Source organism: Barbatula barbatula (genome assembly GCF_947034865.1).
Source record: "Barbatula barbatula genome assembly, chromosome: 8".
Lineage (NCBI taxonomy): Eukaryota > Metazoa > Chordata > Actinopteri > Cypriniformes > Nemacheilidae > Barbatula > Barbatula barbatula.
This window is the reverse complement of record NC_136771.1, coordinates 2596929-2669017: the sequence shown is the minus strand read 5'-3', so window position 1 is coordinate 2669017 and position 72089 is coordinate 2596929. Positions and strand designations below refer to the sequence as shown.

General features: G+C 39.3%; 1 protein-coding gene across 1 annotated transcript; it reads left to right on the top strand.

The window, feature by feature from the left end:
• Positions 1-57661: 57661 nt before the first annotated feature.
• Positions 57662-70127, top strand: adamts5 (ADAM metallopeptidase with thrombospondin type 1 motif, 5 (aggrecanase-2)). Its single transcript, XM_079462585.1, has 8 exons — positions 57662-58432; positions 63494-63626; positions 63709-63876; positions 63977-64260; positions 66676-66859; positions 68367-68542; positions 68637-68812; positions 68971-70127. Exons 1-8 carry the CDS (start codon positions 57668-57670, stop codon positions 69602-69604), a joined length of 2520 nt encoding a protein of 839 aa, XP_079318711.1. The 5' UTR covers positions 57662-57667; the 3' UTR covers positions 69605-70127.
• The last annotated feature ends 1962 nt before the right edge of the window (positions 70128-72089 follow it).

The window sequence follows — 72089 nt, the reverse complement described above, 5'->3', positions numbered from 1 at the left end:
AATGATGACAGACATTTTTATTTTAAACGGAACCTTTAAGTAACTTTTAGTCATTAAGAACTTACATTTTTGTCATAATTCACTCATACTTGTTTGACTATTTCAAAAGATCTTCATTCGAATTGCAATACTGTTGTTGTTCATACTGTGTAAGCAACAATAACCAGAAACACTGTGAACTTCATGTCGGTATTTATCTACTCATACGTTCCATAGTCATGCGGTTTTAGACCAATGTGTGGGAGAAAATGATGACAGAATTTAAATTTTTTTGTCAACTTTTCCATTTAGAACCACAAAATCCATTCTTTTGCTGGGCCTGATCTCCCCCAGAAACCCCCGACCGGACCGGCTGAACTATTCTGATGGCTTTGGGTGATTGTTAGGTCCTACAGTGAAATCAAGGAAGTCCAGAAAACACTTTAGACTGGTTTTAGTTTTTTAACCTGCCTCCCCTAAACCTGCAAATGATAAGAAGGTCTGGAAGGTGAATGGATGTTTATGGCTAAAATTTGATTCTAAATGTTACCAGTTTATTTTACTCAACTCCCAAACACAAACTAACTGTATTTATACTGAGGACGGCGACAGGAGGCCAGACAGATCTGAATGCTCAGATCTAAAAAGCCAAAAGTTTACAAGCATCTGACAGGATGATTTATTCCTGACGACAGACTCCATCTCCACATCATTCACAGACTGTTAACGACAAGACAAAAGCAAAAGATTTAAGAAGAATTTTAACAGTCACCGGCCCTGTTTACAAGCGCACATTGAAACGCTGCGATTACACCCCCATCTGAAACCTTGAGTCAACAAAGTTACTTTAGAGAAGCAAATAATCCATGAATCGTGAAGACGCCCACGCCCGTGTGTCAGCGGTTCAGACGGGACCAACGACAGCTCACGGGTCACAGTCCGGCCACAAGCGTCTTTCTTGGAAATGATTATTCATTCGCTGCCGGCGATTTGTTTGTCCTCCTCTCAGGAATTAGCGTAGCTTCAGAGGTTTGGATGTGATTCGTCTTGTAATGGACTTAGGAGGTCTCTGTCATGGTTGGTAAACTGGGAAATAGTTCTGGATGTTCTCAGACCTCAAAGTTTTGGGCGGACCGGCAACATTGCGTGTCTGGCATGCCAATGCAAATGCAGTTTTGGCTCATTATCGTGTTCGAACACACGTTCGTGTGCCGCCCGACGAGTGACATCGAGCTTTAGTGAGCCAAAGACAAGTCACCACTGAGACGTGTTCTTTCAGAACAGCAATAGGGGACGTCTGTCACCAGACGTTCAGGATTAGTAAACATCACGGTTTACTCTCAAGTCCCCCACTCATGTCTCACTGGAAACATTGACCTGTTGTTTTTTTAAACACAAATTATAAGCAGTATTTTTCTTGGACGCATTAAGGAGTTTAGCTATTTGTAAAAACGACCCCTTCAGCTTCCAATCATCTTATTTTGCCTCTTTTTTACATTGATAAAACAAGCTGACAGGGCAATCGTTGGCATTTCATAAAAACATCTAAAGAGGCGTTGCGATCACTATCTAATGCGCGACGGCACCAGAGCGTGTGTTTTATAATGCGGACTCGTGCTGTAGGATCTAATCTCGGTCACATTGAAACTTGTGAGGCAAAGTCATTAATTCAACTACAGTTGACACTATTTCACATGTGTTTTATCATGAAAATAATTGTTATTGCAACTATAATATGTGCAGTTATTGTGACTATTTGCCAGCATGACAGCTTTAGGGCCCTAGTTTAACGATCTAAGCGCATGGTCTAAAGCGCAAGTGCACTAAGGGCGTGTCCAAATCCACTTTAGCTCATTTAAGAACGGAAAAATGGTCGGCGCCAAGCGCATGGTCTAAAAGGATTGTCCCCACTCCCCCTAATGAGTCATGGGTGTGTTTTGGGCAAAACATGCAGTAAACCAATCAGAGTCTCATCACTCAATCCCTTTTAGAGACAGTTGTGCTCGCATCATGGCGGACTCGCTGTTTACATGGTGGAATTTGCAAGAGCAAAGACTGGACGCTTCTCCAGAGATGAAACGCATCTGATCGTGCGCGAGCAGACCATCTACATGAAAAGCCGGATTTTTATCTTTATGTACACAATAATAGTCTTCTACATTGTAATCGATTTATTTTTTATATTTAGCTTGTTGCTGCGCGTTTCTCTGTGTGTAATAAGCCGAATGTACGAGTGCTGTGTACCCGCCTATAGACGCATATTACTAACACGCTCTATAAATAACACAAAATATATTTGTGTTTAGACCAGGTTTCAGTCGGTCAATGGCGCAGTTTGAGGCTATTTCAGTTGCCTCAAAATAGCAACGCGTCAACAATGCGCCTTAACACACCTCATTTTCAGACCAGCAAGGCCGTGGGTTGGCAAATGGGCGCGAATGCATTTGCTATTTAAACAACATGGCGTTGGACGTGAAAATGAAAACTGCGTCGAGCTGAAACTTGCAAAAAACACTTGCGTCGCCAGGTGTATGATATGCTTCTAATAACTTATGTTAGTCTGCCCTGTTTGACTGATGCTTTGAAAGCGTGAATCAGACATCACTCGTCCATGCAGGATATGATACATTTTGGGAAACATGGTGATGTGCGTCATTTTAGTGTGTAATCATTTATAGTTGGCAATTCATAGGGTAATTTCCATGGCCTCTACCAGTGTAAACACTGTAATTGTGCAATGTTTAATTTAAATTTAGTAAAAAGCATAGCATCCTGTACAGACAGACAAGTGTTGTAGTAATCGAGAGCGGTCTTGGTCTCAAGACCATATTCTCGACTGTCTTTGGTCTCTGCCAGGTTTTGAATGACGTGAGGGTGAATAAATGATGACCGATTTGTTTTGTTTTTTGGGGGTGAACTGTCCCTTTAAGTGTTCTCCATTTGTTGTGCTGAAATCTAAAATCTTTTCATCCCGCTTTACCTTTGAACTCAGTTTATGTTGGGCACGACTGACTAGAATATAAACTACGCATTAGTCTATTAATGTTGTTTATGCTTCAACGGAAATTTGAAGATACTTCCACACCAATGCGTTATGGTTGGTTCTCTGGTTTTCCCAGCTTTCCAAGTTTTCCAGCTGGCTTATATTATTGCCGAAATTCTTAAGAACGTTCCCTGCATATGGTCAATTGACTTAATCACGTGCGGCGGGATGTATTGAAATTATAAAATATTTCACATTGTTTTGCAATGATTCATTTTTTCAATGCTTCAATTCTTCCAACACATGAAGGGAGTTTTAAACTGTCCTTTCCAAAGCACAAAAGACAAAAACAGACACTTGAAGGTTTTTATTGAAGCTTTAATAGCGGCCGTCTGCATGTAGGGTTCGTCCAGGGGTTCAGATGGGGAAGAAGCAGCGAAGCACATTTCTCTGAGGTTCAGTCACATTCTCTCTTCAGATGGGGTCAGTGGGCCAAACAAACTCCTCCACATCATCATTCTCTCTTCTCTTTTGTTTATTCTGTCTATACGCCATCTGAACCCCACAGCAGCACGTTTAACCCCTGATGTTTATCTCTCCAAGCCACAACACAACAAAAAGACACAAGTTTTATTTATTTAACCCTTATATGAAGTACAATGATTTTACATTGTTTTTATAGGGTGTACCTTTGGACAATATTTGGACGATAAGACCATGGGATTTTGTGAAGGTACCTAACACTAGTTTTCACAGTATATCCATCTGAAAAAGAGGATGAATATTGCTCAGAGGAAATCATTTTTTACAGTATAATGAGTATACAGTAGTTACAGAAGTAAAGTAGGCTACTTGTAAGATTTTTTACCTTCTGGTTGTCCATGTGGAGATATTGGAGTCGCTCTGTGATTGTGTCAAGGTCAGGTTAAGGGTGCGACACCAGAGCGGCCGGTCTGTGGTTTTTGCAGCACTCACTGAGAATGCTAAGAATAATGTATGGTAGAAAATAGACATTAAAGAGAAATGCCCAAGAGAAACATCTTCTGTCTGAAGCTGCAGTCACACCACACTTTTAACATGCAAAATTTACAGTAGGAACCAACTGGATATGATATCACGTGTCAAGGTTTTGTTTTATAAAAAATCTGTTCAATATTTACGTTTTATTTTTTCTTATTTCATTTTTCTGGATTCTGTTAACTTAGATACTATAGTGTTTTTGATTCCTACGGAAACATTTATGAAAAACATGCCGTAATGCACAGCTATGTTAATATAAACAAGCATCTTCCCAATGCATTTTCTGTTTTTGTTTATTTAGTTTTTTACACCAACTTAAATGTAAGATTTGTTTATTTACTTTAATAAAACATACTAGTTTACTTATGTGGATGTGTCATAGTTAAATTAAGTTAACCTGACTTTTATTTTGACGGGTTGTAGCAAAGACCTTTTTGGTAAAATACGTATTTAAGTAATGATTAAATTTACTAAATATTTCTGTCATCATTTACTAAACCTGAAGTTGTTCCGAATCTGACCAATCTCTGTACTATTGAACACAAAAGAAGTTATTTTGAAGAACAGTTCTGGGGCAGTTCTGACTGCCATTGTCAGTTTTCCTAATGGTGGCTAAGAACCAGTTTGGTAAGAAGCATTCTTCCAAATATCTTTCTCTATGTTGATCAGCACAAAGAAATGCATACAGATTTGGGACAACCTGAGTAAATGATGACGGAATTGTTACTGTTGTGTATTGTCTATGAACTATTCCTTTAGCAGGACACAAAGTTTAGTGTGACCACCCCATGAGACTCCTGTCAGAGTGAGCGAATGTTAAGCATCTCTTTCAATGGGTCATATAGGTTGAGAATGACATGAGTGTGCAGAAATGGATTTTTATACTGGGGTGAACTGGCGAAAGCATTGCATTCACACGCTCATGAAGAAGAGACTGGCCTCCTTGTCAGACGTAAGAGATACCCATCAGGACGATTAGCAGTGGATTGTGACACAGAACCATTGCGGTCAACATTCCTGTTCTCTGCTTACTGAAAACAGAACCGACAAATATTGTGCTGCGGGGCGAGCTGTGTTCGTGTAGACGGACTGTCTGCTGCTCTGAACACCAGAGAGGAATGTTGGCTGAACTTTCCCTTCATGGCGGAATAAGCAACAGTGTTGAGTTTTGGTTGTATAGAGGGCTAAAGTTGACTTCTAGGCAAAGGCAAGTGTGTTTTTCTTGTACCTTTTGAGATCTTAACCATGACCATTTTCTCCGAAGATTAACCTAAAGGGGATGTGCAACTGTGTTTCGTGCATTCTTACTTGTTTACAATGCTTGACATGGTCAACTTGTCAAATAACGAGTTGGACGTATTACATGGTATTTCTGTGCTCGATACACAGGTTCGTATAGGGTTCGAACATGAAAATACTTTACGTAACAACTTGTCCTACATTTACATTTACATTTATTCTTTTGACAGACGCTTTTATCCAAAGTGACTTACAAGTAGTTCTAGTCGGTAGTCCTAGTCGGTTACTGGGCAACTCTCCCGGAAAACCACGGCCACGACAAGGGGAAAGGAAATAACTCGCCCATGCGTCAACTGACGAGTGATAGGAAGACCCGCTTACCATCAAGATTGGCTGCACTGCGTCAAGATTGGCTGCGTTGTGGGCCTGCAGCTGCAGCTTGTTACTCTTGCGATAGTGAGAGAAATTGAGGGGTGTTTGGTTGTTCATGTCCATGCTAGGGTGTTTCTAGCATAAGGATGTATACCACTTTGCACGATGTAAGCACTTCCGGTTTCAATCTTGCTTTTGGTGGTTTCAATGGTGTTTATAAATGGTTGCTGTGGCCCTAGACTAGGCACATGAATTATTGATACTTAAGCAATAGTAATGATGATAAATGATTGATTTGTAAACTTCACTAATGATCAGAAGACTTCATTTGTCTTAGGATGCAACTCATACGGAAAAGTGACTGAGGGCATGCTCGTGTGACATTTGAACACAAGTGCACTTGAAGGCGAGTCTAATGCACAAAAATGGACGTCTGTGCGGTTTGTGCGTCTGCTGTTTCAATTATACGTCTGAAACATGAAACGCCAACATTTTCCCAAACAGATGGTTGAAACAATATACATGAACAAGTGAATGTCTAAGTGCACAGCCGTCCCGACCCGAGAGTCCTGCAGCTGGCCTCAGAGAGATCCGCTCATTTTTGACCCTCGTTCATTGACTCCTTCAATAATCACACTTCGGAGTCATTTAAGTGAGATGACCTGCAAACCTTTGAGAGCACTAGAATTCTTTTTATCCTTTTTATAAAATCTTATCAATTAACAAATTAGCTTTTTCTCAGAAAAAGAGCCAGAAATGTCGTAAATGTCTTCATTAGAGGTTCACAATAGATGTCAGCAATGTCTCAAACTGAGCTCAGATTTGTCAAGTCTGCAATCAAAAGTTTATATTATTGAAGATCTCAATATGAACTCAAACATTTCTCATTAAATTGACCCAAATCCAGATTATTATTAATATATAACATCTAAGACTAACCCTTGAAACGGTTCTATTGTGCAATAAGTGTATCAAGTATTCAAAACAAAAAACATTAAATTGAAAGTAAACAAGATTATTATTTGTTGCTTAAAGCCAAAATACAGGCTCACATTATACTTGCATGAGCAGCCATGTTGGTAAATGTCATACCCATTAGTTTGAAGTGAGGTCCCTAAAAATCTTTGTTTGAAGGGCTATATGACCCTTACCCTTACCCCTCCAAGCAAAAGAGAATCGAGAATGCGTAGGGGTAGAAATGGGATATTTAAATGAAACCCAACCGAGTGAAAAAAGATCATCTCATAGCTAAAATATATAAAGTGAGACCTTTAAATGTCATTCGCTTTTTTCAAAGAAACAATCAAATTCTTTCAAAACTATTCCATTACTTTACATTGATAAATATGTGATTTTCTCAACATATAAGTTTCATTAAAAAAAGTATTAGCATCCTATGAACTTTTTTGTGGATATTATGAGGTTTGGATTTTTTGTTAGTAATTTTGAGGAAAAAAGGACATAATAACCCATGATTTCCTAGATACAGTCAAATGGTGCAATGAAATATTTCAAATTTTCTCATACCCAACTCCACCAAAACATGACAAAGTTTATTTCTTCCAGAGGCTCTTCCCTTTTCTCCGATCGCATCCTCTCATAAACCACAGCCAAGAGCTTAACATATATTGCAAAATTCTTCCTTTGGATGATTGAATAATCGATTAGTTGTGCTACAATTCATCTGCTGTATCTCCAGCCAAACCAAAGTCTCAGTGCGTGTAATCAGAAGGTTGTGCGCTTGCATAACACGCCATGACAAAACATGATGTCATGAGTGTGGAATATTCCCAGAGATTTCTCAGATTCTGACAAACTCGAAATCTTTAAATGTCATTTGCTTCTTTTAAAGAAACAGTCAAATAAATTTTTTTTAATTAATATTAATAAAATTGTATTACTTATCTTTTTATGGTTTGAAAAAACACTTGCTATTATATAATGATAATAAATTATTATTATAAGTGTACCGTTATGAATCGTGGTAAAGACTTTTCGATTGTTTTTGTATTTGCTCAATAACTGATTTTTGTTTGTTTTTAAGATAAAAAGTCACAGATTACAGCTTTAAATGGAAAAACAGTTGTTTAAAGATCTAAAACCGAATAAACCACAAGAAATCTCTCATAGTGATGTATAACACTTGCCTCTTTCACTTCTCCTGTAGATGCCAAGCGTTTTTCCGAGGATTGGTCCGCTCAGGCCGGCCTGAAGAAACACAAGCCTGGCCCTGGAGAAGTCCTGGTGGTCTGCCGGGGGTGGGCTTTCTGCCACTGAACCCGGTCAAGGGCTTCATCCAAACCGCACCAAACATCCCATCCGCAGGCCAAGAGCTTGAAAAGAGGAAATAAAAGCACGTCGCTCACTCTCCACCCAGAAACTATGAACCACTTCATCCACTTCATCCAAACCCGTGACCTACGCTGGAATGCGGCTCTTGGCTCTGACGGCAGGAGATCTTTGTCCTTCATACCTTCATCCCTCAGGTTTGAGAATCGGGTTTCACTCTCTTTGTGTTATCATGCGTGAATGTGCCACACCACAACTGAAGCCCTCAGAATTTTCCTGGCAGAGAATGAGAAATTTTATATGGGTGTGTTACAGAATGAGGAAGACAAAAACTGAGATAAGCACAGAATAAAATTTATGAAGTTCACAAAAGTGTGTTTGATCTAAACCTTAAAAAACTTTCTTCCACAGAAGAATTATTAAAGCTTAGCACTTATATAGAACAGACATGTTCACCAAAATGCAGTACAGACATAATAAAAGAATTACCAAGGGTAGAATAAAAAATACAAAATTACATTTGCAGCAAATACACATGCAATAAAAAGCCCCTTTCATACAGTTTTAAATGCAAGACAATAAAACAATTTTAAGATGGGTTTAAAAACTGAAAGAGTTTGAGCTTGCCTGACATGCAAAGGCCAATTTTCCAGAATTTTGGGGCCTCCACCAGAAAGAGTGCCTTGAAAATGAAAACTTAAATCTTAAAATCAATTCTAAAGTGAACACGTAGCCAGTGGAGGGAGGCCAATATCAGTGTAATGTGTCCTTGCTTACGTGTTCCTGTTAATAGTTGGGCTGCAGCATTTTCTACCCTCTGCAGACGTGTGAGGAAAGCCTCACCAATACCCACATAAAGGCTATTGCCATAGTCAAGTCGGTTCGATATGAAAGCATGAATAACTCTCTCAAAAAAATGTTTGACTAGAAATTTGAAAACAATTCGATTTAATTACTAAATTGATATGCTTGTCTAGTGTAAAGTCACTGTCCAATAGTTCTCCCAGATTGTTTACAGTAGGCTTCACATACGGTTGTAAAACACCAAGATCAGAAAAATGCGCCCCTGCGTCTTTTCATCATTGAGCTTTAAAAATTTGAGGCCATCCAGGTTTTATTTCCTCCAGACATCTCAACAACGGTGTTATGGAATTTACATCATTTCATTTCAACGGCAGATACAGTTGTGAATCATCTGCATAGCAATGAAATGAGATGCCGTATTTCCTAAAAACAGACCCCAAAGGGAGCAAGTACAGAGATGGGCCCAAGAATAAGATGGGCCCAAGAATGGAGCCCTGAGGGACTCCACACAAAAGAGATGCAGAGGAGGAGATAAACTCACCAAGGCGAACTGAGAAAGTTCTTTCAGTGAGATAAGATCTGAAACTTTTTTCAACAATACCCTTAATTGCAACACAATGCTTTAACGAGAAACAAGGATGTTGTGATTTATGGTATCAAAAGCAGCTGTTAGATCTAACATCATAATGGCAGCATACTCATCTGAGTCAGTGGCCAGTAACAAATGATTAAAAACCTTCACCAGGGCTGTTTCCGTGCTGTGCAGAGATTTAAAACCAGATTAAAACACTTCATGTAGCCCATGTAGATCTAAAAAGAATTGCAATAGCTAACAAACAACTTTCTCTAATACGTTTAAAAGAAACTGTAGTTTTGAGATAGGCCTAAAATTGGCAAGAACTGAGGTATCCAAATTAGATTTTTTAATTGACGTTTCCACAATTGCATGTTTGAAACGTAAGGGTACAACTCCTGAAGCAAGACTGCTGTTTATGATCCCTAATATTTTGGGGCCAATGGTGCCAAAAATCTTCTTTAAAAAAGGAGACAGACAAAAGTCTGTGCAACAACAGATGGGTTCATTTAGGCTATAATGTCTTATGAATGATGAAGTGTCATTAGAAAGATGAGAAATGTTTGCTTTAAAAGTCTCAATCTTATTAATGAAAATAAAAAAAAAAGGTTCACACAACCCTGGAGAAGACTCAACAACAGCGTTTATAGTATTGAACGATGTTTGAGGATTTATGAGAATTAGCAGAGATAATATTTGAAAATACTTTGATACTTTTGACTTAAATTTAAGCAGGCTTCCTTTTAAAATGTCAGATGATATCTGTAACCTGTCCTTTTTGCACTGGCTCTCCTGCTCTCATGTCTCGCAGGACGAGTAATAGCATTTAGCCATGGTTCGGTCTTTGGTTAAGCACGTACAGTTCTAAATGGAGCAACAATGTCCAAAATATTTACAGGTAGATACGAACAAAGAGGTTAACTCCTCAGTATCGTGCAGACGACGGACAGAGAAAAATCCTCATCTATACTTTTAAAAACATCAGAAAACAAAGCGGATGTACAGGGCCTAAATGTACGACAATTGGCCGAGACACTTTCAACGGTCTTCAAAGTCTTTTCTTTTGTGTTCTGCAGAATAAACAGGTTTGGAAGAGTAAATAATGAAGTGTGTCACTTTAATACATAGATTTAGAGACTGTAATGCCATTTAAATTCAGAGCATACAGGTTTTTTTACATGCTATACACAAGCAAACAATTGTATGTGTTTGCCATATTTGTGTATATTTAACGTTGCGACCATGGAGACCGAATCTCTCCGGTTAAGTTAAACCCACGGAGTGTGACCCGTGTGCATTGAGGCTGTAAGCTTAAGGGACATGCTGGGAAAGCAGTGCTTTAATTAAAAAAGCTCATGGGGTAGATGGACGATTCTCAGGAAATGCGTTCCGATCCCCGCGGGAACTGATTGTCTGTCGCTTTAAAATGCCTTGAGAAATGAACATGTCCTGATGTGCTCCGCTTTGTCCTCGGAGGAGCCAGACCTACACTTCTCTTCCAAACAAACCTTGTCATGCAAACAATCATGGGTCGCACAGACTTGGGTTTACTATACTGTATGATTCTAGAAAAAAACACAGAATTCCCCAGAGTCGTGACTGTACACGTACCTCTGCTTTAAAACTTAATGCGTGTCACTCTGTCGAAATTACTTTATGCATTGAGACACATCCTCTTTATCATAATAGTCTTCCTGATGTCATATAAAGGGAAATTACATCGTCTTTTTTTAAACCAGTTAACCCAAAAAGTGATTAAAAGAAATTCCCCCATGCCATCCCAGATGACTACCTTATATGTCCCTTAATGTCTGTATATAGGTCTTAACTTGTTTAAGCTTGGATTTTAACATCTCGTGTGGCTGAATATTTGTCTAATAGATCCTCTGGCACTGACCTTTAACCCATGACATTTAACCCAAAGGCACTTTTTGATATACATAACTGTTTTTTTATTTTTCCTTGCATGCACACGCTAACGGCCTCCACCTGTCCTGTCAATCATCCCAGCCGTTGCCATGGGGACCTGTACACGGTACAGAGCGTCCGGTGAAACAGGTGAGGGAACGCCACATGCACAAATACACATTTCCTAAAAAAAAGAGCTTTGAGGGAGAGGGGAATTTTGTCTGGAAGCGAGTGAGTCAGTGAACACACAGCTGAAACAACACGGACGATTGCGTGTAATGTACAGTTTCACACGCCTGTCAGCTATATACACCTTCCAGTATACAGTACAGTGTATTTAAAACACATGCTGTTTCTGGACACTCTGTACTTTTGCAAATATTAGTCGTAGTCTGATTGTACATTTCTGTGGAGGAATACGAATCAATGCCTTTATGACAAAAATGAGACATAAAGGCAGATTTCACAAACACGGGTGCGCCCGTGATGCCAAAAGCGTGTGAACCAAAGAGCAGAACGATTCTGAAAGGTTTCAGAATTTGTTGAGAAATTTGCTGAGATTGTCTGGAGTGAAATCGTGTCTGGAGGAGCTCATAATGTCTGAATGGAACCCAATGGTCTTGTTTTACCTCTCGTTTACCTCCATCTGACTTCACACATGTGCCACCCAGAAGAGGAAGACCTCTGCCAAACCAGCATACTCAATCCTCTACTGAGCAGGGGATAGCGTTCACCTCACCTCACAAAAAATCACTCTGAAACATACAGACGACACACACAGTTGAGTATATTTTGGGAATTGGTTCATTTGTGTTATTTTTGGTGTTGGAACGTTGTGGCACATATCCGGTGAGGTTTGTGAATCCCTTCTGAAAGCCAAATGAACATTCAGGAGAGAGTCGATTGAGTTATTTGAAGTATTTGTGACAATCATTCTTAAGATTGTAAAAAACCTGTTTGTCTGCAAATGTTGTAAGATCCCTTCAGTGTAACATGTCAAATATTTGCAGATAAATATTGTGACTTTGTAAGAATACTTTTTAGTATTTAAGCGTAATTTCGCATTTCTTCCCATCTATTAAGTTTTGTTTCAGCTTTTTATTAAAATCTTTGGCATACATTTATTTTACCCAGAATTGATCTGTTGGCGACATGCTTTATTGGAAGGTGAATGGCCTTTACTGAACTGAATACAGTCGTTTGGCCGAACGAGGTGAAGGATTTGAAACATCATACAAAAAGTTTTTGGTTTGTTTTTTATTTGAATTTAGACAGTTTAAATTAAAAAACTTACAGGTGGGTAGAATTCATTCATCTGCTTCATTCTTACTGTGAATTCACACTGCCAGTGACCCCGAGCGGCCAAACTGGGCGATGTCATTCATTTCAATGGAGTGCCGGCGACAGGAAGTGGGCGTCTAGCGGTTTCCCATCATAATAAGTAATAATATTTTATTTAAAAAAAGATTATGTGACTATCAAAAACAGAAAGTTTCATCTGTACATTTAGCATTGACATGCTTCCAGTGCTTTAGTCCTTAAGAGCCTCCTTAACAGAAAAATACATGTTTCCATTCGAGTGTCTGTGTTTGTTTTGTATGCACTTCAGAGGATGTGTTTTTTCATCATTAATAGGCAACTATTTCAACTCACTTTTGATCTATATAAAAGCCGAGCGCGCTACAGATCTATGAAATACGCTCATAACACACATAGTGTGTGTGTTTATGAGTCGAGTGTCTCTCATCCGATGGAAAGGTTCGGTTCGCTCGCAGTGCCAAGTGTAATCATGTAGCTCATAAACAACCGTGTTAGCCTAATTATTTACAGGGTCCATTAAAGAATAAGAGTGGCTTTCCTGTGCCCGCACAAAATACACCCCAAACCAATCCACCACTGCCAGTATTTTAACTGTAATGTGGAAAGGGCCCGCAGAGGTTCACGTCTCAATAAAGACATGAATGTTGGGGACATAAACACCGTTTGTGTATGAAAACACTAATTACTCTTTCTGATGCCTCAACAAAACACTTTTACGATTCTAAAACGAACGTCTATGTTTTGTAATGTTCCACTTTCTTGTTCGTGGAATGTTAGGATTATATTTAGAATATTTTTATCAAAAGTGACATACAGCTGGAAAATTTGCTAAAAGCTGATTAGGGTGGCAGCTGTAACAACGCTACACTATTACGCTTTTTTCACTATTCACGTGTTAGGAATTGATACGAATTAGAATCATAAAGTTAACACATATCTGTGAAATTAATATAAAGTATCCTGAACTGTGAAAACATAAGTCAACTTGTTTATAGTTCCTCTAACTGATGGAGGAATTGGGACAACTCTGGTGAAAAGTTCTTGTTAACATGTTTGCCAAACCTCTGAGCCGAAAACTCTTCCTGTTTCCCATCGGACGAATGTTCCATATGGATTCTTCCTGCCTCAAAACCCACAAGACCAACATGAAGAATCTTATGTAATTCGTTTCCAGCAAATTAACAAGCAAAGCTTAAAGAAGTTTGTGTCTGTCAGAAGGGACACACCTGGATCATCTCGGATGCTTTGAAACGAACATATATGAGTGACCTCACCGAGACCTGTTCTGTGTCCAAGCTAAACCAACATGACATCACAGGAGAATGTTTGTGGTGATCGAGCTTGACCTTCAGAGACTTGTGTGGTTCAGTTTAATATCAGTCAGAGATCTTATTTTCCACGATGTTACATATTAAAAGCGAGTTGGGAAGTCGAACATGTTTTTGCGATGTGGAAAGTCATGCATTGCTTTTTAAGTCAAGATGATTATATGTCTTCGATAAAAACTTGCAATCAAATTCGGCAGGGTAGCGTTTGAATAGTGTGTATGATGAGACATTGAATGTTGCTGTTAAAAAAGATATAAAGTCAAATAAACTGTAACTTTTGCTTCTTTATCTATATCTATAAACATTAAACTGCAGGTTATATTATGTACGTATCTTTGTTTGTGTTAAAAAAACAAACGACATTTTCTGCAACCCGACAGCTCGATTTATAAAGCTTTTTGAGGAAAAGGTGAATTGTTTGGGTACTTGACCATTATCGTGGTATTTTTAAGCAAAAAGGTTGTGGATTGCAGCTGTAATGTCAAAAAAGAAAAGGTGTAAATGAGTCTGGAGGGCATTTTGAACTCATATTAGCACAATGATGTAATTTCCCACGATAAATGCGTACAATTTTCAGATGTTCCTGTTTCAAAACATAGGAGTGTGCTGTGGAAAATCTGAAGCAGCTGAGTTTTGCTGTAAGTTTAGGAATGCGTGTGTGTGTATTTGTTGTAAAGTGTTTGTATTTTTTCTAAACCTCTAAGACATCGAGCATCGTTTCTGCTGTACATTAAACATAATGTCAATGACATTAGAGATGCAAGTGTGTACAGAAGTTTCACTTTCGTTTTTTTTTCCCGAGCCCCATTAGATGATTTTTCTAGAAAACAAAATGGTACAGACACGTCTCAAAAATATTTCATACTTTACCATTCTTTGAGAAAATCTTTTGTTTAGGTGAAGTCAAACTACACTTCGGACGTACAGAATAACATTAGCTAGCTTAAGGATGTGATGTCACACTCGTGATCGTGCGTTTTGAATATATTTCAATAAAAAAATGATAATCGCTAGCCAATAAAAGAGATCGCTTTTAGCATCTCAGATATGTCTCCTAGACATCAATGAGATGAAATGTAGAGGAAACTTTTGCTGAGGTCTCGACTGTGTCTCAGACGCAGAAATCCCACGAATCCCGCGAATCGAGATGTGTCAATCAAAAGGTCAATATTATTGAAGATCACAATATGAACTCAAATATTTCTCATCAAATTTACACAAATCCAACCACTACCCTCTTCATAATCTTATTTGTCGACGCAATTTTAGAAGAAACATCTAAGACTACGTCGATACTTAAATAAAATACCACTGAGAACGCCATCAAATTTCCTGCGCTGCGAAATTGCAACAATATTGTATTGTTAAAAGCACTTTCAGCATCATCTCTTTCCCGCGTCGCTGAAAAAAACGATGCATCTTTGAAGCTTGCTTTACTTTGTTTTGAGACAAGTGTTCCATCTCCGACAATCAGACCCGTACCGATCAGACCTTTTGACAGGTCCTGTGACACTCACACTAAAAGCCATTTTGCTTCAAACACATCGAAGTTATGCTTCTCTTAACATCTGTGTGTAATTGGAGTGAAAAACAGATTTCTCTAGCGTGACATCATGCGAACACCATTTCATTGTCCTCTGGTTACCACTGTGAACTATCCACCTGAACTTCAGTACTAAAGAAGATTTTAGCGTTGACGGCATTCCAAAGCTACTTTCTCACCTGCTTTACTGGTTGTTTCCATTTTAAAATCGAAACAATGAAGTCAGCGCAGCGCCTACAGTAACAAACATTACACAAATGAAGTTCACATGGGCCTATTATACGTGACCGTCGGGTGGAATTGTTTGTCCTTTATGGCACTCCTGCCTGAAACGACTAGATTTAATGGAGTTTCATTTAAGTACCAGTTTAGCCTTTCATGTTTCTCCCAAAATGCTTAGAAGATGTATATAGATTGTAGAGGATTTGATGAAATGTTTGCGTTCATATTGAGATCTTCAATTATATTAACTTTTGGTTGTAGACCTGACAAATCAGTTTGAGGCATTGTTGAGATCTCGTTTCAGTTTCACAGAAGCCAGGACCATACTTTAGTTGAATTGAGATATTTATGCCGCTTTAAAAAGCTGCCTTGGACGAATACATTACTGGTGTGCATCTTGATGCAAAACAATGGCAATGATATGTTTTAAGATATTTCTGGGCAAGTTTTATTCAGTTAAGACAGGTCACACGTTCAATTTAGCCTAAAAGAGACATTTGTGACTTTTTGACAGGAGAAATATATGTGTCACAAATGAGACCTTTGCTCTCCTCCATTCAATCTCATTCATGTCAAGGGGAAAGTTTAGATAATAAATCTGTGATTTTTCTTTCTAATGGATTTAAAACATGACATTCATACAGTATTGCAAGAGCGATAGATTGAATGCTCTAGGAGGAGTTAGCGTTGGAGACGTTGGTCTCAGGTTAGACATTTTGGAAAAAGTTTGTACAATAACACGTTGTTAGGAACACTTTGTCAAGTCAATGTGACAATGAGCAGATGATAAATCTGTCAGCACAGAAACAAAGACAAAACACGTTTAATTCCCCACTCCCAGAGCCCTGTGGTCTGTTCCTATCGACAGTCATTATTCTGTTGTTCCCTTCAGAGAAGAATAATGACACAAACATTTTCTTCTCACAGTGTTTTTGTGATATTTGCACCTGCTGCTCTTGGCCGAGGTCCTCGGGAAAAACGCCCATTAGGGTTCGATTACATGCAATCGTGCCGGATATTTTCCAGCATCGGCAGCGAGGATCTGTTACCTCCTCAAGTCTGAACGGGCTTCATCTGAACAAAGTTTCTTCCAAAGCCGAGTGAGTTCGTTTAACATCTTCATAACTTTTAAAAATAACACAGCGATGCCCTACACAAAGGGTTCTTCACAGCGATGTCATAGAAAAAACATGCCACAATGAACAAACAATCTCTTTCTTCCCTTTTTAAAATCTGAAGAAGCTTTTTTCCCTACAACAGAAACAGAAAGGTTCTTTGTTGAACCATTTAGACAAAAAAGGTATCAATTGCATCATGAAGCACCTTTATTTTTTCAAGTGTACTATTCATATGATACATAAACATTTACAATGTACACAAGGTATTTGGTAAACCATATCTGAGTAATTGATTTATTTATAGCACTTTTCCAGAAAAACCTTCTTTGAAGAATTTTAATCACTGAACTAATGAAAAGATCATGATTTTGTCAAGACTCACATTAATTTTAGCCAATAGGAAGCGCATAATTATTAGCTTTTCGGCGAAATGCCCATGCATGTATGAACGTGAACGTCTCTAGGATGCATTATAATGCTGGCTGGGTACTCTGCGCATTTTGGTACAAAACAATGATGTGGGTTTTCAAGGCTCCTTCGCTTCAAGTATGCATCACTTCATAGACCTCAGTGTCAAGTGCAGCCCCCACATTCCTTTGCATGGGCTGAACGGACATGCGGCGGGCGGTCAGATCAAGTGTGTGTGAATTACCCCGTTTCACTCTTTGACTTTTCTCACAAGTCCATATGAACTCCCGACAGTCCGTCGACGGCACATCCTGTGTGGAGCTGTTTCCTGTACGACAGGGAGTGGATGAGGGGGTCAAAGGTCACGTAAGACTCTCCCCTCCTACAGGATAACACACACACACCGATTCAACGTCAAACGCACTATGTGGTAAAGTTTAGCCCGTTGTTTGAAATCGTTAACACTTGTAGTCTTATTGACATTTTGTTAAAGAGAAAAAATAATTGATTCATCCTCAGATGAAGAAGAACGGTTTTGTGTCCATACATTGAACTATAGATTGATTAAATGTGATTGTTCTGCACACATGCTAATGAAATCACCATCATTCCAACATCACTGGAATCAGAAAACGCCAGCGCACATGGACATCACAGGATCTACTAACTTGTTTGTACATGGGAAAGAAAAGCTATCTCTGCCAACTTTCTCCTCAGCAAAACCAGCGGTTTGAGCAATGGAAACAACACGATACTGTGCGTGTATATCCGTGCACATGTGTGCGTTTGTGTGTGTATTAAGTCAAACAGATCGTATCTCACATACTTTACATTCTCACACATGTCGTGCAGCTTCGCTTAACAAATAAAATTGTTAGCCGATGGTTAATCAAGAAAGCCATTCATGAACAGAGAACACTGCAGGACCACCCTCAACCATAACTGTCACAAATACAGATGGCCTAAACACTCCAAGACCTTTTAGAGTTCCCATATGTAAGAAAAATCACAAATGAAATCTATTTAACTCGAATGTTTCTTTTGCTTGGGTCTCTTGCTTCCCTGATGTTGCTCTTGAGTGAAAGACCTAATTTATCTAGTTGGGATAGGTCAGCCAAAAATGTAAATTGTAGAGGGAAAATAATCTGGATTTGGGGAAATGTTGGAATTCATATTGAGATCTTCAATAATGTTGACTTTCGATTGCAGACTTGACAAATCTGAGCTCAGTTTGAGACGTCTAATGGAGAAATTTAGCTAGCAGCTACCTAGACCTTTCTGACCAGTGGAAACCAGTTTGTGGACATCAAAGAGCAGAAACTGCCGAGGACAAGATTTATCAAACAAACCTAAATCCCACAGGTTTTAAATGTCACCCCACAATTTCTCAAAGTTAACAAATATCCCGATTAACAGTCAGAACGTGTTTCATGTCACATTTGGTATCTATTTTCCTGAAGACGAACTCAATGATGACTGCAGTAATGCAGCACAAACGCTGCGATGAAACAGGAGCCATTTGTTCTTTATTATTTTTTCATTTCTCTGTCAGTCCAGTGTTCGGAAAGTCCACGTTCTCTCATTTGGAAGTTTTAATACTGCTTGCCATCAGCGAACGGGGAACAAGCTGTGTTGTTCTTAAGGAAAATTCTTAACACAGAGAACCATTTAGGTGCGGCCAAGCTGGTGGCTTTACCCACAGTTCTTTGTGCCATGTAGGATGAAACTGGTTTAGGTTTATGGCATAGGTTTGTTTGTTAACACCATTATAAGTGAGACGCTGAGCCCAGGGCCCTTGAACCTGCGGCCAGGAGAATGCTGTCGCAAGCTTTAAATAACACAACCCCCCTCCTGCTTCTCTTATGCTTTGATCTATATGCGCTCGCTCGATCCTGACTGTACCGATGCCAGTTTCATAAGCGCGTGACAACCGGTATCCATGTGCATAAATAAAACGGACGGCTGCATGTGATTCTACATTCCATTATAATATGTACCATCAATACGTGTAACATGGAGTTGTAAATTTTGGTGATCTTTGGGATTGTAGTTAAATAATAATGAGATTTTCCACTCAATAACAGCACATGAACTTGCGCCCATGTCACGTACTCGGTTCGAGCAAATGTTGCCCAGATCTCGTCATTTTTGTGTGGAGGGAACGTTTGAGAAAAGGATCAATATGTGACCCTGGACAACAAAACCATAAGGGTATATTTAAGAGACTGAGATTTATATGCCATTTGAAAGCTTTATAAAAAAGCAATCCGTTGATGTAAGGTTTGTTAGGATAGGCCAAGATACAACTATATGAACATCTAATAAAGTTTTGATATATTTATGGTAGGAAACTTTCAAAATATAGTCGAGGAACATTCATTTCCTAATGATTTGAGGCATAAAAGAAAAATCTGTCATTTTGACCCATGCAGTGTATTTTTGGCTATTACTGCAAATATACCTTTGCTACTTATGACTGATTTTGTGGTCCAGGGTCACACATACCTACATGTATGTGGCGTTTAAAGTGTCATGCATTCTGACTTCTTTACAATATTAATCATGCTGTCTTTTCATGCTTGACAAGGTCAACTTGTCAAAAAACGAGTTGGACGTATGACGTAATATATCTGTGATGTTTACATAACAACTTTTCTTAGTCCTTTATCGGACAATCCCTCCCAGAAGCAACCAAGGAGAGCAGGAGAAGGAGCATGAGAGAGAGAGAGAGAGAGAGAGAGAGAGAGAGAGCAATACGTTTGTGAAGTTCAATACATGAGTGAAAAAGTTAAACTGTCTGTGTTTTGTTGGCAATGTTTTGTTCAGGAAATTGAAAAGCGCTGTAGCGTTTTAAATGATCTAATATGGCGTTGAAGGACAAGAACTTTTTATTACTTTTTATTGGTTAGATATTTGCAAAACCCAGTGACAAACTTAAAGGGTGATCAATAATAATGAATTTTGAATGAATGAATGTTATTAAAATCAATAAATAGGGAGATACAAGGTTTCGGAAGGACAGCAGCGATCATTCAATAGTCTGTTTTGCAGGTATGAACAGGTGAGAGTGTTGACATGTCCTCAATGAACCAGCGATCACCAAACCTGTAGAAGAAACCGAATCCGGACGTCACTTTCACCCGCACGGGCTGAAGGGTCAAAAACCTCCAACCGCTCACATATGGTTCAGCGGTTTGAGAAAGTACAAACTAACAGAGACGTGGCGAGAGAAACGAACGTAAAATAGGAAGGAATTCTGCAGGTGGAGGAGAGAGTTCCAACCCAATGTTTACGAGTGTGAAGAAAGAAGACCGTTAAAAAGTTATTGGATGTTAAATAACACGTCATGTGTCTTGCAATGTTATTGTTTAAAATGGTCATTTCGTGTGCATATCAGGGATGTTTAAATATATGGCAATGTACATCACGCGTAACCTTTCCAACGTGATTGCGTAATACGGACGTCGCAGTGCTGTGTATACATGTTTAAAAATGATATCATTTTTCAGTTTTCTTTAAAAATGACCACTCTTTTACTCATCATTCAGGCATTTATTTATATTTAATCCATTTCTAAACATTTTCATATTTCTGTGAACTATTCCTTAACATTTTTGTAGTCTTTTTAAATACAAAAATTCACCCTCAAGCCATTTCAGACCAGATACTCATATAACGCTTTAGATCTCTATGAAATATTATCAGGGTGAAAAATATAGCTGTGATTTATTTAGCTGTAATACCAAGTCCTAGCCCACACACAAACACGGAGCAGTCCAGCGTGGGCTGTAATGAGATAATGAGATGGTTTTCTGTAATGAGAATTCCCCCTTCGGCTTCTCTGTATAGTTTCTGTACACTCAGCAGTACATCACATCCTCCACACATGCATCATGCGGCATCTGCGTGTTCAGACCTCCCACCCTCGCAACACGAGATGATGTCACTTTATTTTCGTCGGGTACAGTATATTGAGGATCACAGCTACAGTTGTTTGGTGTCTGTGACATCATCCGAAACTGGTGGGCAACGCTGAGCACAGCAGCATTACGGTGCTAGGGTGAATGGAAAATGACTTGAGGGCTCATAAATGATCCAAATAAGCTAATAATTAATGTGCATTCAATGGTCAGGGAAAATGTTGAACTAGTAAAATATATATGATATATTGTATTTATGAGAAACAGCATACACTAGTGAAATTTCCAAATCTCATTAATATTGTATTTTACAGACACTTCTGACTTACGGTTTATTCAGATGTTCATTTTATTATTGTGTGTTTTTACTGAGATAAACTATTGCAGGCAGTGTCTCGGGTAAATCTCAGCTCAGAGTCTGCAATACAAAAACCTCTGTTTTCAATATGAATACATTTTTCATCAGTGTTTTCTTTGATTTCTTCTGTTTTTGTGATAAACAAGAAAGAAAGTCAAGCAGATCTGGATTCAGCAACACTGATTCTTTTTCGGCAGGATTTAAGCATGTTTGCTTTAACTGTCTTTATATTTTTAGGGATACTGTAAGGTTGTATGGACACCTGTTGTACATGAACGTTTCTTCCTTTGGGGACACCTGACAATTACATATTGTATATAAACGTGTTTAAATCACGATTTGGTTCGGTTGGCTAGTTTCCCAGGACCAGACTGTTTAGATCTCATAACTCAACCAAACAGGTTGAACCCGAGTCTCTCATAAAACACATCAAAGTTACAAATCACAGACTTCCTGGTGAAATTTATACAGCACATTAGAGGTCCTTTAATGGCCAATAGCTGTAATGTTCAACTTCCCTACGTTGAGTTTCTCACCGCAGACATAAATATTGAGTAAATATAACATATTATGTTGTATATAAATGTTATACCCTTTTTTGTGACTGTATCTCACACCATATGACACAACGATATATTTGTCAAGTACCCATGTGTATATAAAAGTGTGTGTTTTGTTTGTATATCCCGATGGGGACCTAAACCCTAAATAAACACCAACTCATGGGGATTAGCTTCACAGTCTGGACCAAAATTGAGGCCCTAATGGGCAAAAAAGCTTATAAAGTGTACAGAATTATATTTTTGGAAAATCTATGATGTTTAGGGTTAAGGGATAGAATATACAGTTTGTGCAGTATAAAAATCATTACCCTTGACTGTCCCCGCGAAGATAATAACCAGACGTGTGTGTGTTTAGCGCTTTTTACAATTTTGCTGTTGCAAATGCAGAAAATGCCTTTTAGCACATGAAAAAGCCTTTAGATGTACATTAACTTTACTAGTGATTAAGAATTACAGGATTATAATTTGTATCTGACAACACACGCACGCACGCACGCACGCACGCACACACACACACACACACACACACACACACATATATAGTATTAACATTATAACATTATATACATATTTCATTTAAAGCTAATTTTTCATTTGCCCTCACACACACAGATATCTAAATGTATTTATACAGTAGTCATATGGTGTAATGTCTGGTGGCATTTCTTTTGAAATGATTTATTGTAACTCAAAATATTTGTATGTTGAAATCAACATCACGCCACAAATGATAACTCTTGAAGCCAGAACATTTCTGTTACATGTCATCATACAAGCATGACCTTTCTCCTATTCAACGTGACCTGCAATGCGCACCCACACACACTATAGGACATGCACTATAGAGACCAGAAACGCACACACACAGTCGTCATTAAGAGAGATTGGGGTGCATGCGGGTGTGTTTGTGTGATAGAGGGTGTGTGAGGGGGTGTGAATGATGTTTGACCCATTTACGCTGGTTTAGCACCTCACCATCTTGTGTACTGTGATATGTGTTGGGTGCAGATCTATATCACACAATATACTCTTACGAGTTGTTTCGTCCTCTTATCAGACATTCGAGTTTCTAGCGCTTACGTGATTGAGATGACTTCATTTCTTTTGCCAGGACTCGCACAAAGCCTTTTCTTTCAGCACTGCCCGCTGGTGACCCTGACCTTTGACACGCGTGACCCAGACAGGAAATGCCGCATCAGATCTGGAGCTCAATCAAAGTGAGTCAAACACGTCTTCTCCTCGTATCTTACTGTCCATTCAGCGATGATCAGGAGTGATTTTCCCTCCATTTATTTACTTGCGTCGAGTGTCCTGTTTGGATTAATGTTGGATACAGATGTCATTTTGACTAAAGAGCATATTTACGTTGATGTCCGGCTGGCATGCGCATCATTATGTTTAGCTTTCGCAGCAGGTTGCCAGTGACTCAACTGTAGATTTAATCTAAATTCTCTTCTTGCTCATTCTGAAACTCCAAAGTCAAAGTGTTTTGATTAAAGTAGTACTACTAGGAAACTATATTAAGTAGTAATCAAATATACAGTACTGACAAACCTGCTACAAATCTACAGCAAAGTTTTACCGTGGTTCTAATGTTGGTTATTGAGATTGATGTTAGATATACAATGTGGGTTGACCATATACAGTGCAACGAAATAGGAAAATGTTTTATATGATTATAAATGTTGGAAAGTTGGAAAGCTTTTATATTTGATCTCTTGCAATGATGATTGTGACTGCTGTAGCATTTTCTGTTTAGCATTTTGTCACTGTATTGTGTATATATGGTGTGATGTGTTTGTTACGTTTGCTTGATTTGGCATGTCGTCGTCCTTAGAGTTCTGTAAGTGCATCTTACTTGACTGATAACCGTAAGATCTTATTCGGGTTGTGATTCATACAGTGAGTCATCCTGCAGTACTAAAACCTAACAGATCAGCGATTTATTTACTGAAGTGTTCTGCCCCCACACGCTCAATTTCATTGATGATCTCCCTTTTCATAAATTATAAGTCAGTCTACATGCAAAGCATCCATTAATCTGCAATGAACGAAATAACCAGTAACACAGTGGAAACAAACTCACCACGCAATTTCAATTATCTAAATACATAAATAGGTGAAGGTGTGGATGTAAATGTAGGTACATAATCCGAATTTGGGTCATTTGGTGAGAATTGTTGAGGTCATATTGAGATCTTCAATAATATTCACATTGGTTTTTAAACCTTAGCTCAGTTTGAGACATTGTTGAGATCTCTTCTAAAACTCTTGTATTTTTGAGACACAAAGTAGGCGGCTAGCTATCCAGATTCTTCACTAAAAAGAATCGTGAGATTGTCACCTGCTTTATCAGAGCAGGTACGCTCGGATGCTTCCAGATGTTTGCGTGTCAAACTCAAACAGGCGGTCACGGGCAGCACTCTGAAGGGTCTGTGATGTGATTCTCCCACAGGGCCAGTTAATGGAATTCCTCTGACCGTTTCAAATCCCCAGTAACTGCCCCTCGGTCCCCGTTTAATCCCTCTTGAACGGATCCGGTTGCCGGATGGGTGGAGAAATGACGGCCGCCGCCCTCTGTGGTTAAGCTGGTGCAAGGACGTGAAACCTCTTTCTCGAGAGATTACCGTGAGAATCAGGGCTTAGACTGTTAGACACCCGGTGCAGGTCACAGCAGTGGCGTATAAATGAGATTGTGAGAAATACACGATAGGGAGTCAAATGTAAGGAATCAAATGAAAATTCTGACTCGCCCTCATTTCAAACCCACGTCTTATAAAATCGTACAACAAAAACACTACGTTTATGTAAAATAATTGCATATTGCTTATAAAATCACAACTACAAATAATAGTTTCGGCAAAAGATGATGAGATGATAAGAGGATGAGTCCTAAGGAGTTCAGGTCTAAGGAGCTTGTAACGTTGACACAGCAGTTTTGCATTAGGGTGCAAACAAAGTCTACGGTTACAAGACGTTCCCACAAAATAAATGGTCGGTAAGACTTCCCCAGCTTCTGAAGATCAAACGCTGTGCCGAGTGTCGGCGTGTTAGTGTTGGCGTTGAGCCTCAAAGGGTGTGAAGTCTTGAATCATTACAGTGCTGGAGTCTTGGCAGAAGACAACAATCCCTTCCGGTGTAAAGGCCGCACGACCAGTCGCTTCCCATCGGAGGGTCCAGGGATGGGCCGATCTTCCTGGGCAGGGTCTGCCGATTGTTTTCCACTTCAGTCCACCCAGACGGCTTCCTTCAGCTCAGCCCTGATGGCAATCTCTCGCTTATGTTATAAAGTTTGGACTCGGTTAACCCTTTATAGCCCCTGAGACTGAATCTGCTAAAATTATTATTATAGCTTTTATTGTCATAACAGCTTTGTTTTATAGCTAGCTTGAGTTGTGAACTTGAATTGTGCAATATAAAGTATTTTGACCATTTCAGGGCAGTATATATATATATATATATATATATATATATAGCATAGGATTAGAAAAAAAGAATGAAACCCCAACATCACTACTACTAAAACGTACACATGAGATCGAACAAATCTATACCAATTAGCCATCTTGTATTAGTTAAACATTTTTTATTGTTTTTGTTATTTAAACGGGTTTTTGTTGGCTTAAGAATGCACAGTATAGACCTCTTCGCAAGATGTCAAAACTGGTTCAGAAGTACTACCGGTTTAATTTTTGTTTTAAAATCTTACATATATAATTCGATGTTAAAGATATTCGTTTAACATTTTCATATGGTCATATACTGTATGTTCTATTTGTTGTGTTTTGATCCAACGTTTCAACAGATGTACATGCCTCGCCCGAAGTTAACTGATAGTCTGTGTTTGGATATATGTCTGACTGGGGGCTATTCATATGTTGTTAGTTAATTTATATTATTTTATTATTGTATATATCATTTAACAACTTATACTTAAAATAATTATTAACTTATAATTTAATTCTAACTACTCAATAGTTATTGATTCTTTGCGGAGGTAAACCGGATGTTAAGTATGGGCCACATAGAGTTTGTTTTTATCGTTGAAACCATCTATTCTTTTAAAGGTGTTAGACAAAAGTAAACATAAATATGAAAGATAAGCCTTGTAGTCGGATTATAACATTTTTAATTGCATAAAATGAATGCATTTTCACATTTTACACATATGTTTTAGGTTTGCGAACTTCCTTGTCGTCAATGAAAAGACAATTGGCTTTAATGTATTATTGTATAAACATACACACGACCCTCTGCATTCTGTTTAAATTACTTTTCGTTCGAGACACTCCAAGAGGTCACAGTGAAATGTCTCTTCACTTACAAGTACACATCCGATGACAACACCTCCCGATCATTCCTTGCTGGCTCTTTATTAATGCTGCTTCAGTTCCTGACGATTAATGTCTCGAGGGAACACGTTGTTTTTAAGAGCGTGTGTAGATGGATGAAAACTCCCTGCATGACCTCTTGCAGAATGTTTACAAAGTTGTCAGTCACATGATGTATTAGCGGACACTCTAATTGGCTAGCCGCAGAGAACCAAACCACAGCGCCGACGGTAAAAGAATAAATGTGACTTTATTTTCGTTGTCTGCATTAAAGAAGGTGTAAGAAAGACTTAGATTTCATTTATTTAAAATAAATAAATGACCTTTATGTTGTTTAAGACTTGGAACATCTATCTACACAAAAGTTAATCTAATGTTGGACATATTGCTAATTTAAAGGGACAGTTCGTCCAAAATAACAATTCTGTCATCATTTAATTTATTTTCTGTGGAATTCAAAAGAAGATATTTTGAGAAATGTTCATCCAATGGAAGTTTGGGTTTCTAACATTCTTCAAAATATCTCTGTGTTCTGCAGCAGAAAGAAAGCCATACAGGTTTAAAATTACAACAAGGTGAGTTACTGATGACAGAATGTTTCCCTTTTAGGTGAACTGTCCCTTTAAGGGAGGGTGAATTGAAAACCATTAACTTGCTGTAAATATTCTTTGCCAGCCATGTAACCATACATAGATGATCTAATATCATATATCATCATTATATACATTTTAACATGCAATTCACTAAGGAAGAGCTACCCTACGGTTTCTCTTGAATCTGTTATTGTAGACATGACCCGGTGTGCATCCAGCAGAAGCGAGTTGTGTAAAAGAGGACAGGGCTCATACAGCATGTGTGCCTTAATGTTAAACAGCCAGAACAGTAGGTCATGAGCGTGTGTGTGGCCCGTCTCTCAGATCTTTGAGGTCGTAACGTGTGAGGCTTGTCATGGCTGAAATAGCTTCTCTTCAGCAGGAAAATCCCCTCTCTCGTTCCTCCGGTCCGTCCTCTCTGATGGTTGGAATATAAACATGTTTGATTTATTGTTAGGGACGCTCCACTGTTCAATGCATACAAAAAAGTATACTGCCTCTTTTCCAAAGTGACCACAATAGACGTTATGGAATTATTATTGTAGTCTTCGTCTCTTGCAGGGGTATGGAAAACGATGCATTAATAAGAAATTCTTCTTCTTGAAAAAAGCAGGTTTTAAATGACATGATGGCGAGTGGTTATGGCATGCATGCTGAAGTTATTGTTTTTTGGTATGTTATTTCTTTGTAATCGATTTAAAACATTTGGGTGCCTTTTACGTATTGTTACTAAGTGAAAAATATATTAAAAGAGAAAGAAAAGGGTGGGACTTTTATCGTGCACGGATTGATTGAATTATGAAAAGTGGGTGTTTTTGATAGAATGGAATGAAACTTGAATGTGGGCTTGTAATGGATTGAGTTTGTTATTCCATAGGTGGGGCTCGTTTCAAAAGGCAAACGTTTTTTTCTGTGCACTGATAAATCATTCACAGGACCAGAAACATGTATTTATACCGTAAACAGATTCAGTTTCGACTTCACGTTGGCCTTCCAAGGAAACGTATTGGATGTCATTTGTAATCTTTATTAGCAGGATGAAAGTCAAACCCTCAGACTTAAACGCAGGGTGGGCAGAGGGGCATTATTTTGAGTGTTTGGGAGAACAAAGAAGGGTTACAGGACAAAGAAAAAAAGGAGAAGAAGGTTGACCTTGCTTGTTAGCTGGTGAGGGAGAAAGGGCTTCTCACGGTGTAATGATGTTGGCTTTGCACAGGAAATTCCTGAGCTGGCTGTAAGACCACAGTGAATCCACTTCCTGCAGAGCTTCACTTCAGCAACTCCTTACTCGACAGAATCCTGCTTCAACAGGTTCAGCTCAGCGGCATCTCGCTGAGGAACTCTCTGACACAGCTAAAGCTCGTCTACAACACCTGCAGATTCTTTCAATTATATCATCATGTTAGATGTTAAATGCTAATAAGCAAACAAAACCCAGTGTTTTTAGATTTGATTTGTTTTAAGATTATTTCTACATCATGCTTTGCTAAATATAATGTTACTAATATGATTCCCTGTTAATCTGTATACAGTATGTTGACAAAGTATGTCACAGACATTTAAATCACTTACACTAAGTCTGAGGCTTTATTCAAACTCTGCCTTCTCACTCGGTTTTACAGATTTTGAAATGATCGTGGTCTGTTTTCAGACTCTTCTTTCAGATTAGGCTTTCAGACTCTTCTTTCAGATGACGTTTTCAGACTCTTCTTTCAGATGACGTTTTCAGACTCTTCTTTCAGATTTGTCTTTCAGACTCTTCTTTCAGATGACGTTTTCAGACTCTTCTTTCAGATGACGTTTTCAGACTTTGATTTATTCATGGTCTGCTTTCAGATTCTTCTTTCAGATTACGTTTTCAGATTTTGACTTAATCATGGTCTGCTTTCAGACTCTTCTTTCAGATTACGTTTTCAGACTCTTCTTTCAGATTACGTTTTCAGACTTCGACTAAATCATGGTCTGCTTTCAGACTCTTCTTTCAGATTAGGCTTTCAGACTCTTCTTTCAGATTACGTTTTCAGATTTTGATTTATTCATGGTCTGCTTTCAGACTCTTCTTTCAGATGACGTTTTCAGACTCTTCTTTCAGATGACGTTTTCAGACTCTTCTTTCAGATGACGTTTTCAGACTTTGATTTATTCATGGTCTGCTTTCAGACTCTTCTTTCAGATTACGTTTTCAGATTTTGACTTAATCATGGTCTGCTTTCAGACTCTTCTTTCAGATTACGTTTTCAGACTCTTCTTTCAGATTACGTTTTCAGACTTCGACTAAATCATGGTCTGCTTTCAGACTCTTCTTTCAGATTAGGCTTTCAGACTCTTCTTTCAGATTACGTTTTCAGATTTTGATTTATTCATGGTCTGCTTTCAGACTCTTCTTTCAGATTACGTTTTCAGACTCTTCTTTCAGATGACGTTTTCAGACTTTGATTTATTCATGGTCTACTTTCAGACTCTTCTTTCAGATTACGTTTTCAGATTTTGACTTAATCATGGTCTGCTTTCAGACTCTTCTTTCAGATTACGTTTTCAGACTCTTCTTTCAGATGACGTTTTCAGACTCTTCTTTCAGATGACGTTTTCAGACTTTGTTTTATTCATGGTCTGCTTTCAGACTCTTCTTTCAGATTACGTTTTCAGATTTTGATTTAATCATGGTCTGCTTTCAGACTCTTCTTTCAGATTACGTTTTCAGACTCTTCTTTCAGATTACGTTTTCAGACTTCGACTAAATCATGGTCTGCTTTCAGACTCTTCTTTCAGATTACGTTTTCAGACTCTTCTTTCAGATGACGTTTTCAGACTCTTCTTTCAGATGACGTTTTCAGACTTTGATTTATTCATGGTCTGCTTTCAGACTCTTCTTTCAGATTACGTTTTCAGATTTTGACTTAATCATGGTCTGCTTTCAGACTCTTCTTTCAGATTACGTTTTCAGACTCTTCTTTCAGATGACGTTTTCAGACTCTTCTTTCAGATGACGTTTTCAGACTTTGATTTATTCATGGTCTGCTTTCAGACTATTCTTTCAGATTACGTTTTCAGATTTTGACTTAATCATGGTCTGCTTTCAGACTCTTCTTTCAGATTACGTTTTCAGACTCTTCTTTCAGATTACGTTTTCAGACTTCGACTAAATCATGGTCTGCTTTCAGACTCTTCTTTCAGATTACGTTTTCAGACTCTTCTTTCAGATGACGTTTTCAGACTCTTCTTTCAGATGACGTTTTCAGACTTTGATTTATTCATGGTCTGCTTTCAGACTCTTCTTTCAGATTACGTTTTCAGATTTTGACTTAATCATGGTCTGCTTTCAGACTCTTCTTTCAGATTACGTTTTCAGACTCTTCTTTCAGATTACGTTTTCAGACTTCGACTAAATCATGGTCTGCTTTCAGACTCTTCTTTCAGATTAGGCTTTCAGACTCTTCTTTCAGATTACGTTTTCAGATTTTGATTTATTCATGGTCTGCTTTCAGACTCTTCTTTCAGATTACGTTTTCAGACTCTTCTTTCAGATGACGTTTTCAGACTCTTCTTTCAGATGACGTTTTCAGACTTTGATTTATTCATGGTCTACTTTCAGACTCTTCTTTCAGATTACGTTTTCAGATTTTGACTTAATCATGGTCTGCTTTCAGACTCTTCTTTCAGATTACGTTTTCAGACTCTTCTTTCAGATGACGTTTTCAGACTCTTCTTTCAGATGACGTTTTCAGACTTTGATTTATTCATGGTCTGCTTTCAGACTCTTCTTTCAGATTACGTTTTCAGATTTTGATTTAATCATGGTCTGCTTTCAGACTCTTCTTTCAGATTACGTTTTCAGACTCTTCTTTCAGATTACGTTTTCAGACTTCGACTAAATCATGGTCTGCTTTCAGACTCTTCTTTCAGATTACGTTTTCAGACTCTTCTTTCAGATGACGTTTTCAGACTCTTCTTTCAGATGACGTTTTCAGACTTTGATTTATTCATGGTCTGCTTTCAGACTCTTCTTTCAGATTACGTTTTCAGATTTTGACTTAATCATGGTCTGCTTTCAGACTCTTCTTTCAGATTACGTTTTCAGACTCTTCTTTCAGATGACGTTTTCAGACTTTGATTTATTCATGGTCTGCTTTCAGACTCTTCTTTCAGATTACGTTTTCAGACTCTTCTTTCAGATGACGTTTTCAGACTCTTCTTTCAGATGACGTTTTCAGACTTTGATTTATTCATGGTCTGCTTTCAGACTCTTCTTTCAGATTACGTTTTCAGATTTTGACTTAATCATGGTCTGCTTTCAGACTCTTCTTTCAGATTACGTTTTCAGACTCTTCTTTCAGATTACGTTTTCAGACTTCGACTAAATCATGGTCTGCTTTCAGACTCTTCTTTCAGATTAGGCTTTCAGACTCTTCTTTCAGATTACGTTTTCAGATTTTGATTTATTCATGGTCTGCTTTCAGACTCTTCTTTCAGATTACGTTTTCAGACTCTTCTTTCAGATGACGTTTTCAGACTCTTCTTTCAGATGACGTTTTCAGACTTTGATTTATTCATGGTCTGCTTTCAGACTCTTCTTTCAGATTACGTTTTCAAATTTTGACTTAATCATGGTCTGCTTTCAGACTCTTCTTTCAGATTACGTTTTCAGACTCTTCTTTCAGATGACGTTTTCAGACTTCGACTAAATCATGGTCTGCTTTCAGACTCTTCTTTCAGATTAGGCTTTCAGACTCTTCTTTCAGATTACGTTTTCAGATTTTGATTTATTCATGGTCTGCTTTCAGACTCTTCTTTCAGATTACGTTTTCAGACTCTTCTTTCAGATGACGTTTTCAGACTCTTCTTTCAGATGACGTTTTCAGACTTTGATTTATTCATGGTCTACTTTCAGACTCTTCTTTCAGATTACGTTTTCAGATTTTGACTTAATCATGGTCTGCTTTCAGACTCTTCTTTCAGATTACGTTTTCAGACTCTTCTTTCAGATGACGTTTTCAGACTCTTCTTTCAGATGACGTTTTCAGACTTTGATTTATTCATGGTCTGCTTTCAGACTCTTCTTTCAGATTACGTTTTCAGATTTTGATTTAATCATGGTCTGCTTTCAGACTCTTCTTTCAGATTACGTTTTCAGACTCTTCTTTCAGATGACGTTTTCAGACTCTTCTTTCAGATGACGTTTTCAGACTTTGATTTATTCATGGTCTGCTTTCAGACTCTTCTTTCAGATTACGTTTTCAGATTTTGACTTAATCATGGTCTGCTTTCAGACTCTTCTTTCAGATTACGTTTTCAGACTCTTCTTTCAGATGACGTTTTCAGACTCTTCTTTCAGATGACGTTTTCAGACTTTGATTTATTCATGGTCTGCTTTCAGACTCTTCTTTCAGATTACGTTTTCAGATTTTGACTTAATCATGGTCTGCTTTCAGACTCTTCTTTCAGATTACGTTTTCAGACTCTTCTTTCAGATGACGTTTTCAGACTCTTCTTTCAGATGACGTTTTCAGACTTTGATTTATTCATGGTCTGCTTTCAGACTCTTCTTTCAGATTACGTTTTCAGATTTTGACTTAATCATGGTCTGCTTTCAGACTCTTCTTTCAGATTACGTTTTCAGACTCTTCTTTCAGATTACGTTTTCAGACTTCGACTAAATCATGGTCTGCTTTCAGACTCTTCTTTCAGATTAGGCTTTCAGACTCTTCTTTCAGATTACGTTTTCAGATTTTGATTTATTCATGGTCTGCTTTCAGACTCTTCTTTCAGATTACGTTTTCAGACTCTTCTTTCAGATGACGTTTTCAGACTCTTCTTTCAGATGACGTTTTCAGACTTTGATTTATTCATGGTCTGCTTTCAGACTCTTCTTTCAGATTACGTTTTCAGATTTTGACTTAATCATGGTCTGCTTTCAGACTCTTCTTTCAGATTACGTTTTCAGACTCTTCTTTCAGATGACGTTTTCAGACTCTTCTTTCAGATGACGTTTTCAGACTTTGATTTATTCATGGTCTGCTTTCAGACTCTTCTTTCAGATTAGGCTTTCAGACTCTTCTTTCAGATTACGTTTTCAGACTCTTCTTTCAGATGACGTTTTCAGACTCTTCTTTCAGATGACGTTTTCAGACTTTGATTTATTCATGGTCTGCTTTCAGACTCTTCTTTCAGATTACGTTTTCAGATTTTGACTTAATCATGGTCTGCTTTCAGACTCTTCTTTCAGATTACGTTTTCAGACTCTTCTTTCAGATTACGTTTTCAGACTCTTCTTTCAGATGACGTTTTCAGACTTTGATTTATTCATGGTCTGCTTTCAGACTCTTCTTTCAGATTACGTTTTCAGATTTTGATTTAATCATGGTCTGCTTTCAGACTCTTCTTTCAGATTACGTTTTCAGACTCTTCTTTCAGATTACGTTTTCAGACTTCGACTAAATCATGGTCTGCTTTCAGACTCTTCTTTCAGATTACGTTTTCAGACTCTTCTTTCAGATGACGTTTTCAGACTCTTCTTTCAGATGACGTTTTCAGACTTTGATTTATTCATGGTCTGCTTTCAGACTCTTCTTTCAGATTAAGTTTTCAGACTTTGACTTAATCATGGTCTGCTTTCAGACTCTTCTTTCAGATTACGTTTTCAGACTTTGACTTAATCATGGTCTGCTTTCAGACTCTTCTTTCAGATTACGTTTTCAGACTCTTCTTTCAGATTTGTCTTTCAGACTCTTCTTTCAGATTACCTTTTCAGACTCTTCTTTCAGATTACGTTTTTAGACTTTGACTTAATCATGGTCTGCTTTCAGACTCTTCTTTCAGATTAGGTTTTCAGATTCTTCTTTCAGTCTCTGCCTACTCACTCTTTTCAGACTTTGACATGATCATGGTCTGCTTTCAGACTCTTCTTTCAGATTACGTTTTCAGACTCTGCTTTCTGACTCTGTTGTCAGACTTAGTTTTTACTTCTGACTTTGCTTTCAGAGTCTCTTCTCAGACTTTGCTTTCAGACTTTGCCTTCAGGTTTCTCATGCATGATCTCACACAGATCTTCTTACTGCCACTGGCATTAAAAGGTTTTTTTGCTCCTTGGGAAGCAGAATTGCAGTTCTAATAAAGGATGTGTATACAGGATCAGCTGAAAAGCCCTACATGACAAGGAGTTTACATTATTATGGAGGTTAAGTTACCACACAAAAACTTAAAATGAAACTTTGTTGTAAACACTGAAAACCAGTTTAACCCAGTGACTTGCAACTCATGAATATCCCACCCTATTGTAACTGCATTGGATTGGAATGCTTTACTGTATGCCTAGCTTTGAGTATACAACGAAAGACACTAGAAAAAAGATGATGTCGCACAAGTGACAGTTTCAGGCATGAAGGGGTTTTCATGGTGTATTAATTTACTCTGGCAATGCGTGCATACCATCAATGAATAGAAAGTCCCATTGTCCGTGTGGGAGAAGAATGTAGATTGTGCATTCTGGCCGAACGCTTGAGGAACGCCTTCCGTTATTCCAGAAAAAAAAACACCAATCAATTTTAGTTTCATTTTTAATTCAATTTAAAATATTAGAATGCCTTCGTATTATGAACCCGGCCTTCTAACGGATCGTGAGCCTGGGTGTATCTTTACACCCCAACCAACCATTTCAGTCAATCTGTAATGTTTGTAAAACGTTCTAATTTTCCAAGAACCCACATCCACCACAGACGCTTTTCATTCAGTGGGGCACTAAAGATCTCTGGTGATTCCAGACAATAGTTTGGATGGAATGGATGAGTTTGTGCACAGCTAAGTGAAATCATAAGTCAATCCCTGTAATTTGAACCTCACTTTGTTGACATTTTGAGAAGTCTTCCGGGCATGGATGGAAAATTCCTAGCTGTGGAAATCACATTCATCTAAATATTTGAGATAGTGACCTTGTTTTCTCAGTTAGGGCTCAAGTAATTTTAACACCCACACAGGTGAGCTCAGTTTCTGCAATCAACATATCTAGCAAAAGAAAAATAACTCACGTGTTCATTACTGAGCTGGAGGTGTTCAGTTCTTTAAAATGCTGACATTTGGTGTATCCTCTGTCTAGACGAACCGTTGCCCGTAAGATGTCACGGAAACTTAAACAAACGGCTTCTGGAGGCACTTGTGAAGTCAGCAGGACAGAGATTTACAGCGCCGGCCGGATCCCTCCATCGTCTCCAGCTGAATTCACAGTAATCTGCACTTTATCAGCCCAGACGTTCAGACGTTTTCCTGGAGCAGACGCTGTGTGCTGTGGTCAGCTTCGAGTTCACTACTAACACGAAAACATCTTTACCGTGTTTCTGAAATGCTATGCTTTGGGTCTTCGCAGTCTGAAGTCAAATATCGCTGCTTTATGTATAATAATTATGCTCGTGAGCGAAACCATTGCCGTGTAAAATGCAACTCTTGACATTTATATGGACGTGTTTTGTATACAAGCGTCTTTCAAGCATGAAAACGAATCGCTTCATGACAGTGTGTTCAAGTTTTTCCTGTGAGCCACTTACACACAGCAGCGTCGCTCCCAACATGAAGCCTTTTCTTAAAATAAAAATACTCTATTTTGGCCAAAATTGCCTAAATATTATTTGAAATGAGAATAAGAATAATATGTCAGAAATCGTAGTATGTTAAAAGGAGTATCCTTAAAGAAAATTGACAAAGCAGATACTCACTCCACCGGTGGATATTACCCAACATTCATAGTAAGAGGGCAGAGTTTGTGACAATACTGAATAATACAATTATACTGTAAAAGTTATCAAAGAAAAGCCGAAATCCTTTGACTTGCAATGGTTTTGTGTCCATACAACAAAAGTAAAATGGGACCAACGGTTTTTGGTAACATACATTGTTTAAAATCCCTTCTTTTGTGTTTTGCAGAAAAATTTAACTACACTGGTTCAAAATGACAACCAAGGGAATAAATGATGAGAGTTCACCTATTTTCAAAATGAAAATTCTATGTCTAAGTACAGTATGCTATACTTTTACGTATTATTTCTATCATTATTACTATAGTATACTATTCTAAGATTTACATCAAAAATTCAATCTATGTTAAATAAATGTGAACAGATGTGGACAAACGTGAAATTAATGTGTTTTTTCCGCACTGTAAATGTGTATTGCTGCCATACATTTTTGTAAGAGCAACTTGGCTTTACAAGTCATTTAAGCTTTTTGACATTACTTCAACACATCAAACAATTTCAACTTATTTTTAAGTTATCTCAACTCAATTTCAGGTTATTTTAACACACCACTGGCCAAAGTTAATGGACTTTAAAGCATCAAGTAATTGTTTGCGGTGCGTAAGAGAAATTGTCAAATGATAACATAAAAATCGCTCTAAATGAATCATTGCACCCATCATACGAGTGTGATGTGTATATTATTCAAGAGTATGGTGAGTTTAGAGACATGTATGTCAGACTGTCGGTATGAGTCTCTGGTGATATTGACACTGCAGATACGGGGTTGTTTTTCTTCTGCCTGCTGATGGAAAGGGTGTGGATACAATTACTCCACAAATGACTTATTATGACCACGCAAGCTGTAATTACTTCTGACATCATTTGACTCAAAGTCTTGAGCGCCACGGGCCTATTCCGTCAGAAATGGAACACAGAGGACAGCAGGCAGTCTTGATTTGTGCCGACACATTCCTCTGGTTTCATACTTTTGGGTCATGTGATCACTTTTCTTTTATAATTTCGCTTACATCACTGGTGTTTATCTAGTGGCTGGTTTTGAATACCCACATAAGTGGGTCAGGGTTTTTTGCTTAATGTGTTTGGCACATTCGGTGACTCGGCAGGGGTTTGAATGGTGCTTCAGAAGAGATCTCAAAAGTGTCTCGAAGTGAGCTCAGATTTGGCAGGTTGCAATCGAAAGTCAATATTATTGAAGATCTCAATATAAACTCGAACATTTCTCATCAAATATACCCAAATCCAGATGGATTGGGGCGAGTCACGTGTAAAAGTAATTTTTTTGTGTTTTAGCAGTTTTGCCTGTCTCTCTCGAACAGTGACAGCATTTAACCCAGAACATCCTGTGCTTTTCTATTGCACAGCCTGATACTCGCAGTAGCGTTCCATTGCATGATTAATAGTGCAGACTGACCCGCTGAAAGAGCCGTGCGTGTTATTCCTTCAAACGGTGAACACAGGGATTCAATGCTAAAACTGTTGAAGTGAAACAGATATAAGACTAATTGGCCCTTTACGCCCTCCGGCTGCGTCTGCGGCTTCACCCGCCCACCTGCAGAGTTTTTCAGCCGAGGCCTGGGAAACTGCCTGCATGGGATGTTTTGTTTGCATGTGTATTTTAGCAAATTTAAAGTAAAAAATGAATGTTATTACATAGAGTTTAAAGCGCAACGCTAATAAGATTAAAAGAAAAAAGATTCATGCTGTCACGTAGTCGAGATGTACCACATTCACTGATAAACGTATATCTTACATATCTGGAAAATGCATGTTGTGAAAACTATGATTTGTAGATGTTTGTGACTGTGTGTGTGTGTGTGTGAGCTTGCACATGGGCTGTTGTGTTGTGTATGGTGCACTGTCGTTGGAGTGATACCATTGAAGATGAAAATGTTTTGGGTACATTGTTGTACCCCAAGGACAAATTGTGTACCAGTATTGGGGGTACAAAAGGTTTCCCTATACCTTTAATGGTACACAATGAGGGTACACAATACAGTAAGTCCTGAGGATAAAATAATAAGAGTTTTTTTGTATACCTGCAAAGGTGAAAAAAAGAACCTTAGGGTACCAGCCCAGTGACAGAATAGGTACAGTGAGTTTTAAACCTTTTTTGGGTGATGTGGTTTTGATGAAGTGTTGTGGATACTGTGGATATTTCGGGTATGGGGGTGTTGTGGGTATTTCTTGACACATGGACACATTATCTACTCGCATAGTTCTCAGTTGTTGGTTTAAGGCGGGCGGACACTCTACATTGGCATGCATTGTTTCTTTCACAGCTGTGATTATCATCATGACACTTGTCTTCAAGAATTCAGCCATCAAATGACAGACCACGTTCACTCAGGTGGAGTTCCAGCAACACCTAAACTAAACTTGTACTGTTGCCTAATAAACCAGAGAATGATGGTCAGGACACTGAAGAAATCTGTATTGAATTTACTGTAGGTCCCTTTGCGTGAAAGTATCTGTATCCAAACGTGGAAAAAAAGAGCACACATTTCTGTCATGACACGATAACGCTGAACATGAAATCTCTTCATAGCATTCCCACGACATCATTCCAAATCCAAACTGAAACCTTTTCGTTTGATGTTTACCCTGTTTCACATCATATGTTCATGAATCACCATATTGGACCCGAATTTCATGCACAATGGGTTCATTGAGTACAGCAGCCAATGGTTCGTCTTTCTTCATCGCTCTCACATTTTTGACTGCCGGTCAAGTTGATGCCTGTTGATTCCTCGAATGGAGGTCAGAGGCTTTGAAAGATTGCACGCCTGGCAGGGAAACCGAGAATCTGCCACGGAGAAGAATCGCTTGCCTCGACGTGCCAGAGATGCATGAAGAGCTGTCAAACAAGAGCGAGTTTTCCAGTTTTATTCGACAACAAAAACCTCTTTGACTCGCTGCAGCTGCTCATCGCCAGCATTAGGATCTTGACCTTTGATCTCAAACAACAACAGTGACCGCTGACAGATGATTAAATGATTGACTTCAGCTCGATCTGAGAAAGTCTTGTAACATATCGTTGTTAAGCTTATAATGATCACTCGCATATATGATTCTGTTCCAGTTTGATTTTGCTTTTGAAGGGAGATCCCTATGTAGACAGCACTGATATAAAGGTTTGTGTTAATAGGTTCTAGTCTTTCAAGAAAACAGCTAAAAGCAAACGCACCAGGCTTAAATATATTTATAATTCAAGGTGATTGGGGTTGATTTTCCATTGGCAACACAGTAAGCAGTTTGCTTAATTATTCTTTGTTGTGGTCTTGAATTTGAGACTGAACTATAAACATCTGGATCTGGGTTGAAATCAAACCGTGCAGCTCATCTAATGACTTCACTGTGTTTGGTATTACAGTAAAACTGCACCAAGAACCACCCAACGGACATGAGAAGCCACCAACCACAGTACTGTCTTTTAACGGTAAAGTTTATTATAACTTTTGCCGTGCTTATTCCACAGAAAAACACTATTGATGGTGTGTGTTCGCAACAAGCTGGAAGCCAATACAGAATACATTTGACCGTTTAAAGGAAGAAAACTTTTTTCACGGACATAACTAAAAAAATTAAGAATATGTAAAGTTGACATGCTTGTATGCTTGGTGTTGTAAACAAAACTTTGATCTTTTAAAGATTTGAAGTATCTAACCGTGCAGGAATTGTCAGATTTGTTCTATTTCGTTGGTGAAGAGCCATCCGATCAGATTTGAGCTAATAATAATATTTGTGTGAAATAAATATAGTTATTTTTCTTTAGTTTATGTAGTAGTAGTATTACTGCAACTACTGTACTATCTCTTTGCCAAAGTTTCGTTCAATCTCGTGATATCATTTAAAATTCATAGCTATTTTACAGTTTGGATATTTCGAGCGCTGCGTCCAAAGTCGTATACTGTCTGAGTAGGTACTACAATTTAAAATGTACCGACCGTTGCAAAAGTGCGTTCCATATAGTATGAATATGGGAAGTGTGCATGCACTTCAGACGTTATACATTCGCCATGTTGGTACGTCACGTGACATACGTCGCCACTTTCCTCAATGTAGTAATATGACGACCGTGCCTCTCGTCGTAAAGTAAAAGCAGTAATAGTGAATAGTAAAGTGTTCACTAAATGTGCACTTCAAATTCTAGCTAGACGTAGAAGTTAATCCTGGTCTACTAGATACTCGCCTCACATACTGATTTTCACCTAGGCTATTTCGGACGCAGGGTATGTGACGCAAAGATGCAAAACTGAAGCCCCACCTCTAAACCTAACCCTGGCCCAAAAGCAGATTGTTCCAAAACGTATGAATGATATCGTACGCATATAAATCAGCATCCTCATAAAAACATTACAAACAGCCATGAGATTGTGTTGAAACATCTCATAAAAGAGCCACGGTGTTTTATTTTCACTTTTTTGTCCGGTCATTGAATCATTTGGCGATGTGTTAGAGCATTCTGTACGGCTGATGTAATGGGTGTTGTGGGATATGGTGAATTTTACTGAAGTCATAATATAGTGTGAATGTGGATCGAGAACAAACCATCTGGTCGGTTTAGGACAGACCGTGGCACGTAGGCCATGAGACCTTCAGCTACCTGTAAACATGTTGTGATGATTGTATAAATGCATGAAAATAGTTCAATATCACTATGCTATATATATCGGTGCTCAAAGGATGTCATCTGTGTTATATTTCAAATCTTTAATGGCTTTTTTCCTTGTAAAAAAAACACAGACTGAAAATCTGAGCATATGTGCATGACGTGAGTCATGCAGGTAATATTTTGAGCGTGACCAGTGATGTCCAGTACAACCTTTTCCAGTTAAAGCCCTTGTGGTCAGCAATGAACTCCAAATGTAGCACTTTGTCATCACATTCTGTGTGCACTGACGACACCAAACAACATCCAGCAAAAGCACATCAGGCCAAAAATTCACAATATGAAAAACATTGTTAACGGATCATTTTGAGCTGAACCACCAATACATTTTACAGCGATACGACTCTCGCTGAATTTTAAATGTGACAGCAAGAGTTACATTTCTCTGAAGTATGATGTAATGTTTATTACCTGCCAAAAATAAATGAATGCCTCTCGTACTGATCCATGAGTTCAACTCTTTCATGAACTTTGGTTTTACTGCCGGAAAATCGAGGAAACGTTGAGGGGACACAAACTCTCCTACTGTATGTTTTGCTGGTGAGTTTAATGAAAGGTTAAAAGCTAAACAGTAAAACGCTTTGCTAAAGGCTCTACTGACTCATACAGTGGAATGTGCAAAGACAAATGTCAATGTTTGAGCTTCGCTTATTTCATGCAAAAAAATGTTTCACAATTGTGTATTTAATGACCATTTTGGTGATGCTAGCTGTTTGTTTTAAATTGTTTGTTAAAAGTTTTATAGCTGATTTGCATTGGACGTATTCGTTTTCTTTAGTGTGTTTGAGTTTCTTAATGATTTTAGTCCGGAACAAAAGAGGCGTCAATGCGATCTCCAACTTTGTAGTCATGAGTACCATTGAGTCATGGCATGCTGTAGACAAAAGTAATCGACGATCAACAAAATATTATAACTTATAAAATGTTTGCTTCATTTCCTATGAGCTTGTTTTTAAAACCCAGCTCATATTTTCATGGCTTGTTCGAACCCGAGGCGGTTGACAAATAAACCGTGCATATCCTATGGTGCGACATACCAAAAAACAACAATGAAGATAAATCTATTAAGCTATTTTATATTACAAATCTAAATATTAATAATACAATAAATTTGAAACGAAAAAAACGAACGTATCAGATGCTCTTATCTTTATCATGAGGCGCGGACCGTACATATTCGGGTGGTGCTGTGGGAGGTGATATGGGATTGTTCGGCCATTTTTATTTTACATATACTGTACATGGCTAAAATGTGCCTGTCTAATAATTTTTCTGTAGCCTAATGAAAAAATATTAGATAAAAAAATGATTAGGCTATTTTTGGTGCCCCCTCAGCACTTGGTGCCCTACGCACAGCGTGTGATAAGCCTGGTGGGAGCGGTGGCTCTGCAGTTGAGGTCAACGGAGTCCAATGTTGTTTGGTTACCAGCGTCCTTCATAATATCTTCTTTTGTTCTGCTGTAGAAAGTCAAATGACATGATGAATCCAAAACAGCACATTAGCATTCACGTATCTCCAATGTACAACGTCTTGAACCGTGTAGTATGTTGGAGAAGTCTTTAAGTCACCTGAATTTGTTTCCTGAGCGGATGCTTTTGTTACAAAACACAATATTGCTTTTAAAACAAACCCCAGACAGGGCTGGGTCTCGGCGGAAGTAGTAGACTATCCGGGCATTCTTACCGCCATACTGAGTTTTCGAACATACTATTCATGACTCATACTCATTTTCACTTACTATTTAGTATGGAAGTAGACGATTTCGGACGCAGCCTCAGACTTATAAAGCCGTGCGTACGCACACCTGTAAGCAATATTCGCTTTATAAATCACAGATCACCTGCAAGTGTGCGTATGTGAATCATCCTCATACCCCGCCCTGTACACGCCTATTTTTAACCATAAATAGTCAATGCAAAGCACCTCATAAATGCTGATCTTTATATTAATAATCCAATCCGCTTCTTAAGACTGACACCACGCACCACCACATATGTCCAACTGCTATCAGATACCATAGGAAAAATTTAAATAATAATACACATAAATCTGCCGAAAACCCCCAACGAAATCACAAATGTGCGATAATTAGCATTAACTGTATGAATTAGCCTATACCAAAGCCAAAGAAGGTCTCTGCAGCATTTATATGTTTACAGCAATAAGACTGATCATAAACACCTTGCCAAAATCACATAATAATTAGTGGTATCCTCCACCTGAGATAACATTTAAAGACATACAGTTAATGTAAAGGATGAATGTTTTACCATACCGGTTTTGTTATGAACACCATTATAGTGAGGACTGATAAGACAGGATTGTGTGTGAGCTTAATGGCGTATTTCCAGACTTTGACATTTGATGATATATGCACAGCATTTGAGGAAAATGTATTTAGTCATTTATTTACACTGTGTCGTGCAGTTATCTAATAGTATTTGAACTGTCCTGTATTCCATGCAATCGAGCCATGTGATGGTGAGACGGCGATGATTCAATATTTAGATTGAATTTCATTTAAGATCTGTTTTGGATTTTACAAGAGAGCGCATGAAACAATTCAATACAAGCGCAAATAACTGCAGATTTAATCTTCATGATAATGTGGATCTTCACCGGATATGAAGTTAAATTAAATGTGTGTGAGGCATTAATACATTACACTGAACATTAAGGTACACTTTATTAAGCATTAATATCATTAATGATTAATAACTCATTTACAAATGGATTATAAAGCAGTTATGACTACATGGATAAAAAGGGGGATTCTAATGAAATAACATAACACCCTACAGTGTCCAGTCTGACAGCCGCAAGTCCAAGTCTGACAACATCACGATAATAATGAAGTAATAAATAATGAGTAAATTGATTTATTAAGCATTTATAGCATGTGAGTTAAAAATGGATCACTATTACATGTAGTGTTTATAAATGATCTCCAGATTCACCTCGATTTAAAGACCAACATAAAACTGTAAGTTTAATTCACAAATATGGCAGGCGGAAGTAAAATGAGTTGCGAACGCCGTTTCATGTTGTCATTCCCAGTTTTCTCATCTCTAGCAGTTTTTCCAGCGTGACCGCAGATATGAGGGGTTTTCCAAAACTTTTACAGACATGAGCATTGTAATTTTGCAGTGGCACACAGGAAACCTCTCCCTTTTATCTATCCTGCATAGCCTATAATATCTGTTACTCATTAGATACTGCGGTAAAATCAAACAGACAGACACGTTGCCTAGATTTCTCTTTGGGTTTTAATGTTTTTTTCTGGTTGGTTTTATCTTTTTTCTGAAGTCCCATAAGAAAGTCGGTTAACTGCAGAAACGTCATAATTCACTATGTCACATCATCATGCTGATTTTTTGGTGATGCATCTCACTCTCCATATATCCCATTTTCTCCATCACTCTTGTGTGTAGGGAAACTTCTGACTAACACAACTTTATACTGTATACCCTCGGATGTTTTTACATGGCCCGTGTCCTTCAACTGTCCCTAAACTGTAAATAGATTGCAAATGGGCAGTTACATCTAACATTTACATTAAGCGTGTCATGTGGTGCTGTGCCACGGATGATGTCACATTGACTTGGACACATGTGTTTCATCTGCACTGAGCCGAAGGTAACCACAGCTGCTTCTTAACCTCATGCTTTGGTTTGTAGCCAGACTGCTGATTCAGCTCCTCGACTTTAACACACTAATGTTTTCAGCATATGGACGAAGCCTTTTGCTCTTCGTGTTTGTTTTAAAGGGATATTTCACAGGCAAAACTAAATTTACCAATGTTTTACTCACTCTCAAGGCATCCTGACTGCATATGACTTTCTTCTTGAAGAATAATGCAGAGTTAAAACACCATGGTTTAAGCGGGATAATCCACGGCTAGCCGTGCATTAAAGGATTTCTGTTCTTGAACCTCCACGTCGTGCTTTAAAATCCTTTAATGCACGGCTAGCCGTGGATAATCCCTAACTTAATGATGACTATATTTCATTATGAGAACACATTATTAAACATTGGGGTTCAAACGTCATAGATGAGATCTCAGTTTTTCTCCTAGACATATAAACTTATTTTTTCTAATCTGTGTCTCAGACATGTTTAATGAGAAAAAGAGGCAGAAATCTCACAAATGTCTCTGTAGTTAGAGTTTCATAAGTGTCTCAGACTGAGCTCAGATTTGTCAATTCCGAAATTGAAGACCTCAACACGAACTCAAACATTTCTCATCAAATGTACACAAATCCAGATTATTTGACTTTACCTCTGCGATCTTTTACCACCCCATACTCTCCATGTTTTTCAACAATTACATCTAAGACTAAGTTACTTAAATAAAACATAAGTGAGAACGCCATCAATTCTCCTGACCTATGAAAGAGAGCAACATCTGAGCAATGAAATGTTCTACCGTCTCGTCTTCAGGCTTGGTATAATTGATGAAACTTTTCTAATGGCATTTTTGAAATCCACAAAGATTTATTAAGCAAATTCAACCCTTTTGAAGACTGTAGACATGTTTTTAAGTTATAAACAACTTTTATTTGTTTATGTGCCGCTGAAAGCCTAGCTCACCAGCAAACGAACAGTAAGAAAGTTCTTTACCCATCTGCCCTCGGTAGCTGTGAAAAATAAATCACGGCAGTCGGCTATAAAGTGCAGGTTTCACCTTAAAACACCTCTCGCTGTCACTCCTCCTCCCCGGCCGGGTGAGGACTCGACTGCTCTTGCCTCTGTGTAGCCATCTGGCTGTGATTAGTTATTCCCTATTAAACCATCTGACCTGCTGAGTGCACACTAGGGCCTGTTTGGGCCTGGCGGGGGTGCGGCATGAGAACCTGAGATGTTTGTTCGTTCCATCTGTAAGGAGCGGCACAAGCTATCGTGTGAACTTCTGAATGCCTAATGTACATGTACCTTTGACAGTGGTGTACAAAGTAGCTAAAAGCAAAACTTAAGTATTTTGGTAGAAGTAACCGTTTAGAATATGACGAGTAAAAGTCTTGTGACGGATAAATATTGTACTTTCTATATTAAATCTACTAAAGTTGAAGCACGCGTAAAATGTGACTTTTTTTAGCATAAATATAAAAAATGGCGCTTCATTAGCTTTCCAAAAGCTCTGTCTCAAGCTCAGTAGTTTTATCTGGAACAACATGTTGCCAAATTGCTAAACCATCAAAATACAAGTTCAGAAACCACATCTTTACTTTATAACTTATAACTTTATAAAAGTCCCCTTTTTGCACATTGAGCTTTATCCAATGATTGGTTCAGCATTGTCATGGTGACCGTATCGCCAACGTTTCTATTTCAGTTTCAATGCTTTTATTTTGTAGTAAGGAACATGCTTAGGAGAAATGTATGGGAGTAAAAGTTTATATTTTGTTCAGGAAAAGTCTGCAGAAATAAAAAAGACTCAAGTAAAGTACAGATTCAACCCAAAAAAACGATTTTTACTTCGTTACATTACAACACTGTGAACTGATATTATAAAAACCTACACGATATGCTACCTTGTTTATAAAATGACAGATTTGGCCCCCCATTGACCGAAAGGTGAAAAGCATACTGCTGGACAAATATTGAATGTTTTTTGTGATATTTATCCAAATATCTATGCTATCAATTTTGTATTGGTGTTTGTTTCGTAGCATTGCGTTTTCTTCTTTGGTGAATATACCCGTATGGAATGTAATTATATACATACTTTTTAATTCTAGTAAAAGAAAATTTATATTTATTAGAAATGTGTAAGAAAAATGTACTTATATAAATGGAAATCAACCTACCTAAAAATACTGTTGTATACTGTAGTAAATTGTAGTATTCTGTATTCAATGACCGCTATGGGCTAGCTGCACAAAATGGTGCTGGTGAGCTTGTAAGCTAATTTCTGTTCGAATAACACTATCGAGTTGTTCAGGCTTAGCAAAATAAAGAGGATCTGTCATATCGCTGATATACTGTATTTCTACTTTTTAACACCCATAATCCTAATTTTCCCACACAGTGTTATACAAACTGAAATTAGTCTGCCGGCTCTGGCATCGTAAAAGCTAACCGATGCTATCTTGTGCAACTAGCGATATATTAGTAGTTTAGTGGGTTTCAGCAGAAACAACGTAAACAAAAATTGAAAGAAAATGTTGTTTTATATTCACGAAATACCTGAAATCTACTGGATCTGTCTTCATAATCTCTTGCAGTAGCTGCACAAGTTAAGGTTGCGTGTGATGAGGCAAGTACGTTGAAAAAGAAGCAGACAAGTCGAACACCTGAAAAATTTGTCGGACACCTGCTACTTTCCGACGTTCGCGCTGTTTACTTTTCAAAGCACAAATGAAGTGGATTAGATAGTGGATTTGTCCAATAAACAAACATTTTAATTAAAAAGTACCAACTATAAACATTTCATATTGCATATGTTATTTGTTGCTTAACTCTGCATGCCTAAAATCATGGTAAATAAGCATTTACACTATTATTAAACTACCAACGAATTAGAATCAGTATTCGTTTCATTTTTATTTTATTAAATGACACAAAATAACATATTATGATTTTATGAACAGAGTTTTAGCTATTTTAAAAACATGAATTAATAAGTATTAGTTGAACTGAACAGTTTTGTGTGTGTGTTCTCGCTCGTGTTTTTGTCGTCACAATGCAGCAAACACGCAAGCACATGCCACGGCACGCAAACTATGTAGAGCCTATATATTATTTTATTTACGAAACCCATCGGGCTCGGGTCGGGTAGCAGACCTGCATACAACAAATATTTGTGTGCTCAAACTTCAATCTGACCAGGGCTTTACTTTGGTTGAATGTGACAAAAAAAATCCCTCCTCTTTGGTGGTGCGTCGCCCCGATGGCCGAGCAGACACAGACCATAGTTACATAGTTAACTTCGAGCCAGCCGCATTTGTCCGATGAAACTGTCTATAGTACTCTAAAGTATTAACTAAAGTAAATGATAAACTGAAGTAAATACTTTAGTGTACTATAGTAAGGTGTACTGTGTTTTACTGCAGTTTACTCTAATAAATACTTAAGTTAACTGCAGTACTTTCTATAAATTATAATTAATTGTGAACTTTTACTATAAAAAACATGGTTTATTATTTTTATACTAGTATTTCTCAGACACAAGGGCTTTAATACGGCCAATACTGATTTTCTGCTGTACACCCAATTGATGAATCATAGTTTATACTCATGCCAGGTCTTAAAAATTACAAGAAACCTGAAGCTTATAAACCAGACTTTAAGTGTGCATGATGGATGATCTTTACTGCTTAACTAAACACCTGTCTGCCTATACACCTGTGTACCCAAACCTGAGCTGTGCGTCTGTTCATTTATACATGTGTCTACAGCCTTAAAAACATGACGGTGTTTTGTTGAAAGTGGGACCATAAGGACACATTTTTTCTTAAGTTTAAGCAATGTAACATTTGGCAGCGTTTGCGTTATTAGAAATTATGTTCAGCATGAGAAGCAGCTGTCCAGAGAGACAGAGGCGTTGTGTCAGATTTGTTGCGATGTGATTACATAACCTGTCTGTTAAAACATTCAGTCTGGCTTATGCTTCACTGCGGATGTCAAAATTCACTGCGTAGCTGCACTTGATCGTCAACAGACGTTGTGTGATGCTGAAATGTGATGTCATATTATCCGTGATCTTTTCAAACATCATTTATCTGGAATATGTTGTTGTGCGTGTGACAGCCGGCCGGCTTTCGGTATGGGGTCGAGTGTCTCGCTGTAGGGTACCAAAGCAAGAGTCTGATGAAAGGAAAGAGAAAACCAGTCACTCCTTCTAAGTCAACATCCTGGCCGACATGGCCACTGTCTCCTTGGTTTAAGTAATGCTCCAGCGGTCAATTCCTTTGCCATCAAGGACTACTTTGTTTGCTTTTAGTTAACTGATTTAAAAATGTGCCACGTCATGTGTTCGCAGGTGTGTGTTGAACAGGTGGATGTGCTGACGAGGGTCATGGATGCAGAACGGGATGATGATCTGTTTTCTGGTCTGATTCTGTTGTGGACACGGAGCTGTCCTGATGTCTCCCCAGGAACACCTGGAACACAGGTAACAGCTCCACTTTCACAATCCCTCTACGTATAGGACTCCACTGTGCTTTAATGTTTATAGACTGCATCTCTGTGTCTAAACAACCTCACATCATCATGTTCAACGTCCAGGCCATCATTCTGGCGGAATGTTTGGCTCTGTGCATTTCCATTATGCAAACATCTTGAAATGTCCTCATTCCCCACCCATAGAGAACCATCGCAGGAAAGAGACTGTGAACTGTTTTGAAAACCTTTTCATGAAGTCAATGTGAGACTTCTTTGGCTTTGAGCACTGAGCTCATCTAAGACTTTTAACAGATACGTGCATATAAAATGTATTTTCAGAATGACATCATCCAGTTGACTGTGGCGTACAGCTTGATACTCTGTATTAGCCCTTATTGTTTCTTCAGTACAGAATACTGTATAGTATGCATGAACAGTATGCAAATTCTGGAATGCATGGGTAACATACTTCATTTACCAAACAACCGTACAGCAGAGCGAGTTGTGCGAGAATGCTGCATTCCACAATGCAATGCTTCTGATGTCACATTTGCGTTCCTTTTGTGAAACAGAAAGGTTTTTCGGTGGCATCATAAGGCACATTTTTTGTAAGAGTATACTTTTATGCGTATAATAGACACTTGTATTAAATATTGATTGAGGATCTTGATAATACTTGTTTCTATATACCTGTACATTTGTAGCAATGATGTGGCTTTTAAAGGTGATGCTCTCAGAACTGAAAGGTGCGCACACAAAATGTGTACAATCAGATCGATCCCAGTTATGTGTTCTGTATTTGTTTGCTGTCATTTTTGTGGCGAAATATAAAATGTTTGAAATAAAATGACAGTTTTTTCCTTTGGTTTTGGTCCCCCAGTGAGCCAGAGGAAACCTGACAAGGAAACACAAGCTCATAATACAAGCGGAAATAAACCAAGACTGAGACATGACACATATTTGAACACTTTCAAGTTACGTAATTACAAAAAATTGGTAATAACAGGAAACACTTGACTTGGTTTTGTCATTAAAAGTCTGTTCTGACTGAAAATAGTTGAAGTTGTTTATTAAGTGAGTAATTCAGAATAAGTTATTTTATACTTAAATTCATTTTATACCTAAAATTAAGTATGTTTATAAAACAGTAAGCAGATATAAATACCAAGGTTACATTTCTAAGAACATGGCACATGCATTTTAACTGGTTTGTTTTAGATTGAAAGATCTTCTAAAGGTTTCTTTGTTCAGTTTGTGTACTAGAGAGGAATTGAAGTGGATTTGTATAAATGGTGACGAGCTGTGACAAGTTTATTTTCCAGACTGCTTGTAAAAAGTCTGAGATAAAGTTTATAGTGAAAGTTTTACTAATATGCTCAGCACGAAGTCCAAATAATGAAGTCCAGAGGTTCCTGGAAAAACTAGCTTCACTACACTCTCTCTCTCTCTCTGCATGTCTCTCGCCTCTTTGTCTTCTCTTTGTCAGTCTCTGAAGGTATGGATGGATGCTTAGGTGGTGTTTACATTAGCACGTTGTCGTACAAAAACTGGGTTTTAAAACAAAAACGATCCTCGTTTATCCTGCCGTTTCCACATGCATTTTAGAAACAATCAGCGTTTACATTACACTACCGAAAAACGCATGTCACATGACCATTCAGACACGCTGGGCATGTGCACACAAATGTCAACAGTTGAATGGGCATACAGTACATAAGTTGGTTGTTGATGAAAGTGGGTTATTAGTCGCAGACCGACCAGTTCAAAATGAACATGATGGCGAGGAAAAGTAAGGACGTCTCTGTGTGGATAGATGGGGTTGCTGGTGAGACCTGACACCTGCCGTGTGACATTTGAACTCAGCACTGATGGAAGATGCTGATAGGCCGTCAACACCCTTTGACAATGTTTCTGTGCGTGTCTTCAGGGTACGTTGTGTTCTTGCTGGTGTGCTGAACCCGCTGACTCTTGGATTGACGGCGATGGTCAGACTGTTGATCCACTGTTTTGATTTCCAATGTCGTTACATTTTCCTCAATTTACGTCTGATTCTTTGGCACATAACTAACTGTATACCGTTCTTAGTTGTTTCATCACAATAAGATTTGTTTAAGTACCAAATACGCTTTGTCACGCTGACAGTAAGTCTAGTGTCTGGTCAGATGTCTCAGTCGTGAATAATAGTCCATTCATGTCTGTGCTGTGTCTCTCCAGCGTCTCCACCTGCTGTGCGGTCCAGCGGAGCGTCAGCCCACAATCACCTTTCCAACGAGACTCATTTAACCTTTGACCTTACCTCCGAGAGGAGCCAATGAAGAGCATTGTGCACTTCTGTATAAGTCAGCATCTGTTTGGAGAATCCAGGAGACGAGTTCGAGAAAAAGTTGTATTTAATTTGATCTGCACTCTGTAAAAAGAAATGTGAACTCTAATGGAGATTATTGTATAATATATTATAATAATTTAATATAGTATATTGTTAAAATCTTAACTTTTAACTGTTCCTACTTATGTTGTCGACGGCACCCCAGAAATCTCAGCTCCTAACAATCTTCCATCATTATGTGTGTTCAACCAAACAAAATAACGTATAGAGGTTTGGATCGACTAGTGAGTAACTCAGAATTGTAATTTTTGGGTGAACTATCCCTTCAAGAAAAATATATGAGGCAACCTGCAATTTTATGTTTCAAACAGAGATGGCGATAGAGAAGCAAAATGAACAGACTCAACTTTACAAACAAAACGCTGCTTTCTAGAAGGTTTGGCAAATCCAGTACCTCCGAGATGACGTATTTTTGTAGGCTAACCATTAAGTAAGCGCCGCGCTGGTTCCCTCGACCGAAAGCCTCTTTTCCCATAGACTTTTGGAAGATCGCGTTTCTAAGAGATTTGTGCCCATGTTGCAGTATTTGTGAGCTTTAAATGCGTGATTAACGTCTAACGTCCCCACCAAAGGATGTAGCCACTTTTAGCTACTTGTTAGCCATCAACGTTTTTAAGACACAATACGGCTTTAAAAAATCACAATCGGGTTAGAATTGCTGTGTTTTATGTCATGGAATAAAACGTGAAAATATTTACAGGTTTAGTTTACCACAGACCTTATTTCGGGCGATTTACCTAAAACCCATTCAAGAAACCCGTAGACTTTGGAGCGACGGATGCGGAAGTCCTAAAATGCTAACTCGCATTTTGCATTTTGCATAAGACAAAAATATGTCATCTCTGAGCCTCCCTATAGCAACGGCTCACCTAAAGATACAACGATTATTGCTTGGTTCTTGTGCAAAAATGTTAATGCTTCCTAGATTGTTTTGGACAGAAGCTTCTGCTGAATGAAATATTTGAGGCATATGGAGACAGACCTTGGTGCCAATAATAAAAGTTTTCAATGAGGTTTTCTGCCCCGTCTGTCATGTAGATGTCTATATAATAATAATATTCAGTGGCTTAAAATGTTTATAAACATATGGAGCCTGTAATCGTAGAGGCTTAAAAAATGACCTTCTGAGTTGATTGTCATTCTATTGTTTTTACAGTAACTTTGTAAAAGTCTCTTTCAAAGCCAACATGACCGTAACATTGTGAGTCATGTTAACAAAGAAAGATGTGTGTGTTTTCTGACAGAATTATCTCAAAAGTGAGCGGAATGTGACCTGACCTTTTGCTAGTGATGTCAGAGGTAAGCATCATCATCTGGTTTATTACTGGTTCGGATTCGTCTTCTGTCTTTATAAATAACTTTCTTTGTTTGCATTTTGATTGTGTAGTCAAGTAAATGTGTGTGTGCGTCTGTGTTGGGTCGCTTGAGTAGATTCTCTTTCCCATGATCCTCGGAGGCAGACGGAGAAGCATTAGCTGAAGCAAACAGATGACAGATTCAGACAAACCATGAAAACAGACACCAAGCGCTGGGCAGCAAAAACAAGCCCTCTCTCTCTCTCTCTCTCTCTCTCTCTCTCTCTCTCTCTCTTCCTCTCCCTGTCGTTCTCCTCTTACTGTCCATCTCAGTTTCATTTTTAAAGTACTTTATTATCAGCATGATTGTATTAAGTTACAGCATTGCAAGCAGTGTGAAGGACTAAATACATGTAGAAATATTATTGTTGTGTTGCTTAAAAGAGAATATAAACTTGTTTTCTTTGCAGTATTTGAGGTCAGAAACAATACAGAGCATATTTTCTGTTATTCTCACCTGTTTTTCTAGTTTAAAAATAAATAAATACAAATAGAAATTTATTTGGAAGGAATATTGTTAGTAGTTCAATATCTATATTCATATATCTTATTTATTTTATTTGATCACCAAGCACCTTATTTTGATTCCTCGTTATATTATTCATGTTATCGTTTGTTTCTTCTTTTATGTCTGCTTTGGCAGTTTTTTTTGTAAAAACACATAAATGAAATTGAAATAGAGTAAGAAAAATGTAATCTATAAATAAATAAAAAATTGCTTTTAACAGGACATTTCAAACAACGATAGGGAAAGAATAGTCTCTTTACCATCTCTTTTTTCCTACTCTCCATCACTCTTCTCTCTCTCTGTGTCTCTCTCTCCTCTCTCTTACTCTGCATCTTCCCCCCTCTCTCCCTCTCAGGATGTTAAAAGAACAACCAGCTGTGACTGTATTTCCTCTGTTGTACAAACACACAGTAAATGATAGCAAAAGAGCATTACAGTCAGAATAGCACTGCTATATGACGGATTTGTATTTTTAAATCAGTTCTATTATGAATGAGAGATGGTGGTACAGAGCACAACAGATGGGACACAGTTTGAAAACTAGAACTGCATTTTAGTGCTCTTGTTTTATAAATGGAATCACTTAGTGCTGCACTTACTTTACCCGTCGCGTGTGTTTGTGTGCTGTGTGCGCACGTGTACGAGTATGCATGTCCATAGGCACGTTTTGATAGTGTGTGTTCTATATATGGAATAAGGATAGACCTTCTAACAGACTTTGTGTGCGTGTCCATGTAGTTGTGTTTAGTGGATTATTCTTGATCCTTTAATGTGTCGACCTCATGTTTGATACAGTATATAACCGGAGCATTTACTGATAAAGAAAAGCTGTGGCACGTTGGACCATCTGCGCCAGAGCATGACCTTGTGTGCGTGGATGAATGTTGTGAGAAATGTGTTTGTAAACATTTTTCTAGTGTAACACGTCTGTGCAATCTAAAATCTACTCTGGAATGGAAATTATGGATTTCATCCGTTTGTCAATGTGTCTGTCTGTCTGTCTGTCCATCTGTTTGTCTTTTGTCATGTTTTAGTCTATTTTTGCCCACCATGTGGGAAGTGTTATGTTTTAGTTTTGTAATAGTGTTCTAGTTCATATTTTTGTTTTTGTTGTTATCCCCATCGTGGGTCTTTGTTTTGTCTTTATTAAATTATTTTTAACCCCTTAACCCCTGCCTGCATCTTGGTTCTTCCTCCCTGCAATTCCTGACACTTTCTATCTATCTGTATCCATCTGTCTGTCTATCCATCTGTCTGTATCCGTCTGTCTGTCTATTCGTGTGTCGGTTTTTCTCTTCATTCATCTGTCTGTCTATCCATCTGTCTGTATCTATCTGTCTGTCTGTCTATTCATGTGTCAGTTTTTCTCTTCATTCATCTGTCTGTCTATCCATCTGTCTGTATCTATCTGTCTGTCTGTCTATTCGTGTGTCGGTTTTTCTCTTCATTCATCTGTCTGTCTATCCATCTGTCTGTATCTATCTGTCTGTCTGTCTATTCATGTGTCAGTTTTTCTCTTCATTCATCTGTCTGTCTATCCATCTGTCTGTATCTATCTGTCTGTCTGTCTATTCATGTGTCGGTTTTTCTCTTCATTCATCTGTCTGTCTATCCATCTGTCTGTATCTATCTGTCTGTCTGTCTATTCATGTGTCGGTTTTTCTCTTCATTCATCTGTCTGTCTATCCATCTGTCTGTATTCATCTGTCTGTCTTTCTGTTCATTCATCTGTATGTCTATCCATCTGTCTGTCTGTCTGTCTGTCTATCTATTCATCTGTCTTCCTGCCCGTCTGTCTATCCATCCGTATGTCTTTCTGCCCATCCACCTGTCTGTCTATCTGTGTGCCCATCAATTAATTTGTCTTTCTGTCTGTCCATCCATCTGTATGTACATCAATCTGTCTTTCTGCCCATCCATTTGTCTGTCCAACCGCCGGTCTGTTTGTCTTTTCATCCATCTGTCTGCCGTCTATCTGCCTGTCTGTTCGTCAGTTCATCCATCTGTCTTTCTTTTCGTCTGTCTGTCCATCTGCATTGCTGTTTGTCCGTTCATCCGTCTGTCTTTCTGTTCAACTGTCTGTCTGTCCATTTCTCCCTCACCATCTCAAGAGGGCTACTTCAAAGAACTTTGTGTGCACAGACTGTTCCCTTCAGCCTTTGTGGGAAAAAAAACGTCCTTGCCACTTTTCAAAAACATTTTTGACACCCAGAGCGCTCCTCACCAGAAAAACATGTCAGGCAAGTGTTTGAAAAATGGCACAGACCTCATTCCTCGCTCATTTTAATCTCTCCATATTTGTTGACAGGTTGAGACACAAGCCAAAGGGTGAGCTCTGGGTCAAAACTTTGCCTTGAAAGATTCCCAAGCAAAAAACACTAGCTCACCTCTCTCACATCCACCCGTCCCACACTGACCACCCCAGGGTTTTCTCACATCTCTCTAACCTGAGCAAACATTCACTTCGGCAAGGTTAAGCAGGCGGTGGGCCGCAGACCCCCCAGAGCCTCGTCTCGTGACAGATAGGTGCCTCTATACCACCGGCTCATAACAACACTGTTTTGACCAGAGCAAAAGAAGCCAAATATTTGAAAACCTAGAATTGAAACCTGTATGCCGTTTCATTCTGATTAAAAAAGCATCATGTACGTGGTTCATTTAGCAGAACCACATTTAAACACAAAACATGGAAAACATCGCTCATGCTTCATGGAAGAGATGCTCACACAACTTTAAGAACGACATGAAAGTGACCGAATGATGAGATGTCATTTTTGAGTGTGAGTACATATAGAAAGATTTCAGACGTATGGAAAATTCCTTGTTGCCAGCTTGTCTTGTTGGGTTTGTCAGGTCCTTTGGGAAAGACTATTAAATGACTCAGCTTCAGTAAACAAACACCGGGCAGGAGATCCGTGAGGTGTCACGTCTTATATGCGGAGAGGCATTTTGGCACTCGATGCGATTTTCGAATAAAGACGCGCATTACACAACACGATTGACAGAGCTGAAAATAAACAACCGTTTCCATGACTATGAGGATTGGTAAATATTGTCTTACTGTAACAGCACTTAAAACGCATCCTCTTTTAATATAAGTTTAGAGGATAGAAAATACAATGAGACAAAGATACTAAAACAAGCGTGTGTGTGAGAGAAAGAGATAAACACTAAAGAGAGAGAGAGAGAACACTTTTTTCTTGCTCATAAATGATCCATTACATTGAGCACAAGTGCCATATTCAATAATTAAAATGATTTTACTTAACTAAAAGACTAGAACCATTGAAATCGTTTTGTCACCCTCGTGTCATTTTAAACTCTTTTCTTTCTTCAATGGAACATAAAATGTTTGGCAAAATCTTGATGCTGTTTTTAAACGATAAAACTCCTACATCTACAGAGGTCTGCGCTTTCTGTGTGAAAAAAATATATACTGAAAAATGTTTAATTCATTCTCATTCAACTGATGCCACTGCATCATGCCGCGGGTTATCACGTGACTTACAGACCTACTGTATATATTTTACGTTTGCATGTAGGCTTAATAAATGAAATTCTTTGCTTTTTTAAAGCGCTTTTAGTCTGTGTTTCTGAGAGAGAGTGAGTAAACAATGACATGACCCTTTGTGCCAGTGAGATGTTGTTCATGTTATGGTGTTGTTGTTGTTGTTGTAGTGGTGATGTCATAATACAGTGTTGGAATGACCTGCGGTGACCTCGGACAGCAGAACGAGAGCCTCACTAGTGTGCACTGTATTCAGCCACCTGTCTGCCTCTCTGCCCATCTGTCTGTCTGCCTGCAGGGATCGATGCTCTGTTGAGCAGAACAGGGTTTCCCAGTCATGGATTTCCTCCGTCACAGGCTGCTTCTCTCTCTGAACACCATTATGCAATAAGGTATAAGAGATTTTACACGCACATGCTATATATGCACAATGTACAGTAATTATTTTATGACGAGGTAACAATTAAAATGTGTAAGGACACATATATGAATTATTAAGCTACATTTTATTCATATTTCATTGCTGGGAACAGTTGGTTTTTGTTGGAGATAATTGTAACTAGAGGCTACTGTTTATATGTTGTGTTCAGACATTCTCAAACATTTGAAAAAATAACTTTTTGTCATCGGGGGCAGCAAATGATGTTCACACCAGAAATGTTCTCTTGTTTTTTAGCCTACGTTAACATGCACAATAGAAATCCCTGATAGCTGCATCAGGTTTAAAATACATTTGAAAACGAGAATACATTTGTTTGTTTTAAAGAAAATTCAATTTGAATGTATGCAGTACATCACTAAAACTCTGTACAGTACAAAATGTCTCTGTCTCAGAAGTATCCTTGTAAAAACGCAACAGTCGTGTTCCAGACTCTCTCGGATGCATGAACGCGCATTATTCCGCTTTGTTTTGCACGTTGTTCCGTTGTTTGTTTCTCGGCACCGGTGAGAGTCGCTCGTCGGTCCCGACGGCTTTCACCGGACTTAGATTCCGACACACACACACAAACAGAATGAGAGAGGAGGAGGGCTGGTGAGAGAGAGAGAGAGCGCAAAGGGGGCAGGACTCTTCCTCTCTCTCTTTCTCTGGTGCTTTTAAGAGGAAACTTTATGTTTTGTTCTACAAGTTCACTTTAGTTCCTTCTCGTCTATTCTCGCGCCTCTCTCGTTTCAATTTGTAGAAGATGCGCGCACGGACAAATGGACCCGCTTCCTAAATTCGTCTCAAATATCTGACGTGGATTGCAAAAGTCTTTGACTAAAGGACACTTTGGACTAAACTACATTTCTCCATCTGCTTAAATCATGTGGCGGATTGTGTTGTTGTGCTGCGCGCTGTCCGCTGCGTTGCGCGCATCTGGCTCCGTTGCGTTCAGTGCGTTCTCTACACCTGCCAAAGCGTCCTTACGCACACCTGCCCACCGGACCGGCGGGGTCTTGCGCACTGTGGATCGGATATATCACGGGGGAGGGAAAGCGGGTTATCTGTTATACATGGACGGCCAGAGATTTCAATTGGATATGGAGCGGGATGACTCGATATCGTCCCGTTACTTAAGCACGGGAGAGGACGCACCGCCGCTGCGCCGGGAATGCGTTTACCGCGGAACCGTGAACACAAACGCAGAGTCTCTGGCGGTGTTTAGTTTGTGTGGCGGGGGTCTTCAGGGGTTCTTTGCCGTGGATCACGCCCGGTACACCATCACGCCTATCATACGGGCAAAAGGACACGAGAATGACGTGCGTATAGTCGAGGATGCTGACGCGACGCACTCTCTCCACTATTACACCCGCGAGCGTTTCAGTTTCAAAGCCATGCCCGAGCTGCACAGCTGCGGCACGCGTGACGCGAAAAAGCGCAAAGGGACGCGCAAAACCCCCCGTCACGGTGAGGATGAATACGCGCGTGGACGAAACTGGTGGGCACAGTTCGTTAAGTCAGACGCGACGAAGCGACGCAAAAGGTCCGTGTCTCGCGCCCGGCACGTGGAGCTCCTGCTGGTAGCGGATGACACTATGACGAAGAAATACGGGAAGGACCTGCATCACTACCTATTGACGCTCGCATCAATCGCGTCCAAACTTTACGGTCACGCAAGCATCGAAAACCCCATTCGCTTGTCCGTGGTAAAGGTCGCTGTTCTGGCCGAGGGCGAGAAGGGGATTGATGTCTCCAAAAACGCAGCGGCGACCCTTAAGAGTTTCTGCAAGTGGCAGAACCAGCAGAACCCCCTGGATGATGACCACCAGCATCACCATGACGCCGCCATCCTCTTCACCAGGCAGGTAAAAAGCAGAAGCTGCAGATCCATCGGAAGAAACGCGCGTCTCAAAGCTCTGCAGACGCGCAATAGCATTTGCGCACTTTGCATTGTGGGTCGAGGGCGTGTGCGTACACTGTGTACTTTAATATAGACTGTAGTACAGGAGATTTTAAAGACATCTGTGGTATTGCATGTTTATTAACATGGCACTCTTGGTAACACTTTTAAATTTTTTAATATTTATTAATATTTCGAATGAGGGAGCGTTTAACATTTGTCTCATGTGCCAACAAGTATAGTACAATAGGTAACTTTGTAGAACTTCAGAGTATCATGGAAATACCGTGGTACATATGAGTAAAACTAAAGGCAAAATCTGATAATGTGTCCAGCTGGGAACTTCAGTCTCTCTCGCTTCCTGTTTCACATTCAACAGTGTCAAATAATTTCCTTTGTTACTGTTTCTCTAGCCAGGAGTCTTGGGAAAGACTCTTATGTCCTCATATAGTGTGTGATCTCTTGTGCTGTCCCTGCACATTCCTCACGCAGAATGCTTTTAGAATCAGCTGCCGCTGCCCAGATAGGAGTCCCGTTAACCACAGTGCTCTCCCTCACTCTCTCTTTTTCTGTGGAGCGCTGGGAACTGAGGAAAATAAACAGATCTCCCATTTGAAATCCATCCACCGGTTGAGACCACACTCGTTTGCCACCACAGAAGTCCAGAGTACGGTGCAGAGCGCCAGGCCTCCCTCAGCCCCCCTCACTTGTGGTTTGTGAGCTTGACAGGCTTCCCGATGAGTCTTGTGGTACATGTCATGCAAGGTCTTGTTCAGAGGGAGGTGAATTTTTAAACTAGGGTTGGGAATCGGGAATCGATTCTTCTTCAGCATCTTTTCATGACTGTAGAGGATCAACACACCAAATTCTCCAGAGACGAACGTCTCCCGGTAGTGGAGGAATGTCCTGGCCTGGTTCAGGTGGCTTGATGCCAGCGGTTTCTTTCCTCTGGCGAGTCCAGTGTTCAGCACCTGTTGGCGTGGACTGTGTTTAGGAGTGTGTGTGGTTGGGAAGTACCATGTCAACGTTCTGTGATGGGCTTAAAAAAAACAGACGCCCACTGAGAGATTCACAGCTGTGGGTGTCATTTCCTTCTAATGTATGTCCAAAGGATCCTTATGATCGAAATTATTTAAGTTTTCAAAAGTGTATATCTGTAGTTGTTTTAAACACACTCACTTATTTTGACTTAAAGGGATACTTGACCCGAAAATGAAAAATCTGTCATCACTTACTGTTGTTCTGATGAACGCAGAGAAAAAATTTGCAAGAATGCTTATAACCTGACAGATTTTGCCCCCCACTGACTCCCATGGTAGGAAAAATACAATGGTAGTCAAAATTGCCCCAGAACGGTTTGCTATTCTACATTCTTCAAAATATCTTCTTTTGTGTTCAACAGAACAAAAATCATTTTTCTAGCTCTGGTAGTCAATGGGGGGCAAGATCTGTTTAGTTATAAGCGTTCTTTCAAATATCTTCCTCTGTGTTCATCAGAACAAAGAAATGTATACAGATTTGGAACAACTCGAAGGTGACAGAATTTTAACTATCCCTTTAATAAATTATTTAGTTTCTCAAGTAAATTTATCTTGTTTGATTTTGAGATGACTGACATGAGACGACATCAATAGAAATTTGTTTTGAAAAAATAATTGGAGTAAGTCAGACGAAAGTGAAAACTTAACCGGTAAGTCAAACTGCACACAAAGAATTAAGGAATTGATGGTTCCGGTTGTTGTATCTGTCGCATAATAACCACATAAAGGTTTGGATTAAAATAACAATAGTGCCGTTTTTTTTAGGTAACCACTTCACAGTTCTGTTAAATTAGATTGACACCCATAAAAAATTTTAGTTCCTGTTTGCTTTTGTGATTACAGGAAGGTCAGGAGAGTTTAAGGAGACTAATACGAACTTTCTGCCAAATAATATATTGATTTCAATGAGGAGGATGCATCGCATGAAAACAGCTGACGCTTTGATATGCTTTGTCCGTTGGCCAATGAGAACTTCAGAAAGGCTAGTCGGGTCCAGAGGCGTTGAGAGAGAGAGTCGCGACAAGATAGTTCCAGGAATTAGTTTTTTCTTTAAATGCTTAATTTCTTTCATTTTTATAAATTAAATGATGTCTTTATATGGATTAAAAGTTTGTTACAATTGGTCTGTTTAGCCGTGGCCTCATTGAACTATTGAGAGCCTCCATGAACCGCCATTGCTGTGAAAAAACTGTTTTTTCAACGGAGTTGATGCAACTCTCTCTCTCAATGTCTCTGGACAGGTCAAGCTTTTTAGTCGATTTTACAGAGCATCAGAAGTCACCTTACACCTCCACTACAATTGTATTGCTAAAAATATTTCAAGCGTCTTTCCCACGTTGTTTATCTCTAAAGGAACAAAAAACGATTTGAACTGATAATAGCATGTAATGTAGTATCATTATTGATGTTATTAAAGAATCCTGCTATCGTGCAGGTCGCGTCTCAGAAACCTAATGGCCAAAATGAAACTGTTGACATATAGCTTATTATAATATTGCCGTGTGGCCCAGTTGTCATTAATAGCTCCGATCTCATTTCAGTCCCAGAATGATCTCAGGCGTGTGGATACGTCCATGCAGCTCAACGCATACCACGGCACGCCAAAACAAGGGCAACATTGAGAACTCCGAGGCTTATGGATGAATGTGTGAAAAGTCGTTACATCGGAGAGGAGACGGACACATGACTGCGCCGAGTCCACCGGAGACAATGCATCATGTGTCCACGCCGAGATGAGACACGCACTTTATCATCAGAGTAACTCTGTCCTCATGAGAATCTGAGACCACATTGTCTAAGAAAATCAATTGAGATATTAAAGACATCAAATGATGAACGCCTCAGTTGTTTTTCATCTTAGCCAAACGTATATTGTCTGTTTTGAATTCCAAAAGTGAGAGGCACACATTGACCTCCGTCCGCCCCCTGTTTGTTAGTTGTAACCCACTGGGGCATTTCACACGTCCCGTTGCACGGCGGCTATACGTTAACAGTTCACTGAAAGTCTCACAGATATTCTGTACCGCGCCAATCGATCCATCTACACACCCGCCGTCTGAAATCCTTTCGCTCGATGCCAGCGTTGGGTAGCAACAGTCTAGGATAGATTCTGGAGGATGAAGAATTTGTTTTGACCGTCTTGTTTTGTTTGAACGGTCTGTTTCAGAAACTCCCGGTTAAGAATTTGACTGTATTTTCATTCATATTTGGAGTTTGCTGTTGGTCTGGTTCTTTTACTTGAAAAACTACTTGAACACTATACTGCTTTAGAGTATCGTCCAAAGGCGTCCAGCCCTGTTGACATCAGGAGATTAAGATTTTGTAGGTTCAAGCAGTCCAGAAGACTGAAAGCCATAATGTCCCGCTCTGTAAACAGACCTCAGATCGGTTTGAAGAATAACCCAGGCCATATGCTTGGCCCCGGAACGCCCCATAAATCAGAACCAGCTGACAGAAGCTCGCGGCATTCTCAGGCCGTCACACCTAGAATCAAATATCCAGAGTCTTCTCCACCTACCGCTTGTCTTCCTGTCTGTCTGCGCTCGACATGTTTGCTTAAAGCGCTTGCCAAGTGTGAGAGCCGTGAGCCCATGAACATTCCCGTGTGTGTTTGCGTGTGAGTTGGATGTTCTGGAGTGACCCGTCAGGAATCTTGCGTATGTTTTCATCATTCCGGGACTTTAATGTCTCTCGGTTGGAGTTGGTGAAATAATGAACCACTAATATTCCACTTGCTTTTCTTGTTTGCAGGTGGTTGAGCTAGGATTACAAAGGGTACCTTCGTAAAAAAGCCTCTCACTTTTGATCTTTCTCTTTAACTCAGCTGATCTTTCTCTCTCTTTCTTGCTTTTTCTCTCACTCTCTTAGTCTCTCTCTTTACCTTTTACTCACTCAATCTATATGTTTATTTCACTAGTGTTTGTACGAGTCATTTCAATAATTAAGGCCTAAACAGCCCCTCATACCAACATGAGATCTCTTCTCAACATTATGCATGGTTTGAGGATCAAGTGTATGTTGTTTATCCGTCTGTGTTCAGGTTTCCTGTCGATCGAGCGGATGGCTAGACTCTCTCATCATAACACATTACACATGCATTCCTCATGAGCTTAACTCTGCAACCTGTTTACACACTCAGGCCTATAGACGCTCACACTCAATGTTGCCTTTTCAAACGCTGGCGGTCTCGAGGGGCTGGCGGTTTTAAAAGTGTCTTTCTTTCATGTGGCCTGTGAGCTGTTTGTGTTCGCTTGGCATCGGGTCCAGAACAGAACGCAGACTGTTTCTATCCTCTTTAACTTAGTAAACACACCGAACGGCTGTCATCAACGCTCCTGTGAAAAATCAACCTGTCTGCTCTTGTGTATGAACGTTTTCAGATTTTGAGAAATGTGAGCATTTGCATGTCTGCTAGGATTGTCAATGACATGTAACAGTAAACATGAAAGCGGGTCGCGTGTGAACGCGTGTGTGCGTGTGTCCTGGTAGACCAGCCCAAAACCTGGGGCAAATCTTTTAGCAAATGGCATGTGTTGGGAAAAACAAGATTTTTCATTTAACACATCTGTTTTCTTTTTGTTCCCATGCACGGTCTATTTCAAATCGATATTTCATGTCCAATTATTTGCACATGCAACAAGCAGCCGTCACAGCAGCTTATATATACATAATATTATATTGCGGAAAAATGCGATCATGTGACCTGATGTGGCACTGCTAGTGGTTGACTTCACAAACGTTGGGTCAAAGGAAACTGATGATTTCCTGTCAATTGGCCATCACTCCGGGGTCACCTCAGGGCTCTGTTAATGAATTCATTGATCTCTTGTGTAACATGTTAATGACGCTCAGGGGTCTTATACTCACTTTGTAGATCAATACTTATTTAACAACCCCCAAAACACATGGGACATAACCATGTGTTCGTGGTGTGTAGCCGTGTATCTTGTGTACTCACGACTCACGAGTGTGTGTGATGTGTGCAGGATCTGTGTGGACATCATTCCTGCGACACTCTCGGCATGGCTGACGTGGGCACCGTGTGCTCTCCAGAGAGGAGCTGTGCCATCATAGAGGACGACGGGCTGCACGCGGCGTTCACCGTGGCCCACGAGATCGGTATTGATCGCCCCACATACCGCAAGAAACAATGCATTCTCACACAAACATTCATGACATCACTTCCTGTGCGTTCGCTTAGGACATCTTCTGGGCCTGTCTCACGACGATTCCAAGTTTTGTGAGGAACGCTTCGGCTCCACTGAGGACAAGCGGCTCATGTCATCAATCCTGACCTCCATCGACGCCTCCAAACCCTGGAGCCGCTGCACGTCAGCTACCATCACAGACTTCTTTGACGACGGCAACGGTGAGAAAGCGACCGTCATTGCTGTAAACTAATATTACATGATAATAATAGATAAACCTGTTTGTACTGAATCTGTGCTCTGGTTTGTGTGTTGATGCAGCCGAGTGTCTGTTGGATTCACCTCGCCAGCCTCTGCTGGGTCCAGAAGAGCTGCCCGGTCAGAGTTACGACGCCGCCCTTCAGTGCCGTTTAGCCTTCGGCCCTGAGTACACCATGTGTCCGGGCATGGATGTGTGCGCCCGTCTGTGGTGTGCTGTGATCAGGAAGGGCCAGATGGTTTGTCTGACCAAGAAACTTCCGGCTGTAGAAGGTACTCCGTGCGGCAAGGGAAGAATCTGTCTGCAGGGGAAATGTGTGGACAAAACTCGCAAGAGACACTATTCGGTAAGTTTACCGTCTACTCATCATTCCCCATTATTCCAAAGTAAAACAGTTAGTATTTTTTCATCACAATGTAACACGTTTTGCCTTTGAAGGTTTTTTTTTTACCGTTCCTTCAAACACGTTCATATTTAAGTTATATTCTCATAGTCTCATTTGATTTGCGGTGTTGTCTACACCGGACACGACCGGCACGACACGACAAACCCATTATGGGGCTTCACACCAAACACGAATAAGCCATTAGCACAGGAAAAGATTTGTGAATGATGCGAATCGAGCGGCGCTCGCTTGTGTGACGTAATCTGATTCATATTTTCTAACGTCACGGAAGACGAGATTGAAACGCGTACGTTATTCACATTTTGCCTGTTCGCTTCTATTCGCGTCTTTGCATGGACTTTATTCGCGAGTAATTTACTCGTGCAAAATAATTTATTTGTGTTTGATGTGAACCCCCTATAAGGGTTTGTCTCTCTCGTTCTCTCTCTCTCTCTCTCTCTCACATACTCTATCTCTTTCTCTCTTTCTTTTATTTTATTCCTGCATTCTTCATCATATCGATCAATCTACTGCAGTGGATAAACTTGATATTTATCACCAGAATAACTCTCGCATTATCATTAGAAATAGTGTGAAATCTGTCATCATCTGTTCATCCTCTTGTCATTCAAAACCTGTATGACTTTCATTCTTCTTCATAATATATAAGAACATGGTCTGAAAAGGTTTAAACCAAACAACATTGGACTCCATTGACTTCCACAAAGACATTTCTCAAAAGATCTTCTTCATGTAGGTTTTTATTTTTGATTGAGCTATCCCTTTAAGATGTTTTTTATATTATTTGTTATTTTTTTATATTATTTTGAACACTCTATATTATATTCATGAGGCTGTTGGTTTATCACACAGTTTTGTCTGATCATCTCACAGCGGTCATCTGATGAATCATTCTGACCAACATATCATTCCGAGATTGAGATATCAGCAACTAAGAGGGCGTTTACAAAAATATAAAAGCTGCTTACAGTTTTTTAATCTCGTTGTCGCCTCTGTGTGAACTACAAACATTTGTGAGGCGTATTACAAATTCAGTCTTCAGAACCGAACCAGCGAGTTTTTCCAGCGAAGTTTAGATTTAGATGTACATCTGTGTTCATTTAAAGTGATAAACCAACAGAATCAGGAGCATTATAACGTATTTCAAATAATTGAAAATATATAAATAATATCAAAAACATCACCGTCTTAAAGGCACAGCTTGCCCAAAAATAAAAACCTGTAAGATATTCTTTCTCGTTCAGAGAAGACATTTTGAGAAATGTGTCCATACGGTGGAAGTCAACGGGGGTCGATGTTGTTTGGTTATCAATGTAAATGCAAACCTTTTCGAAAGGGTAAACGTTTCTTCTTTAATCAATTAAAGCACGTCAGGAAAAAGTGTTTTAGTTTCAAACACGTTTCACCAGCTGGAATTTCTCCTCCTGTCCTCCAGTAGGCCGGTCAGGTATTTCCCTCCACGTGTCACCGGTCATTAAGTGTTGAAAAGACTTATTTTTGTCCTGCTGAAGAATATCCCTCTTGTTTGAGCGTGTCTCTTCGTGCACGCGTGTTTGATTGTCGCGTGGAATTAGGAAATGCGGCTCTGTTGTGTTACACACATACACACACACACTGGTTCTGAAGTTTCTCTCCGCACCCTTCCTGTCGCTGGTGCGTGTTTTAGTATCTCACACAATCTTCAGACAGCACTGCTGCTGTTTTGTTGAACTTGCTCATAAGAGGTCAATGAAAATGTGTTTTCAACTCGACTGCCCAATCCTTCCTCGGCACCTCATGACATTTAAAGAACGATGTGATTGTGTTTATTAAACCATTAGAGGGTTTTTGGAGAAATGTCGGTGTACGTTTTATTTCAACTCCCAGCTGGCTGGAAGTATATTTTGACGATATTCGTTTGATGACACAACAGAAGGTAACAAAGTTATGAGGTAATAAATCAGCTGCCTGGGTCAACATCAAGGCATATTGCTTTTATTGCTCAAAGTGAAAATGTTTTGGTTTGGACTCGTCTTTGAAACTCGTCTTCGAGCAGCCGTCCTCATTAACAGCAGAAATGCTGTGCGTCACTGCATTTTAATCACTGCCAATCAGAACCGATTTAATATACAATATTAATAAACAGTTATGTGGAGCAGGATTTTGGACCAATGAGATTTCCCTGTAGTCTGTGTTGACACAAATAGAAACCAAGGCAGCTTTAGTACAAATAGAACCGTATACTACCATGCTGTTCATTTTTGTAGTATGCATACTATATGCATTATGCAAATTTCAGGTAAAAAGTTAATAGGTAATGGCAATTGCAAACTTTTTATCTGGTTAATGGTTTTTGATCTTGACTCTCTGTTGCAGACGTCTAACCACGGTAGCTGGAGCTCATGGGGTCCGTGGGGTTCGTGTTCTCGCACATGTGGCGGCGGCGTCCAGTTTGCACATCGTCTCTGCAATAACCCCCCGCCACGCAACAACGGCCGCTACTGCACGGGAAAGAGAGCCGTCTACAGGTCCTGTAACGTCAGCCCGTGCCCACCAGCCGGTGAGATATCGCAGCAAAATCACACAGCACACATTAACACATCACAGCAAAACTATACCACTTCACTGCAAAATCTAAGCACATCGAGATATTTCGACAAAATCACAACGAAATCACATCAGGGTGAAATTAGTGCATCAACAAAACATATCACGACAAAATCACGACACATCACAGCAATGAAATCACAGAATATCAATCGCAACAATCACAGCAAACTGTTGGCACATCCATTTTTCACAACAAAATCACATCAACACGTCACAGCAAGGTCAGTGTATCAACGCATCGCAGCACAAAATGTATTACAACAAAATCGCAACAGCTAAAATCACAGCTCATGACACGTCAATGCAAAACCACGAGCACATCAATGCAACGTCTCAGCACGTCAACACATTCCAATAAAATCGCATCACATGAACACATCACATCGAAATCAGTGTATCAACGTTCGTAGCAGATGCACAGCACAAAAACACATTATAATAAAATCCATCCAACGCATCAAAGCACATCAACACAAGATGCCAAAGTTTGCAACCAAAAGTCAGTCAGACATCAACTAAAAATTGCTATACTTCTCATATATTTTAAATACAAACGATATGAGCCAAAGGTCACACATCCTACACATCACAGGAAAATCACAGGGCTTGACAGCAAAATCTGCAAAAACACCCGGATCCATACCCTAGTGAGCTGTCCACTTAGACAGCATACCCTGAGCATCATTGGTGCATTAATAGGCATGAGAAAAGTTTCCCACAATTCCTTGGGTGATTCTCACAAAACCACTGAAACATCATGGCTGTAAAGATTTGAATTATAAAACATACAATAAACATAGATAATTGTGGGTTTTTTTGACATAGGAATGAATTATTTATGTAGTTCATTGCTTTTTCTGCTGGACCATAACGCATCCCGATTTCTCTGACTGCATTATATGGAGTAAAATTTTGATATTGTGAAAAACCAATTGGATCTACTAGATGTTCCCAAAAACACAACAAAATATGATTGACAGATTATTCATGTCTAATAAAATTAAGAAATAGTGGAAGAAAGAAATATCCAGGACTGATATTCTCATCCTCCGTAACGTTCGTGTTTAAACACACACAAAGATATTTTTATGAAGTTTGATTTTATGTGATGAAACGCATCTGCTAGTACCACAAGTTAATAATGTATTAAAATATAATTCAGTAAGGTCTTATTTTGTATCATTTATAAACACTTGCTTGGGCATCATGGTTGTTTTCAGCAAATCGTGCTACGAGATTGACAGTTTTAAATAGTTACGGTAATTTTTAAGGCCTTTTTTATGTTAAACTGTCCGTAAAAGTTTTTAAATTATTGCCTTTGTTTTTAAGAAAATCATGTTTGACATCATGAAACCAAGATTTCGTGAGAATCACCCCCTTATATATTCTTCCTTTTAATCTAGTATTTGTTCACATATGATGTACACTTACTCGTTGTGTCATTGTGTCTTTGTTAGCTAAGAGTTTCAGACAGGAGCAGTGTGCACTCCGGAACGGCCCTCAAACAGACCCTAAAGGAGTGAAGACTTTCGTTGAATGGGTACCAAAGTATGCAGGAATTCTGCCTAAAGACATGTGCAGGTTGACCTGCCGAGCGAAAGGGACGGGATACTACGTCGTGTTCTCCCAGAGGGTGAGTGTAGAATGTTTTGTGGAGAATGTGTGTTGCACATTGATGGGTGTGAATATCCAAACACATTTTGCTGCAATGTTCATTTCTGTGCCAGGTGATTGATGGGACAGAATGCCGGCCATACAGCAGCTCCGTGTGTGTTAAAGGAAAGTGTGTGCGCACGGGCTGCGATGAAATTATTGGCTCTAAACTTCAGTTTGACAAGTGCGGGATCTGCGGGGGGGACGGAAACGGCTGTATCAAAGTGGCTGGAAATTTCACCAAGAAGAGGTTAGAAATTATAGACATGCAAACATACAAATTAGACTGATTTAAGTCATTTGCAGATGTGACACGTGGTCCTTAATCAACCTACTTTGTTAGTCCTGGAACAGGGAATAACAAGTCACGTGTGTATTTATGTTGTGTGATCTCTATGTGTCCTGCAGTAAGGGCTACACTGATGTCGTGAAGGTTCCCGAGGGCTCGACGCACTTCAAAGTACGGCAGTACAAACCTAAAGGCCAAGCGCGATACACAGCTTACCTCGCTCTGCGCCGACCCGGTGGAGAATACCTTCTGAACGGCAAGTTCATGATCTCCACATCAGAGACGGTCATCCCCCTCATTGGCTCTGTTCTTAACTACAGCGGGTGGAGCCAGCGAGACGAGTTCCTTCACAGCATGGGTCCTGGAGCGATTCAAGAAAGCCTGCTGTTGCAGGTGCTCGCCACGGACGCTAAGAAGCCTCTAGACATCCGTTATAGCTTCTTCATGCCCCAAAAAACGCCGCTTCCCCCTCGGACATCCTTCGTATCTTCGGGGACCGCTGCTGCGATGTCGTCTGCTGAGATCTTGACGTTCACTACTGAGGTTCCACCGACGATGGAGCCTTCGTCAAAGACGCCCCCAGCAGGATCCCGGTGGGTGACGGGACCTTGGATGGTGTGCTCTAGGACTTGTGATATGGGCTGGCAGAGTCGCACAGTGCAATGCAAAGACACGCAGGACAAACTGGCCAAAGGCTGTCCGCTCGGCACCCGGCCGTTGGTGTTCAAACACTGCCTGATAAAAAAGTGTTGAGGATCGATAAAACGAACTGAGGAAGTATGTAGTTCCTGGTCGACCATGACAGGTGTCCAGCAGAGACACGGGCTACGTGGAGCACATAGACGCTTACATGACTGAACCGTTGCTGGTTCGTGTAGACTGACAGTTGTGTTTGTATAAATGCTGTTCCATGATCTAAACACAATCACTGTGGGATCCAGCAATTGTGTTGTTTTGTGACTTGGACACAGAGCTTCAGCTCTTGCCTCAAATGTGGAAAAGTGACCGGCAGATCGGTCGCTCGATTCAGCTCGCCCCTACGACAACACCGCAACCGTTTCCTGACAATAACCCTTAGCACAGATAGTGCAGTACACTGTCAACGTTTTAATCACTGTTCAAAAGTGTTATTGGTTGCTAGTTGCGCTCCTACTCGACTGCAGTATCCAAATGCATCAGATCATGAGCTTCATTCATCGTCTTGCATTGGTAGTCATCACTGCTCATTAAGTTGATCTCAACACAGACTGCCTCTCATGAAATGAAATGACTTCAGGTCGCGTGTTACTGCATTTCGCCCTGGATTTAGTGTCTGTCTATTCTAAAATTAGCTCGAAGCAATGTAGACTGCTGAACGTCTAGAGTCTGCAATCCAAAAATCCTATTTGGTTGTTCAGACAAGAAAGTCAGGACCTTTATCCAGAACGTCTGATTTAAACATCTGATGTGTGCTCAAGTGGGTTTATGTTTGGCCACGCCCCCATTATACATATTTATACAAAAACATGACCAAAAAATACCATGGTATTTTGGACATTGGACCATTATAGTGCCTGTGTTTGTGAATTTCAGTGCCAAAGTGTATATCAGGGGCCATCGTATAACAATCTGATACCTTCACAGTACATTTTAAAAAATAAAGGTTGCTTAAAGGGGCAGTTCAGCCAAAAATGAAACTTCTCTCATCATTTACTCACACTCAAGTTGTTGTTGTTGAACAAAGTGAAGGATGAGTAAATGATGACAGAATTTTCATTTTTGGGTGAACTGTCCCTTTAAGATTCTCTGTTGGGCTGTATGGTTCTATAAAGAACTTCCACATATTTTTTCTGTGGCACAAAGTGTTCTTTATATCGGAAAGAGGAATGTTTATGCTATAAGCATGTAAGAAAGAAATGTTTTTTAAGAGCAGTTAAGAACAAGTTATAGGAAAAATAACCTGAAAGGTGGTTCTTTCATGGCATCCCTTTAGAGATTCCTTTTAGCATCTTTATTTTTCAGACCGTACTATAGTATCATCACTGTACTATTTCTAAGTCTCTGTACTCAAGCGTGTTCGCCGAACAGTAGCAACCAGCCAATCGTATTCAGAATCACTCCGTTTCCATGGCAGTGGTGTCTTGGTCCCTGCACACCTGTTCCACAGCTCGCCTTCGTTTCTGAGACCAAACTTTAGGAAAAAATGACATGCAGTGTGTTTTTATGCTTCATGGCTAAAATAAACAAACAAGTCTGGAGGCCTTTTGATGCGACTCGTGTTAACGGTCGCCGATGAATTGAACTCCCCTAAGCCGGACTACACACAGGTCAGATGTCGTTATCCCACACTTCAGTGTAAAAGGGATACTTCACCCAAAAATAATTTACTCACCTTCGAGTTCCAAATCTGTTTAAATGTGTTTGTTCTGATGAACACAGAGAAAGATATTTGCAAGAATGCTTATAACCAGACCCCCCATTGCCCCCCATTGACTCCCATAGTAAGAAAAATTACTTTTTCATGTTTTTTGTTCTGTTGCACACATAAAAGACATGTTGAAGAATGTCAAACAGTTCTGGGGCACTTTTGACTACCATTGTATTTATTTCCTACTATGGGAGTCAATGGGGGGCAAAATCTGTCTGGTTATAAGCATTCTTGCAAATATCTTTCTCTGCGTTCATCAGAACAAACACATTTATACAGATTTGGAACAAGGTCAGTATCAAATATCCCTTTAAACAAGCCTTCACACTTGTCACACAGTAGAATAAGAGTGCGTCTACACAATTCTTAAAGAAACAGTTCACCCAAAAATGACAACGCTTTTATTCACTCTCATGTCATTTCAAATCTGTATGGCTTTCTTTTTCTGCAAAACACAAAAGAAGATATTTTAAAGGACAACATTGATCCCCATTGACATCCATTGTATGGACACAAAACCACTGAGACATTTCTCAAAATATGTACAGACGCACAGAAAAAAAGAGTTTTAAATGAATTTTAAATGACATGAATGTGAATAAATGATGACAACAAAAAATGTTTTAATATCACACAGAAATGTGTTCATTTCAACTGCGTCTGTTTATTACAAGTGATGTGAGCAATGTCAGGTGTCTCTCTCTCTCTCTCTCTCTCTCTCTCTAATCGTATCTCTCCAAAGACGTGTCATGTGACCTGCGAAAGCTGCGATTCCTCACTGATATCTGCATGGTCAAAGTAACAGTTAATGCATCGGTCCAAAAGAATCAT

Coding starts and splice junctions, on each gene's coding strand:
- adamts5 (XM_079462585.1), top strand. CDS start 57,668: ATGGAGCGGGATGACTCGATATCGTCCCGTTACTTAAGCACGGGAGAG. Junction 64,261..66,675: donor CTCGCAAGAGACACTATTCG/GTAAGTTTACCG, acceptor TCTCTGTTGCAG/ACGTCTAACCACGGTAGCTG. Junction 68,543..68,636: donor ACGTCGTGTTCTCCCAGAGG/GTGAGTGTAGAA, acceptor TTTCTGTGCCAG/GTGATTGATGGGACAGAATG.